Source organism: Capsicum annuum, chromosome 10, assembly GCF_002878395.1.
Source record: "Capsicum annuum cultivar UCD-10X-F1 chromosome 10, UCD10Xv1.1, whole genome shotgun sequence".
NCBI classification, from domain to species: Eukaryota; Viridiplantae; Streptophyta; class Magnoliopsida; order Solanales; family Solanaceae; genus Capsicum; species Capsicum annuum.
The window spans coordinates 156,636,907-156,708,995 of NC_061120.1; the positions used below are offsets into that span (position 1 = coordinate 156,636,907).

A 72,089-nucleotide genomic window follows, 5' to 3' on the forward strand; every position below is an offset into this window, starting at 1 on the left:
CAAGGCTTAACATACACTTTAAAATTTTAGCCTGGATTGTGTAGCTCAACCGTCATAATATAAGAAGGCACCCATGGGCTATATGGGCCCAGCTCTCCCCTAGCTAGAAGGGTGCCAATGTGTGTAGCCGCACAAACCAGAGGATGTATATATGCACCATGGGGAGTTCAAGCCTCCCGGCATACAAAGATAACTTAAGCACTCAATCATATGATATAATGTGGGGGACTCAAACCTCCCAATCATATAATAGTAATAATTAGGGTACTTGAAATACCCACTTATTTACACCCCCACACCGGTAATCACAGTTTCTAGTATTGATCCCTTGAGGCCTCCACTTTTGCGACTCAGCTACATAACCCTTATAAGTCCCAATTAAATGCTTTATCACACGTTCCCACTCATTGAACCATAATGCACGTTTAGGCATACACTGTTGGTATAGTCATACCAACTATACTTGTAAGTTAGCATCAACATGCCAAACTAATTATCTCCACTTCGGGATTTCAAAACCTCCTTGGTTCAATTATACCTTAGCTTGGGAAATTACATAACCCCATGAGGTTCAATTTAAAATCATTATACTTCATTGACTTTTCACATTATGCAGTAGTTCAAGATTAGTTCAATGTGCATTCTTTTCGTATTCAAAATCAATTTCACAATATGGGGTTGAGGTCATTACCATTAAAAAATAAATAATCATAAGATTTAGGAAATCACAACCCCCTAATTTATTCACCATACCCATGCATCAAATTGGTTTCAAAGCCACTATTTAAGATATAACCAATGCATATACAAACATGAAATATCACATAAACAACAATCATTCAAAATCCTCAATCCATGTTTAAAAATCAATATCAAAACCATATGAATAATACTTTAAAACACAAGTTTTTAACAAAGTAATAATTGGCAAGAGTAACATGCCTAAAATATCCAAGAATATGGAGAAATTCCACCCTAGAGGCTTTCCTTAACCCTCTTCTTGGAAACCTTAAGTATAAATGACTGAGAGACTTAAGAGAGAAGAAAGAATGTTTAGAGTGTGTAATCGATGAAAATAGGGCCCCAAGTATGTTTATAGGTCATTGGTTATTATTGGGATAAGAGGGACATGTCTAAAATACCCCTCATTAAAAGCTAGAAAATAAACCATCAGTCGTTACGTGTCTCATAATGACTTATCACGACTCATTACGACTCGTCTCCATGAGTCATTGAGAAGACAGTGTCACCAAGAACATACACTATTAACCTTATGACTCGTATATCATGGCTCGTATGGGACCTTACGACTCGTAGGGTCTAGTCGTAATCAACATAAAAACTATTTGGGTATAGAGTAGACATCCGACGATTTGCACATAACGACCTGTAATGAGTCCCCACGATCCATAGTGAGCCACTCGTACTCAAAGCATAAGACTTAGCCACACATACTAGTCAAACTACGATTTAGGTCCAACGACTCATCATGACTCCATACGACTCGTAAGGTAAGTCATAGTTAGGACAATGAGGATAAAATTTTAGAAATTCCTCGAAGATCAACACCAGGGGTATTTCATTCTTACCCCTTGGGATCATTCATCCTCGAATGATAGGTCAAGCCATCCCTTAACATGATTTAACACAAAAATACACCCACACTTACCTTTAACAAAGACAGAAAACAAAGATGTTAAGATCACACGTACCTTAAGCACAATTTTCAAGAGTAGGGAATAGAAACGGATACTTGGACTTTATATCCTCCTCGGCTTCCCAAGTAGCTTCCTCATATTTTTGGTTCCTCCAAAGAACCTTTAAAAACAACATCTATAAAATCAACAAATCAAGACCTAAAAAAATTTAAAATACAAATTAAAAAATTATTGAAATTAGGAGTAATAAGAAGGCCAACATTAAGACATAGATCATTAGCTTTTATGATAAAAAAATATCAATGAAATAGTATGAGAAAAAGCGAGAATGGTGATAAATTATAAAAAACTTAATGATAATACGAGAATGGATGGATATAAATTGTCAGACAAAATAGAATTAATAAACAAAATTCAAGGGAGAAAAATATTCGATAAATTTCATTGCAAATTTGAATATTGGCAAATCAAAATGCACTAAGAAAGTATAGAATGAATAGTTTTTACTTGTCTAAAATGTCATTTCGAATGATTAATAATGTCATTTCGAATGATTAATAATGTCATTTAGACTAAAGACATCACCTCCAATATTTCTAAGAAAGATGGATATTATTTTTGAAAACTATAAGAATGTTATCATAGTCTATATGGATGATATTTTAATTTTTAGTAATGATATGAGAGAACATTTAGAACATTTGCAGAATTTGTAGACAAAGAAATCATAATTAGTAAAAAGAAAATGAAACTATATAAGAACTATATTAACTTTCTTAAAATAGTTATCGGAGATGGAAGACCAAAGTTACAACATCACATAGCAGATAAAATTTTAGAAATAATGGATAAATTAGATTAAAAAAAAAAGTTCTACAAAAAATTTTGGGACTATTAAATTATGTAAGAAATTTTATTAAAGATTTAGGAAAAGCAGCAGACTCACTATACTCTAAAACATGATCTGCAGGGCAGAAATCTTTTAATAAAGAAGATATAAAGTTAGTCTAAATACTTAAAAGTATGATAAAAAAAGATCCCAGATTTAACTATATCATTAGAAACAAACTATTTAATAGTTGAAATAGATGAAAGTTTAGAAGGTTAGGGAGTTGTTCTAAAAGTAAAAAATAATAAATATAGTGATGAAAAAAAGAAAGAATTTGTGCTTATCAAAGTGGTAAATATTAAAAAAAAAAAGAAAAGATATGAGTAGTATAGCATGCAAAAATATTAATTGTAATTTACGATTTAAATAGTTTCAGATTTCATATATTAAACAAACCAGAAATACCAGTAAAAAGAGACTATGAAGCAATAGTAAAGCTTTATAAGAGAATAAATGAAAAGAATAACAGTAAAAGAAGATAGTTAAATTTTTTAGACACTACTTCAATTTATCATATTACACTAGAACATATTAAAGAAAAAGATAATAATATAGTAGATCAACTTAGTAGACTTATTATAAAGTAAAGATAACTTATTTTATTTTAGGATGAGTGCAGAAAAAGAAAAAGAAAAAGTTGATGCCTCGTCTTTTTGAGACAATTATGCTAAAGACATGTATTTATAGGCTTTACAGTAATACTCAGTTTAGACCTCAGACGATATTTGAAAATCACAGATTTAAAAAATTGTGGTTTGGTAAGCAAAATTGAATATGCTACCCGCAATTTAACATGAGTTTTAGATTAAAGGCCGATACAAAAATAGACAAGCAATAAAATTGTTTAATAGAAAATCTATGGATATTATATAATAAGATGTCCAGACATAATAGTTATTTTATTTCGATTTTAAATGCTTTAAACTACTATTTCACAGAAAAATCAAAATAAAAGATTTAAGTTTTATGTTGTAATAAAAGGATAGATTTCAAAAATTTTCAGACATGGATGAAATTTCATAAAGAATCATTCTACACCTTTCTATAAAGGGTTCAATGATTTAACAGAAGCCTTAGATTATGCTAGAAAAAAATTAAAACACATTATTATATTACTCCGACACTCAGATAAAATACTAGAGATACCCCGCAATACAACATTCAGAAAAATATAGATAGAATATTTTTTTATGATCATTGCTCAATCATGACTGAAGCCTTCAAAAGACTAAATCAAACAAATGAAAGCCTCAGAAAGAAAAAGAAGAAATGATGAAGCATACTAGAATTTTACACGAAAGGATAAGATTTCTCCATTTCGAGCTATGTCAAAAATCAATTGAGGTAAAAAAAACTCAAACATACAATCTCCACAAACCCCACAAAAGAGTTTTCTATCTTTGTTAAAAATGGATAAGAAGGGTATTCACTTCTCAATGAATGCAGTGAAATCTATTGTACCAGATAGAGATACAACTAGTCCAGTTCAAAATATAACTAATAAAGACTCATCAAATTTGTTTATGACTGATACTTTACCCAAAAGTGTAAGAATACTTTCAGGCAGTTTTCATACAAATCCTCCAGAAGGAACAACAAGACAAGGTCAAAATTAAAAAGGCCTTTATTTAAGAAGAAGAAAAATAATAATAAAAATAATAGATGACTCTGTTAAAAAAAATTAATGAAAAAATAAAAGAAGTAGTTTCAAAAAATTCAAAATCAGAGTAGGCATAAAAGACGCCAGAATTTTCAGAAAGTGAAGAGTATGATCAGACAATGGAGCAATTTGTCCAAGATTTAAACGAAGACGATAACCTAGGAATGAGTTTTAATTCAGTAGCATTACATAACCTAGACACGTGACTAAACATGAAAGACTGTAACCAAAAACTTATGAAGACAAGAACATTTATGTAAGCAATAATGTATAAAAATGTGATGTAAATGACAAGATGTGAATGACAGAAAAAGAAGAAAATTTCAACAAAGTCATGTGACGATGGAGCTCACAGTGTACTAAACAGGCTAGAAAGATTCTTCAATAAAAATGAAATTTGATTTTGAAGTCCACCGAGGCCTATAAATATCAAGATGGAAGGACTTGAGTATAAGAAATCAAAAGAGTAATTCCCCTACTTTCTTTTTATTTTTTCTTCCTTGGTGTAGTATTTATAATAGTGTACAAGTGAGAGTATTAAATAAAGTGTGAGTACTAAATAAAAAAGAGAGTGTGTAAAATTTTTCTAATGTAGTTGCAAGCTTTTTGAGAAGCTCTCAAAACAAAAACCTCTCTTCGCCTTAAGTTATGTAAGTAGTTACTATTAAGATCTTGGTATTTCTCTCTATTATGTAAATATTAATGTGTGTAATGTTAATAAAATATTTTTATCTATCTGTTGACCCTTAGTATATTATTAATTTCTCAGTTTTTTAGCAATAACAATAGATTAATCTGTAAAATCTTAGGGATTCAAATGTCCAATAGGATTAGAAACCCAAAGAATTTAAAATTGTCCCTGAGGTGTGATTAAAGAAAAAATTGCTAAAAATATATGCCGAGAGAAAGAGATGAATAAGATTTTTAAAAAAAAAAACAAAGAGAGTAATAATTGGGAGAAAATACGAAAATTTTAGTAAAAACATATTAAGCATGATAAAGGAATTCAGAAGGAGGGAGTACTGAGTAAGATTTTACAACATAGAATTTCATCAACATTATCATTTTATATTTTGTCGTCACCCTTATCTCTATCTTTATTGAACTATTTTTATCTATATTTTTTATATCAACTTTTATCTGTCTATCTATCTATAAAGTAATTACTCTGTGATTAACTTTAAGTATTTAACTTAAGTGTGTGTATAAGGGAGGATCTCCAACTTTGGTAGTCCTCACATAATTTTTTTGGTCCATTTTATCCTTAAATGAAGGTTTAATGACTTTGCAAATTCTCAATCATTTTAATAAATTTGATTAATTATATAATTTTTTTAAATGTTATACAAGTGATGAGTCAAAAAAAAAGTGATAGTGATACCACAAAAAATTTATTTATCCAACCAAATCAAAAATTAAATTTAAAATTTTGTAGTGTTTTTTTATATAAAAATAATAAAATAAGAGAGAATACCTAATTTTTTAATCCTCACAACGAACTCTATTTTGTCTTTTTACCTCTAAGTGAAGCTTTAATAACCTTATAGGCTTTCAACAATTGAAGGAACATCACCACCAAAGGATATGATGCAGTGGATGGGGTTGCGCTTCTCCCTTAATCAGAGGTCTCGGGTTTGAGCCCTAGATATGGAAAAAACCTTGGTAGGGAAGGCTACCCCTCGAATAGGGTCCTACTCGGTGCGAATTCGAATTAGTCGGGTTCCAATGCGGGTACCAGACACCGAATGAGAAATAAAAAAAACAATTGAAGGAACATCTACAAAAGTATATTTTTTGAATTAGATTTATAAATAATTTAATTTAAATGCTATATTTATTTATAAATTAACTTTATTGACATGTTCATACAATAATTTATAGCATCAAAGATTTTTTATATTATTTAAATACAATACTTTTTTATTAAAAAAATATGCTAGCAAATATAAATTTAATTGAGAAAAGAATAATGAAGTCAATTTAATATAAAACAAAACTCAATTTAGATCGCTAAAGATTGTCATTCAAAATTTTTTAATAAAATAAAAAAGAGAAGATTTTTAACTCATGCATTTGTTTGAAATTTTTTTTGTTTAACTTACAAAAAATTCTATTCCTTCTATTTTAATTTATTTATCTGATTTTGACTTAGTACAAAATTTTAAAAAGAAATAAATATTTTTTTAATTTTGTGATTTTAAACTAAAGATATATAGAAAAGATCAAAATATATTTTAATCTTGTAGTCCTAAACAATTTTCAATAAAGAAAAGAGACGTTCCTTCTATAACGAAATGAACTAAAGAAAATAGGACAAAAAATTAAAACGAATAGGTGATTTAATATTCTAGAAACATTGAGAAATTATTGAACTCTTTTTAACTAACATAGTATTATACAAAAATAAACAAAAAGCAGAGCAACCAAAAAAAAAATCTCTACAAATATAAATGTTAATGTAGTTCGGGTTCGAGCTCAGGACGGGTCAAATAAGACCAGTAAATATATAGAGAGAGAGACACACACACATATATATTTATTTGGGATGAAAGATACCATAAGAATATTTTCAACTCGTTAATACACTTCAATGATTTTTAGCACCACAAAATTCATTTAAATTGATAGTAACACCAGTTTTTGATACCAAAAAATATTTTAATTTTAATTTTTGTTAAATATTTGTAATTTATGATTGAAAGTAATTTTTAATAAGCGGATGGAAAGCATGATTAGAGCGGAGAGTCTTGTGCAACTGTAAAATTATTTTTTTCCGTTTAGAAGTTTCTTTAAGTATGAGTTGTCAAAGCTGAGAAAGTTTGGTGAGGTTAATTTATTTATTTTTTAATAAAGGAAGAAGACAGAGTAAAATTTTTTGAATAATATTTGTATAATAGTGTATAAGAGTATATTATACACCTCTTATAATTTTGCATAATATTGTCTATTAAATGCGTATATATAATAATATACATTATTATACAAATATATAGATATGTATATATAATGGTTAAACAATGTTTTTACATTGTATAAGTGCATATAAAATGAAGAGGAATAAGAAAATCATTGACATAAAAAGACTATATTATATGTACAATAATATGCAATATACTATACAAACATATACACTATTATTTCGAAAATAGATTGCGTCTTTTTCATTGAATTCAAGCATTAAATTCATTCAAAAACATCACAAAATTACACCAAATCACCCAACAATTCAAATTTGGGCTCCTCAATGCATAAACAATCTTTTGTAACTATATCCACTCTAAACAGAGCTTATTTGAGAAAATATCATAATTTCAAATTGTAGAAAAAAATTCAAAACAATGCTTCGACATTGTTTGCGTGTGTGTGTATTTATTTATTTATGTGTGTGTTTGTGTATAATGTTTAGACATTGCATGTGTATTAGATAGGCGGGTATAAAATCTTCACCTAAATAAAAAGACTATTATTACATATAATATTTGTATATGAGTGTATTACACACCTCTTAGAATTTTGCATGATGTTACATACACAATTATTCAATAATATACATAATTATACAAATATGTGCACATGTATATACAATGTTTAACAATGTATCTATATTATATAAGTGTGTATAAAATGGAGAGCAAGAAGAAAATCACCCAAATAAAAAGACTGTATTATATATACAATACAGTATACAAACGTATACAAAAGAACAAACTTCGTCTTCTTCCACGCATTCAAGCACCAATTCATCCAAATACATCTCAAAAACTACTCTAAATCATCTAAAATTTCAGATTTGAGCTCCTCAATACATAACCAATCTTTTGTAACCATACGCACTAAAAATTGAACTTATTTATTCAAAATTGAAGTCCGAATGATAGAAAAAAAATCACATTAATGTTGAATTTTTTCAACAACTGCTTATGTAAACAAAATTTTTGAGTTGCATTGTATATATTTGGAGTTGAATAGAAAGGATTATGAAGCTTTTTTGAGAGATTTTGAAGTTGAAAATCGGATAAGAACAAGGTTCAATTTTGAAGGAAGAGTCTTTTTATCCTGTTGTAGTCACATTAATTTTAAGCAAATTAAATTTGAAATATATTAGTCTAAATAAATGTGTTGGATTAATATAATTGAATTAACTTACATAAATTTCGACTAGCTTACCCGTAATTACATCATATCCCAATTTTAAAAAAAATCATAAAATTTTAATTTTTAATTTTTCAGATACATAATATTAAAAGAAATACATGATTGATGATACATCTTAAGAAACAGCTAATTTGTTGTAATTATGAAAAGTAACGGTAATTAACTCATTTAAGGAGTAATTTACTCATCAAATCTTCTAATTAACATCTACGTATCCCAAAAAGGACATTTAGTTAATAATGTAATTTTTTAAAATATTCTTCTCCTTATTCAACTTTCAGATTCATTCTTCTTTAGTTTTTTTTTTTTCTTTCTTGGTATTATTTTTCTTTTTCAACTTTTTGGAATAAATTTCAAATCCTAAAAAAAGAGATAGAAATATTGATTAAAAACGTATCATGGTAAGACATGATGTATCAGTATAAAAATGAGATTTCAAATACAAAGGTATAAGAGATACACAATACAAAAAATGTATCAGGTGCTGAGATACATGTTTTAAAAGAGATACATATAGAAACCTTCTAACTATATACATGTATATGAAAGAGATACATATCAAAAAAAAATATCAGGCATACAGATAAAAGAATATGCACCTGGAACATGTATATAGAACTAAGCTAAATTATATATTTTCAATTAATAAAAATGTATCTCGGATTAAAATGCTCAATACAAAAATGCTAAATCTTAAGTGCATTTTCATTTAGAAGCATTGTCTGACTTTGCAAGTCTCCATCTTTTATTGTTAAATGGTATTCTTCTCTTGTGTTTGATGCTATTTTTAGGCAGTTGAATTGAACTTTTTCCGTGGCTATGATGATGTCTGTGTTTTCGTCGAAGTAACATAGTATCGATGTAAATTTAGGAGGAGAAAGTTTTCTCAAAATATTTTGAAGGAAGAGGAGTTTAGACATTAATGGTATTAAATTGGTGAAGAGAAAATATTAAGGTAAATTTTTAAAGGGCAATAAATATATCTTAATTTTTAGGGTAAAAGTTATGTATCTGAAAATTTAAAGAGAGAGAATGTAAATAAAGAATATTTATATTTTTTTCTAAATGAAGAAATTTTTAGTAATTTAGATATCTTAAGTTGTGGTTTTGTGAAATTTTTTCTTAATTATTTAAAGTGCAAATAACATAAATCCCATTAGTTTGCTCCTCAATTACCCTCTCTCCCGATTTTCTTATATAATTTTTCTCTCTCGAATTTTAATTATTCATATACATAACTCGCTGCCAATATACATTACTACTTATTTATCTAAACTAACTAATTTAACTATAATTAAGAAAATAAAATATTTGCATTAAATACATAACGCAATTAACTCTATTCAGTAACAGCTTTTCAATTTCAAAATTTTGAATCACCAAATCAATTTCAACGATCAGAATTAAAGATTGAGGAATCTCGGATTGATTTAGGCAATTGCATCCTAATTACATTTCCTGTAATACTATACATTGCAAAGCAATATTAGTTTAATATGTAACAAAACTTAAACAAAATTTTTCAAGATATGAAAACATAAAACAATGCTTAGTATTCATGCCTAATATTCTTTTATATGCATAACAATGCTACGTATGTAGGTCGAAATAAACACACCTCAACTTGTCTAACAAAGACATTTACATAACTGTGTTACGTATAACGCTGTTAATGCATAACATATACATAACTCTGTAATGTTATGTTATGAAAATACAACACATACATAACAAAATTATGTATATGGGTTGATATACATTTATGTGCTATGTATAACACTATTAATGTATATATTCTGAAATAAACAGTCCATTAGTATTTGTTTCACCACATATACATACAAAATTTAAGTATATAGGCTCTACATAATAATGTTTTGTATATAGGATGAAGTATCAACACATTCCATATATATGTATATGAGTGACATAAAAATTCTTGGTAATGTCAAATTTCATACATTTACATAGTCATACATATACATACCTTTTTTGTCTTCCTCTTTTTTCTTTTCTTCCAACAAGAATGATATCACCATTCGGTATTTATTGTTGTTGAATCAAGCAAGTGCAAATTTTATGACTATCGATCTCACACATTTCTTAACAAAGTGAAATTGGTATTCAAGTCTAGTGTTTTCTTGAACCACTTGAATACTCGTGCTATGTGAAGTGCAGCTAGTGCATCAGCTCGTCGGCATGGCCAGGGGTAGGTCGAAAACGAAAGCAAAGATGTTCCTGGTGATTTTCATGTCTCTGGTTATAGGAAACACAATGGTAAACAGTCGGTTCAAAGATCAAACAGTGTTATCCTCACTTAGGAGCACAGGTAAAGGATACTCTGGGGTATGGTGACTGCTCCTTAACCGGAATAGTGAAACCTAAAAACACTTTATTAGGTAAGAAAATAGAGATATATTAGAAAAAAATATCAATTCAAAATAATAGGTAATTTACTCCTTAATTATCCTTTCTATGAGATTCCCTGATTTAAGGTACTTTATAAGGAAAAAAATGTATAAATTGGGAGGTAAAGTTACGTATATGAATTATTGGGAGAGAAATTGTAAATATGGGATATTTGTAATTAGTTTGCAAATTTGAAATATTGTGTAATAAAAGAAAGTAAGATTGTGATTTTTTGTAATTTACAGCAGGTCTACAAGCAATAAGTAGGTCCATTAACAGCCGGCTCCGGATCAAAAAGTTCATCCAAAAGAATATAAATTTGATTAAAGTCCAATTTTTGTTGGGCTAATTCATTAATTTGGGCTACAAATGATTAAACTCACTTTAATAAATCCAAGATGTCATCATATTTTAGAGGTCTAATTTGGTGTCACATGTCAAATGATGTGATATGCCAAGTCAAGTGATGGAAACAATAAAAACATGCCACATGACAACATAATGCAACACGCCTACTGAAATCAAAAACCCATAAAAGCCGTCATGTCACTTAAAATCTATTTGATCAAAAGAAATCTACCTTCAGTGTGACTCTTTCCTTACCACAACTATAAATAAGGGTTTCATAATTCAGAAAAGCCACCAACAATTCTAACAAGAAGCAAGAGAGAGCTCGTGGATCAAATACTGCAACAAAATTCAAAGACCACAAGATTCAAGAACAAGCCTCAAAGCTCTTGAATTCAAGTACAAGTCAAGATCAAATCCACAAAAGCAATTTCTCTACAAGCTACAAATCAAGACCACAAAATTCAAAGAATAAGCCCAAAAACCATTGAATTCAAGTACAAATCAAGATCAAATCCATCAAATCTGCAAATCAAGTTCAAATTCAAGATCAAGCTTAAAACCCTTGAATTTATATTTGAAAAGGCGAATCAGGGAATTCATTGATACTGTAACACTCATTTTTGCAATATTTTTTTTTGTTCTGATTTTTTATTTTTTTGACTTGAAATTTTATTGTCCAACACCTGTATAACTAACAAAAAAATTAATTTACAGATTCGGATCAAATTTGAGCTATGAAATATAATATAACTTTTGGGCTACGAAAATGAGATCAATTTCAGTAATTTTCCTTTATAAAATCACATTGAATATTCCAATCCATAGTACTAAGTTGCTATGTATCTACGTCGAACCACTACAAAAATAGCTTAACACTTTGTTTGGATAGTGGTTTGCCATGGTTTCATAATGTATGGTACAGTATGGTATGGTATTATACTGTATGGTATAGTACAATACAATGTTTGGATGGACTATATCGTTCACTGTTGTTTAATGACAGTTTTTGTTTGGTTTGATGGTACGGTACTGTATCGTAACGAGTAAGTTTACTAAAATGCCCCTAATTACAATAAATTTTAAATTTATCAATAATTATTAGTAAAATAATTTTCTTTCTCCAAATTTATCACAAATCATGCCTTGTAAATATATTAAGTTGTTAAATTTATGAAACTTCTAACAAAATTAAAACTTAACATTCATCAAAATAATCAAGAATTAGAACTGCAACAAAAATTTGTATAGTGCTGGTAAGCTATGCCACTTTATATGAGATTACACAGGGTTTTGTATAGTGCTGGTAAGCTATGCCACTTTATATGAGATTACACAGGGTATGACGTAACTCTGATGTCAATGAAATCATTAAGCGTACTCATTTCTCATCCATATTTGACACAGATACAGATGAACCACCAACAGTTCCATCTCATGAGTAAGTACTCCCGTAAGAGATGTTAATTCAGCAACTACTAACAGTATGACATGCATTATATGAATTATCAAAATTGCTTATCCATGTATAACTTAGAAACTTGAAAGAAAAACAAAGAAAATTTTTGAATCATCAAAGTTCAAAAAGTATTGAGCTAATTAGACATAAAAGTTCAGGAAAATAGAATAAGAAAAATAACATTTTTAGCTGTTAAGACATTGTATAGTTATATGTCTTACTTTGATATCTACAGTCAGATATTCTGATTTGGAGATTTAAATTATCGAATCAGTATGGCGGATGCTGAGGTACGGAAGCTTGTTGCAAATAAGCAATGAGATGAACTTCTCAACAGTGATCAGGTGACTCATAACTAAAATTTGTCTCAAGTTTTGTTATGCGTAAGTTCCTATAAAATTTAAGCTAAATAGTGTTGCATCTCATGAGCAGTTACACAAAGAACTCCGAAATGGGCATGTCTTTGCTGGTTGGAAGGAAGGGTTGGTTAACTTTGCACCAACTTACAAGTATAAATTCAACGGTGATAGATACATGTTAGCCCATATGTTATTGGGCCTTTAGTTTATGGACCTTTAGGTTATTGGCTATGTATATATAGCCTACTTTTGTTTAGTTAGTTTCAGGCTTTTCAGATTATATTGTAAACCTTAGCCTTTCTTCCTTTCAATAAAGTTCTATTAACATGGTATCAAAGCTAGTTCGATCCATGTCCTTTGATTTGTTGGTTGAAGATTTTGTAGCAGGCACCTACTGCGCGGATCGAACTCCGCGGTGAGTTCGCTGGGGGGTACGGGGGCAGCGTGCCCCCGTCCGGGGTTCGGGGCGGAGCCCCGAATTTTTTTTTTTTTTTTTTTTTTTGAGGTGCTGCTGTATTCGTTTGCTGTTTTCGTTGGGTTTTTGGTTGGATTGATTTGTTGCTGTCTTCGTTTGCTGTCTGGTATTGTTCGTCTTTCGTTCTTTTGCTTGCTGCCATTGTTGTTCGTTCGGAATTGTTCAACCTAGGGTTTTGCATCTTTTTGTTTTTTGAATTGTTTGTGTGTTGCTGTGTTTACAATGACTGGAAAGGATGATTCTCTCCAGTCCATTAGTACTCAATTAGATGGTAAGAACTATGCCTATTGGAGTTATGTCATGAAGAATTTTCTTCGTGGGAAGAATATGTGGGGTTATATCACTGGAGTAAAACCAAGACCTATCGATGATAAAACTGAAAATTTTGATTTGTTGGTGGACTTATGGGAAACTAATAACTCCAAGATTATCACTTGGATTAACAATTCTGTAACTCAGTCAATTGGTATGCAATTGGCTAAGTATGACACAGCAAAGGAGGTCTGGGATCATTTGGAAAGACTGTACACTCAGTCTAATTTTGCTAAGCAGTACCAGTTGGAGTATGATATCCGTGCTCTTCAACAGCATGATCTCAGTATTCAAGATTTTTATGCTGCCATGTCGGATTTGTGGGATCAATTGGCACTTACTGAATCTGCAGAGTTAAAAGGTTTTGGGCCGTACATTGCTAGACGGGAAAAGCAACGCTTGGTTCAGTTTTTGATGGCACTCCGTTCTGACTTTGAGGGCCTACGTGGAACAATCCTTCATCGATCTCCCCTCTCTACTGTTGATTCTGTGGTTCATGAACTGATTGCAGAGGAGACTCGTATCAAGTCTCAAGTGGATAAAGGGTCTAAAGTAACTACTACTCCTGTCGTGTTTGCTGCTTCAACTGATCAGTCTAGGCCACCCCGTACTCAGACTCGACAATCTCCTAAAGTTGCATTTGATGAGTGTGCATTCTGCAAACAGAAAAATCATTGGAAGGCTCAGTGTCCGTTGTTACTTAACAAGGTCAAACAGCCTCAATCTGGGCAGCAACAGAAATATGGGCAGCAAAAGTCTCCGTCACGCTCCTCTGGTGCTCCTCCGTGGTCATCTCGTCCTCCACAGTTCGCTGCTGCTGCACCATCTGTAGATGTTGAGTCTGTTAGCACTATGCCACCTTCTGCGTTGGATCCCCAGGTTTTCGAACAGTTCAGACAGTTCTTCGTTTCTAATCCTACGGCCATGTCAGCATCTATGTCTCATTCGGGTTCAGTTTCTTCTAGTACCTCAGGTATTCCTTCCTCCTTGTGGATATTGGATTCTGGTGCGTCTCATCACATGTCCCCTCATTTGTCATCGTTTGGTTCTTTGTCACCCATTTCACCAATCTCTGTTATGTCCGCGAGTGCTGTACCTATGTCAGTCGAGGGTGTTGGTTCTGTTACTACCCCTCACATTGTCCTCTCTGATGTTTATTACATTCCCAAACTTGCTTTAAATCTTGTTTCGGTCAGTCAGTTATGTAAGGCTGGTAATTGGGTGTTTTTTTCTGATTCTGTTTGTGTTATACAGGACCAACACACTCAGAGGGTGATTGGGACCGGCCGTAGGTTGGGGGAACTCTATGTCTTGGAGAATCTCAAAGTGTCTGTAGTTGCTGCCTCTAGCATAGATTTATCTTCTTTTCGTTTGAGTCCTTTGTCTTCTCAGTTTTATCTTTGGCATTCCAGATTAGGACATGTGTCAGTTTCACGTTTACGTTTTTTGGTCTCTAGTGGTGCTTTGGGTCATGTGAACACTAGTGATATTTCAGATTGTCGTGGTTGTAAACTGGCAAAATTTTCTGCCTTACCGTTTAATAAAAGTGTGTCTTATTCTGTTGCTCCTTTTGACATTATTCATTCTGATGTATGGGGACCAGCGCCAGTATCCACTAAGAGTGGATCGACCTATTATGTTTCGTTTATAGATGACTATACTCGTTATACCTGGGTGTATCTTATGAAACGCAAATCTGATTTCTTTGGCATTTACAACAACTTTAGAGCCCTTGTTAAAACACAACATTCAGCTGTGATAAAGTGTTTCAGGTGTGACTTAGGGGGTGAATATACCTCTAATGACTTCACTCAATTACTTGCCTCTGATGGTACCATACACCAGTCATCTTGTACCGACACTCCTGAGCAGAACGGTCTGGCAGAAAGAAAACATCGTCATATTGTTGAGACAGCACGCTCTTTACTTTTGTCTGCAGAGGTTCCTAGTATTTTTTGGGGAGAAGCAGTTCTAACTGCTGTATATGTGATTAATCGTATTCCTACTGCATTGACTTCAGGGATGTCTCCGTTTGAGAAACTATATGGTCACCCGCCGAATTATTCTGCATTACGAGTTTTTGGATGTACTTGCTTTGTTCTTCGTCCTCATGTTGAACGAAATAAGTTAGGGTCAAAATCAGCTATATGTGTGTTTTTGGGGTATGGTATTGGACAAAAAGGCTATCGTTGCTATGATCCTGTAAGTCAGAAATTATATGTTTCACGACATGTCACTTTTTTGGAACATATTCCTTTTTATTCCATTCCAGCTAAAACCCATGATGTGACAAAGTCAGATATTCGGCTTATTGATCCCTTTGGAATTGACATAGAGGTTCCAGTTCCGGATTCATCCATGCCATCTGGTGTGCCACCTGATAGTGCTTCAGCCTCGCCTGTGCCTGAGTCTGCTCCTTCGACTGTTGAGACTGGAGACCCACCACCTCTGAGGAGGTCTACTCGACCTTGTAAGTCCACCAAACTGCCAGATTTTTACTATTCTACATATTCAGCCTCATTTGCTTCCTTTATTGCAAACATACATCATTTGTCTGAACCTGAGTCGTATAGAGAGGCTGTGTCTGATCCTCTTTGGCAGAATGCTATGGCCGAGGAACTTGCTGCTCTTCATCATACACATACATGGGATTTGGTTACTCTCCCACCTGGTAAGCATGCGATTGGTTGTCGATGGGTGTATAAGATAAAAACAAAATCTGATGGGTCTGTTGAGCGATACAAGGCAAGACTTGTGGCAAAAGGGTATTCACAACAATATGGTATGGATTATGAGGAGACTTTTTCCCCCGTAGCAAAGATGACGACTGTTCGCACTATGATTGCTGTTGCATCCGTTCGACAGTGGAAGATATTTCAGATGGATGTCAAGAATGCTTTTCTGAATGGTGATCTCCACGCGGAAGTTTATATGACTCCTCCCCCAGGTATTGACCACCAGCCAGGTGAAGTTTGTCGGCTTCGAAAAGCTTTATATGGTCTCAAACAAGCCCCTCGTGCTTGGTTTGAGAAATTCTCCACTGTTATTACTTCCCTTGGATTTGTCCCGAGTAACCATGATTCAGCATTGTTTGTTAGATGTACAAGTGCAGGGCGAATTCTATTGTCCTTATATGTAGATGATATGATTATTACTGGTGATGATCATAGTGGTATTGAGTTATTGAAGTATGATTTGGCTCATCGATTTGCAATGAAGGACTTGGGCTTGCTGCGTTATTTTCTGGGTATTGAGGTGGCTCAGTCTAAGAAAGGGTATCTTCTTTCTCAGACTAAGTATATATCTGACTTGTTTACACGGGCGCGTCTTTCTGACAACAGGACTGTAGATACTCCCCTTGAAACCAATGCACGTTACTCTCCTAGTGATGGTGTTCCATTATCAGATCCGAGTCTTTATCGGACTATTGTGGGTAGTTTGGTTTATCTTACGGTTACTCGTCCAGATATAGCACATGCAGTTCATGTTGTTAGCCAGTTTGTTACTGCTCCTACTTCTGTGCACTGGGGAGCTGTACTTCGTATTCTAAGGTATCTTCGTGGCACTCAGTTTCAGAATCTCTTGTTTCCCTCGACGTCATCTCTCGAGTTGCGAGCCTATAGTGATGCTGATTGGGATGGAGATCGCAATGATCGTAAATCCACCACTGGTTTTTGTGTGTTTCTTGGAGACTCTTTAATCTCGTGGAAGAGCAAGAAACAAGATGTTGTCTCTAGATCTTCCACGGAGGCTGAGTATCGTGCTATGGCTGTGACTACATGTGAGATTATTTGGTTACGTTGGCTTCTTGCAGATATGGGGGTTCACATTTCTATGCCTACTCCCCTGCATTGTGATAACAAAAGTGCGGTACAAATTGCAAAGAATTCTATCTTCCATGAGCGTACGAAGCACATTGAGATTGATTGTCACTTCACCCGTCATCATTTACAGCTCGGGACCATATCGCTTCCTTTTGTTCCATCGTCTTTGCAGATTGCTGACCTTTTTACGAAGGCTCAGTCGGCGTCTCGATTTCGTTTTTTGTGTGACAAACTCTCAATGCTTATTGCTGTTGCATTGTGAGTTTGAGGGGGGATGTTAGCCCATATGTTATTGGGCCTTTAGTTTATGGACCTTTAGGTTATTGGCTATGTATATATAGCCTACTTTTGTTTAGTTAGTTTCAGGCTTTTCAGATTATATTGTAAACCTTAGCCTTTCTTCCTTTCAATAAAGTTCTATTAACAATACAACGAGAAATTCATAAAGAAGGGGAAAAGAAGAGATCACCGGCGTGGTAAGCAAAAAATCTTCCTTTGAATGGACAAGTTTGGAGTCATGTAAGAAGAATCGCAAGAAGCATGACATTTCATCAATTAAATTCCTCCAAGTATTTCTTTATGTTATGCAGGTGTGATCGTATACTTTGATTTGGGAAAGGTATAAAACAACTCTTTTACAAGCGCGCAGAATTAAGACTACCAGATCATCGGCCTGTAAGCTCAATGTTCATAGTAGAAGTGGAAATATTTGACCAGAGAAAGCTACAACGAGGTCTCAATGTTAAACGTTCAGCAACTCATCCTAATACTTGACAGTACGTGAGTAAACATTGATGCCATTAAAATTACTACATCCGATTGATATCATCTGTCTTTTAACGTTCTTGCACACCCCTTGAGAAAGACATTTTCGTAGCCTCAATCAGAAGAGTCTTCGGCTAAACTTTTCTTCGTCTCTCTTAAACATCTCACTTAATAGCTTCTTGTTTTTCTAAACACCTTGTTATCTGATTTATTTCTGACAGATGATAATTTCATTGGTGAAACTACTTGAATACAACTCGGGAGGAGAAGAACTTCAAGTTCTTGCATCATGCTAATGAAACACTGATAAGTCACTAGACCATAATTTTTCATGTCTGAAGGATGAACATCATATACTCGAGCAATGAAAAGCTGGCTACAAGAAAATGTGTATATTAATGTTGTTTAAATCTGAATAGTCATTGGAAAAAACAAAATATTAATGATTTTTCCCTTGTATTTGGTTTTGGTCTGGGACATCCTATAATGTATTTTTCATAGGCTTGTTTTCTAGCAGTGTGAATTTAGTTCATTCAAAGGTTTTCCTCAATTTTTTTTTTCTTATTTTCTTTGTTTGTATATATTTTTCTTTTCTATTATATAGAACAGGTGGTTTCGATCACTTGAAATTACCAAAAAGTCCTCCACTCCCACTTAATTACATAATATGCCCCAATATATAATAATTTCAATATTTCATTATAATAGTTTAAATATTTAATATATTCTATTAATTTATATTAATTAACTATAACTACATATTGAAAGTAATTTTTTTTTTATTTAATTGGCTATCATGTTCAAAACTAATTTGTTACCACAAATCACAATAATTAATAACTTAAAATATTTAAAAGATATATAGAAATTTTATTGACTCTCATTATTTTAGCAATGCCACATAAATTGAGATAAAAGAAAAAGTACTGCAAATCATAATAATTAACAACTTAAAATATTTAAAAGATATATAAATTAATTGATTTTCAAAATTTTATCGAAGCCACATAAATTGGGACACAAGGAGTAAATATATTATTTGATAATTACGTAAAAATTATTATAAATCACAATAATTAACAAGTTAAAATACTTTTAAAAATATATAAAAGTTCTATTCAACTCTCAAAATTTTATCGGTGCACCATAAATCATGACAAAATAAAAAATTATCTTAATTAATTGCAACTAAATATTTAAAGTAGATCAATTTTATTATTTTAATTGACTTTTATATAGAAAATTAATCTTTTTATTTATTTATTTATTTTAGTAAATTTAAATTTTAAAATTATTTTTTTTCTTATATAGAAATACTAATATTTAAACTTAACTTTACATTTTTAAAATACAAAATTAATAAATTTAATTTAATAAAATAAATTTCTAATGAATATTTTCTTAGAATTTGTGTTGGGTCAATATGTATCAACTTAAAAAGAAATAAAAAAATGTATAGTAAAATTTTATTATTGTGAAAAAAAAATATAATGCACTATCCAATAATATTTAATAATATCATATTTTTTATATGCAAATATAGCATCCCGTATTTAATTAATATACTATTTCGGTGAATTATCGATGATTACTATTGGATATGATAAAATTATATTAATTTTTATAGTAATAACATAATCAATCGCTCTTAATTAATTATTATGAGTCATTTAGGTATTAAAAAAATAAATAATATTTAATAAAAAATAAAATAGACATAAAATGCAAAATTAACTTTTAATATTTTAAATTAAATTTTCGTCTTTCGAACGATGATTTTACTATATCACTCCTTATTATAAGTCATTTATGTATTAGAAAAATAAGAATAACAAAATGATATGTCAACATAAAATATTTGATTTACTATCAAAATTATTTTAGTGCCACATAAATTGGGATGGGACAGAAGAAGATATAAAACAATATATATTATTTTGAAAATGAAATAAAAAGTATTGTAAATAACAATAATTAACAATTTAAAAAAAAAAAATTGACTGATTTCTGCTTCTTCAATCGTGATTTTAATGTATCACCCGCAATTAATTATTATAAGTCACTTATGTATTGAAAAATTAATAATATTGAATCCACAATTTTACTATATATATACTATGAATAAAAAATTTCATGATATTTTTTTTTTAAAAAATAAAAATTACCACATATACTCAAAGGACAAAAGAGTAAAAAACACAAGAGATAAATGTAGAGAAATCAAGAAGCACCAAATGGATTATTAACATTTGTAATATTCAATACATTTCTAAATGTTTTCAAATTCTTCTTGAATCAACACATACACATAATAAAAATAATAAATAATAAATAATAATAATTACATTTTACTATATCACCCCTAATTAATCATTATGGTCATTTAAGCATTGTGTCACATAAGTTGAAATAGAAAAAACATTATAAATCACAATGATAAAAAATTTAAATTATTTTAAAAAATATAATTGGCTATCGTCGACACAAAACTCTGGACAAAGAGAGTAGCATATATTATTCAAAAATTACATAAAAAGTATTATAAATTACAATAGTTAACAACTTAAAATATCTAAAAATAATTTAATATATTATATATTTCAAAAAAATTCAATGAGAAATACTATAAATCACAATAATTAACAACTTAAAAAATTTAAAAGATATAAAATATTTGGTTGACTCTTAAAATTATATTAATGTCACTAAAATTGGAAAAGAAGAAAAATATTATAAATCACAATAATTAAAAACTTAAATTATTTTTAAAATACTATTGACTATCAATGCCACAAAAATTTGGACAAGAAAAGTAACGTATATTAATTTGAAAATTACATAAAAAATATTATAAATTACAATAGTTAACAACTTAAATTATCTAAAATCATATTAAAATAACATATGTTGAACTCATGCTAGATTCCGGATGAATCCTAGAAAACATATACAATCCTTTTATTAAAATTTTTTATTTAAATATATCAAGATTGAAAAAATAAATAAATATCTTAATGTTGGGCCCGTACTTTCACGAGCCATGCTCCTCTAGTCTCATTGAAAAGAAGGGAATAGCTGTATGGTTTAGTAAATTCAGTCTAGGTATTCATTTCAAAGTTCCCATTTAAAACTAGATTTATGCTTGTAACTGATTAATTTGATTAATTTAACAGAACAATATATTAAATAAAATTATTGATTGCATTCCCTTCACTCGGGAAGACTTATTTCTTAGAATTTTTGAAGAATAAACATCTTTCGACAGCAAGGTCATCGTACAATAGATTCTTGTGGCCCCGTTCCTTCCCTGGACACGGGCGCAGCGGTAACTTTGTACCGGGCTGCCCCTTTTAAAAAGATTCTTTGGTTCAAAAACCTCCTCAAGGCACTTCTCCATCCAAAAACGTTTTTGAAAAACTTAACCATGCTTTACTACTATATGCTATTTGAATCCACTTAATCGAAGATAAGTGAAAGGGTAATTCACATGAATGCAGACACTTCACATGAATGGTATCACATTCAATCACGAGATCATGAACTCGACCATTATCACAAATCTGAGCCTTAGTGGCAAATACATTCTTGCCAAATACATGCTCCTTCTTAGCAATAAAAACCACACCAGAAGCAGCAGAAGAAGAAATTGAAGCGAAAGAAGGAAGAATCCAGAGGAGAACAAGCTAGAATAACGCAAAGAAGTTTGTTGTGGTAAAAATTATAGCATATTAAGGTTGTAAGTAACACGAGGGAAAGGGTAAAATAGAATTAGATAATATTATGTGAAGGCATAATTAAAAAAAGAAATTAAAAAATACCACCAAATCGGTAGTTGTAAAAATTGGGCAATTTCATGGTTCCCAAATGATGAAAGATTATCGTATCATACCATACCATGCCTTTTAAAAACCAAACATAGTTTCCTCGGTAACCATATCATTCCACGGAAAACTACCATCCAAACAACCTGTAATTTGCTCTAGTCGACAAACCAAAAAGGTTTAGAGACTACTTTCTCGGTCTCATTTTATCCATCCCAAATTTTTTAATTTAATGTCCTATTTTACTTATCTTTTTTTATTTATTAAGACATTCCAGTCTTAATAGCTATGTCATTCCAATTTGGAATAAGTAAAATGAAACGGAGAAAATAATGCAAACTTAAGAATATATTCTTTTAAAAAGTCCCGATTATTTGGGCCAAACCTAAAAGAAAAAAGAAAAAAAAAGTAGGAGAAAATTTTTTGTTTAATTTTAACTGAAACATTTGTCATATTTAACCAATCCACGTTGGTTCCAGACATTCCAGTCTTCAAATCAATCATTCAACAAATCATTTATACCTTTTCTTAATTCCATAACCCTCTTTCATTATATCTGTTGAAGACTCATCAAATTTATCCCAAAAATTTAACATAATGGAAATCTCAGCAAATTCAACAACCGAGCATTTCAAACTATATACCCAATTGGAATTATATGAATTCCAAGACAAATTTGTTATCCGATCACCTGAATCTCCCACTGATGGCTTCTCCATTAGCCGCTTCGATGGGAATATCGAGAAACTCAACGGTGAATTGCACTTTAACTCAATTATTTTTCTATTTATTTATGAGTACTTCCTCCATTCAATTTAGTTGTCTGTCTTACGTTTTTAGTCAGTTTCAAACTCTTTCCTTTTTTTTTATTGCTGTTTCATTTCAACTTTTCACGTAGCATGTGTATATTTTGATATATTTTATACTTCTTATGTTTATTTTTAATTGTCATATTTTTAAGAAAAAATTATCATTTTCACCTCAAATTATACACAAAAAGTCTAATCTAGGTCACACCTAAACTATCTTAATGACCTATTATACACCTAAACTATAAAAAAATACAACTTTAACTCTTTAGAAGGTGACGTGGCGTAGAAGGTGTATTCACCTTCCTAAAGAGTTGGAAAAAAAATCTTAAACTGACAGCTTCCATACACATATCACTATTTCATTTGTTATTATATTATTAAATACTCCTAATATTCTTCTTAATATATACAATTAGATTAATTATTTTTTTAATTGAAAAAATCTTAATAATTTCTTTTTCAACTAAAAAAATATTAATAAAATTAAATTTTCTTATTTATTCATTTTAATATATGGGTCTCGCTTTTTTCAATTGCTGCTTCTTCACCAAAATCACCATTAAAACACTACTATTGACACCATTATCATCAAACTCAAATCTTCACCACAATAATTTTAAAAATCTGCCATAAATTTCATTATCGGAATCACAATACAATTTCTTCATCAAACTCAGTCTTTTTCATTTTCCAATTTCTTCCCCAATTGTCACCACACCACCATCGCCGCCACCATAACCACCGTTACACAATGAAGTAACTGTTCATTTTTTCTTTGCTAACAAAAATGAGTTGTTATGTTAGCAGTAGCAACAACAAACTACTACCTCCAACTATATCCACCATAAATTTTGGGTATTAGGTTGTTTATGATTGAGAATACAACACAAAGCCATAGAATGTGAACCAGAAAATAAGGAAAATCCAACACCATATATCAACAGATTCTTCTGGACTCAAAGACTATCTTTATCCACAAAATCCTCCAATTTCTCCAACAAACACTCAGCCCTTTGCATTGAAGAAGTAGAAGAATCAAATACGTAATCACATGAATTATACCCACTTGCAATCACAACCACTTGGTTCATCTGATTCAATAACATTATCGAATTCAAGAAAGCAAGAACCTGCAAAAAAAAAAAATCCAAAAAAAAAATCATAAATACAACACTATTAATTTATTTTTTTTAAAAAGTCAAATTTTGAGTATTGGGTTTTTTTGTTTACATGAGATAAGAATTTGGAGAAAGTGAAAGAAGTGTTGTTGTTCATTGAGCTCAAATCTATGGTGGTTGTTTGTAATTTTTGTGATAATAATGGTTGTATTGTGATTTCGATAATGAAATTTATGATGGATTCTTAAAATTATTGTGGTGAAGATTTGAGTTTGATGATGATGGTGTTAATGGCGGTGTTTTAATGGTGATTTTGGTGAAGAAGAAACAATGGGTGACGTGGACTTTTTCAAAAAAAAAAAACATAATATATGATGTGGTAATGACATGATGATGTGGCGCGAGTGTAAATCACTCTCCATCATGTGACTGGTTCTTGCGTTTTGGGGTGGAAATAGTTTCACTTTTTAATAGTTTAGGTGTGTAATAGGACACTATAATAGTTCAAATATGACCTAGACTTTTCATGTATAGTTTGAGGTGGAAACGATGATTTTTCCTATTTTTAATTGACATGGTTATTTTACCATGCTATTCCTATGAATTAGTGTTTAGTACTATTAGGTATTAGAAAATGATTCGAAGAACATATAATTAACGCAAAAGGTAAAAAAATGAAAACAAATAATTGTCTTTTCTTGATATATTAGAAGTAAGGGTGTACAAACCGAACCGATAAGTCAAACCAAACCGAGGAAAAAAACCGACTTATGGTTTGGTTTGGTATTAGCAAAAATAAAATCAAACCGAACCCAAACCGAACCGACATAATACATAAATAATTTTAATTTCTTATACGTAAAAAAAATTACTTATTATCTACTTTCTAATTACTTTTATTACTTTTTTATATTCAGAAAATAGATATATATTCTTGGCCTTTAATTATAATATTTGTCCATTAGTAACAAATTAATACAAAGTTCAATTTTAATATAAAAAACTAAAACTCTTCAATTGCTTCACTTTACATTTTACTTTCCAAGTTTTTAGAGAGTTCTCATTATTTCCTCATCTTACTCTTCTCATTCTCCTTATCCATCTAGTTGTAATTTGGGTCGTTTTTCTTTTTTCTTATGGAATTATGTTATAGTTAATTATTTTATGGAGTTAAGCTTTTAATAAGTTGTCTCCAATTCTTCATTCTTTTGTATGCTCACATTTTATGTGAAGGAAATTTTCATACAAGCTACTATGACTAGTGACTTAGAAATTGAACCACTGAGTATCCACATAATATTACTTTGAGAGATAGTAGTTTAGACGTCTTAGTAATTTGCCAACTTAATTTTTATTGAAACTACTCTATGACCATTGTTTTTTTATATTTTTAGTGAAAACATTTAATTTTTTCTTCAATCACATAATAATTATAAAAAAATCGAAAAAAACAAAAAATCGAAAAACTGAAAAAACCCGACTAAAACCAAAATAAAAAAATCGATTGTATATTGGTTTGATTTGGTTTATAGATTTAGAAAACCGACGTTATTGGTTTGGTTATATTTTAATGAAAACCGAACCAACCTGACCTATGTACACCCCTAATTAGAAGTTACAAATGAGTAAAAAATGTGATGATTTTTTAGGAGCGTATTTAAGGGTGCTCTTTTTGCTCATGCATTTTTTCAGGTGATATTAGCTTTGGAAATCCTTCCAAAGTTTCTACAATTTATGGAGTTGCTGGAACAATTAGGTTGTTGGCAGGTAATCAACTGAAATGAATCTTCATCATATACTAACCCCCGTTCACTTTTACTTGTCACATTTTGCTTCACGAGAGTCAATTTGACTAATCTTTGCAGTTAAGTTGAATTAGATTGGTTCTATATTTAAAATTTAAAATTTAGATGTTGGAAAACTATACGATAAATACTAATAGGCTACAATCTTTCTCATAATAATAAGGTGAAAAACTACATCTTAAAATGTTGGTCAAAGTTTATACTGTTTGACTCTCTATAAGTGAAATGACAAGTAAAGTAAACGGAGGGAATACTTGCTTGTTAGTGAATAAATGGAAGTCCAGTAATTTGAATGCTATGAATAAGCTGAAGGTAGTTGATAGGCATGGCTTGTAAACTATGGGTTGTATGGATATTGAATTTTGCTTTTGCAAATAGTTCTAGAGTTGCAAATATTCAATATCTTTTTTTTCCTTTTAAATTTGATGAAGTGTTCAATAGCTAGAGGCATGTATAGGATAAAACCCAGGATCAACAAGTAATTAAATCAGGGATCAACACATGGAAGACCGGACTTGAATTAGCATATGGATTAGGTATAACAACATCCAAGGCCGGTGTAAGTCCGTCTAGCTCCGGAGACACGATACTGGGTACAGGGAATTGTCCCGACCAAGAGCTCTTAACCAAACCAGCTGTTATGTGGGATTCTGAGATCCCTCCCGGCCGTTGGTTGGAGATAAAAGAAACAGTTAACCCTAGTGTTTAGATATAAATAGTTCTCATTATCATTTGTTGTGACCATTGCATGCTCACTATTCTACAATTATTACAGCAAAAGCTCTTTGTATTCAAGGCCATTTAGCTTGCATTGTTCTAGGGTGCTGATCTCTCTTTCAGGGCGGCCTTGCAGGACCCTTATTCAGGATTTCATACTTTGACACTTTTATTATTTATCTATTAATTATTTACCATTTGATTGTTGCAATCTATTTCATTATATATTCATTATCATGTCCAACTAATCTACCTGTCCTTAAACCACACTTATAAATTCCACTGTATCTCTTTAGGGTAAACAAAGCAGTAGATATTTCACTATCAATCAACTATATCTCAATTCTAAATAGTTAGCATCGACTATATGAATCCACTACTAACTCTCTTTCTTTATCTGGGCATGATACTGGATATGCTCTGCTAAGCTCACTGCTCACCTAGGAAGAGTTCGCTATATACTGTAATGGAGGCAAGAATTAATGTGCTTGGGCTAATGGGCTTTGCTGCTTTACATATCAGCAGTTAACTATCCCTAAGAACTTCAAATAACCCAAAGTTATTTGTTCTTCTAGTGCAACAACCAAGAAAAATCCTCACATAGTTTCACGCAACATCAACTAATAATAGCATTTACATTTCTAAATTTTGGATTCTTTTGCTAATTCATCTACTTACATTCATCAGACTGATATTGATTAATTAGATGGGTGAGCTGAAGATTTTCATGTCTTGTCTAATCATCTCTCTCCAATTCTTCCTCATTCTACCTTTACCTCTCCTCAAATCTATCACCATCAACTTCTCGCACCTCCTCACCTGGCCATCTGAACTACAACACATAAATTCAGTCTGAAATTATGTGTCGTAGTCCAAACTTTGCCATTCTTTTTGTAATTGATAGTAGTTGCATATCAATGTGGTTAAATCGATGTATCTCCGGTGATTTGAATACAATGATGAATAAGCTGGGTTAAAAAATGGATCTTGGACCTAACTCAACCTCAAAAGCTAGCTCATGAGTCAAAGATTATCCAAGACTATATAAGGAGACAAACAACCCTCCCTCAATAAATGGGCAACAACTTAACACCCCCACAGGTCCCTACTAATTGGTGTGTGGATAACATAACAATAGGGCCCAACATTGCCACACATGAAAACAGGAACAGGTCCGACTCTGATACCATATTAAGAAATGGATTTGGGGCCTAATTCAACCCCAAAAGCTAGTTTATGAGCTGAGGATCTACAAAACCATATAAGGATACAAGCAAGTGATTCCTCAACCACTTTGGGACAGCTTAATAAGCTGAAAGTAGTTGATGGATGGGATGTAATCTTATTGACGGTTTGAATATTTTTGTTATAGCAAACACAAACAATTTTAAACTTGCTAAAATTCAATATTTTTCAGCTTTCCTTTTAAAGTTGCTGAAGTGTAAATAGCTTGGGTGGGTGGGTTTCACTATCTGGTGAAAATGTGATCAGGCCAGTTCTTTGCATATCAGCAGTTAAATATTTTAAGAATTTTGCTTAACCCATTTTCTTCTGATGGAGCAACCTGCCAAAATCTGCGCATAGTATCTCAGACTAATAGCATCACCCTATGTTTGCTTTTTCTGATAAGTTTTATTTGGATTCATGACACAGATTGATACGGAACAGTTGAATAACATTTAAGTTTAAATACAAACATGAAACATGGTCATAAATATTTAGTTACTCTATCAAGTGTCTATAGTTGGTGAAGCAGCTTATTGTGAAAGATCAAGCCATTTCACAACTTTTAAAGGATTCCATGTTTTGTGGTTATATTAGTTCAGTTTCAATTCCTAAGTTCCATTTCTCCTTTATTTTTCCCTAACACTTCGTGCCTGCCTTGATATTAAGCTTCTGCCTTGCCACCACTTTTTGGGCTTTAATTCCTTCTACTGGCTGTTGTTTTGCTGGACCTCTATATCTGAGACTATAGTACTTCCCTTTGCTATCAAACCCTTTATCATATGTTTGGTTATGCATGCCCAATTGTTTACAGCAACGTAGGAATTGACATGTAAATTTTTCATCAAATCCATATTTATAACTGCATCCATAAAAAGTAATGTTGTTAATCTAGCTGTTTAGGTCTTCCTTGAATGTCAACTTATTTAGACTTAGGTTGTAAATTGTTGGAGTGTTAAGTTTCAGAAATAGCGACAGTTTAGCAGAAAACTCAGCTTCCATAGCCACATTTTACAATATTACAATTTATAGCCACTGTGTTCAATACAATCACCACTGTATTCAATTTTACTTAGTCGTCTGTATTCATATAAAACTTAAATAAATTAACTTTTTAGGCGCCAAATTTTCTGATCTCTCTCTCGTTTTTTAATAGTATTATATATTTTATATTTTTTTGGTATCAAATAGTATATTTCATACAGATTTATCATTTGTATTTGGATAGTTTTAGCCGTGAATATTATACAAACATATAAATACATTAATTATATTTTCTTGATTCTAAAATATACAAATATGTAATGTATCATTTGATACAAATGTAACTATTTGTATTTGTATGTCAAAATTATCAGTTGTATTTGTATATAAACAAATAGCACTTGATACAAATACAATTACAAACAAATGAAACAAATGATTTTACAAATACAAATACAATATGCATTTGTATAAAAATTTGAATTGTATTTATTTGTATCAATAAATACAAACAAGTATTCGTATAAAGAAAATCAATTGTTGCTTTTCAATTATTAAAAAATAGAAATTATATTTAACTACAAATACAAATACAACAGTTCTTTACAAATACAAATACAAACAATGTAGTTTTTTCAGATCTGGCCGGAGTTTTAGCCATGTCGTTTTTTTGATCTTACCGATGAGCACGTCATTTTCCAAATCTATCTGACCATCTGGAATACAACCTCCAACCACCTCTGGAACAAAACCTTCAACCACCACAATAGCTCCTGTCACCACCCTCCATCTCTACCTCCTTCTTCATCATTTTTTATCTTTCTTTCTCTGTTCAAACAACTCACAAGCCAGTCCCTCTTTTCTCTGTCAAAACTCACATCGAAACTGACACTGGGAGACAACAAACCCATTCAATGTCGGTGCACCAACCATCGAAGCAACAAACTCACATCGAAACCGACACTGGGAGACAACAAACCCATTCAATGTCGGTGCATCAACCATCGAAGCAACAACTACGAACGCGTGTGCCGTTGGTGTACTTTTTTTTTCAAAAATACGACAATTAGAAGCGTGTAGGCTACAGAAAGTAATTAAGAAAAACTTAAGCACATGTCTAGGCTATAGGAGGTAATTATCGGAAAGTGAAGCTGTAAGTCATAATTACGGTCCACTAAAAAAAGGATAATATCATAATTTAACTCAATTTCTGTCAAGATTTATTTACATGCTTCTAATTTCTTCTTTTGTAGGATCACATATATTGTTAATAACATCCCGGAAAGAAGTGGGAAACTATCTTGGTTTTCCTGTTTTCCTTGTGATGTCCATGAAGTTTCTTTCCTGCAATGAGGAGGCCTCAAGGCATCTAACACGTCAAGAAGTATGGTCTCGTATCATAATAGCCAACTTAAAATACTTTTTTCTTTGGATAATGTTTCTATTGTATATTTTTTGTGGTCCGACCCTTCCCTGGACTCCGCACAGTCCGCACATAGCAGGATCTTTAGCGCAGTGGGCGCCCCTTTTTGTTTTAATAATGTTTCTCTTTTACTCTTTTCCCTGTTCTCTTTTGCTTTTCTTGCGCTGGAAGAAAAGAGATGAAGCTCATTTCGTTTTCTCCTTTTCTTTGTGCTGGCAGAAAAGAGATGAAGCTTACTTCATGAATTTGTTGAGAATGGTGGAATCAACTCCAGGCTTGTATTATTCCTATGAAACAGATATAACAGTGAAGTATGTTCACTCTGTGTTATTACACCTATTTTTGGTTCAGTCATTTCCTAGCCTTCGCTCGTTGCCAATTCTTTTAGTTTCAAGAAATCTAAATATATTTGCCAGCTTGCAGAGAAGATGCAACTTGGCAAAAGGGTGGATGAGTAAACCAGTTTGGAAACAGGTTTGTCTACTAACTATTTTTGAACTAATTCATAACGTTTAATTTGTAGAATGTTATGATATTATTGCTTCCAACTGGCATGTGATCGCATTCTGGCAGCTGCAAGTTTTCTGACCTACTTATGAAGGATTCACACTGATAAGATGACCTGCTTAGTGCGTTAATTGAGTACCAAACCCATTGAAGAGAAAGGAAAAAGAAAGAAAGTAGACTTGTGACCTATTTAGACAATTGCATGCACACCTCACATGATGTGTTTTATTGTATCAAAAATGTTTTATGAAGCACCTGGGAATCCTTCCTTCTTTTTTCATGTGTGTGTGTGTATGAAATACAAAGAATTTTAAGGCTATTACGATTCGCTGTTTGCTTTCTTATCTAATCCCAAAGTTCCTTGGTTTCGGTTGATATTTGGAGGTTGCTGAAGGTTAAGGCTCAATGAACTCTTATGGAAGAATAAATATTGCAATCAGGCTATTGTATCTCCCTTTTCGTCGCGGTTGGTTGGCACATTTTGATTGAAGTCAGTGATCAAGAACCGCTTAAGATATACTTGATCCGACATGTGAAGTCAGGCTATTTTGCAGTGATCTGACATGATGCTAGCCTACAGCTATACCAAAAGCTGAATTGGGTTCTCATATCTGACCACTCTTATCACATTTAGTTGCCATATGTCATGCTGGATTAGTTTCACCTCTCGTATCAATGTAGCTATGGGACAACACATTGCACTGTCAGATTTTGAACTACTCTGCCGGGTGTTTTGCTTCCCGACAAAGGCTCTTCCTGCTGCATTGTTCCGGATGAACGATAAATACCAAATAGGATTATACATCACAAAGAAGGGTATCACATAAATGGAATTCATCCAAAGTGTTTTCAAGAAGAAACCGGTACCTTGGTCAAGAATAGAAACACACAATGTTGAACTCTCTTGGATCTTTTCTTTACTCCCCTTCTTTACAGAGCACTCATCTTTGTTGGAAATGCCTCCTATGCACAACTTGGGTTTGGGTCTATCAAGTGGATTGTAAATCCCCAAGAAAGACTTTCCATCATTGGGAAGGATACAAATATCCTCAAATCAAATTTCGCTTGTTATCTTGACCAAGCACCAAGTTGGGTGTATAAACATCACCACCTTCCAATAGGTCACCGGGTTCAAAGGGGACAAGTAGCCAAGAACATGGGTCAAGGCAATACTCGCTTTCCCCAAAGGTCATCTTCACAATTAGATTTACCCTCTATATGACCATTGACAATTTCATAAGCAAATAGAGGGTGGAGAAAGGTATCACACAAATTAACTTCAACTAAAGTGTCCTCATGCATATACTCACTATTAGATTCAAGTTCATCACCATGAGTACTATCATCAATAGAGGAACACAAAGAAGGAACAATTTCTAAACAATTAACACTTTCTCTTTCAAGGGAAGAATCCTCAAGTAGACACATACCACCACTAACATCAAAGGGATCATGACTTAAGTTACCACAAGTATCAAGCAATTCATCCCCATATTTATCAAACAAGGGTGGGGTGTCATACAAAGGATCACACCCAAAATCATTTTCACAAAAACAACCACTAATTGAGTTTCTCAAACATTCAAGTAAATCAAAGTTATCAATACCTAATTGATCATTCCTTTTCAAAAGAGTACTCTCATCTTCCAAGAAGAGATTTCCATCCTTTGGAGGAATGTCATCACACCAAAGTGGGTTGTTAAATAGAGTATAGCCCTCGAGAAGGACTACATTATCAACATGATCTACACTAGGTAATCAATTCACCATGAGTGATTTCATCATCTTCAAACAAGATATTATACTTAAAGAGAGAAGGATCAGTCCATGAGATGGAATTAGAACACGTAAGCTCACCCTCGAAAAGACAGCTATCAAGTTTCAAAGAAGTTTCAAACACAAGGTCATTTCTATGAGCCAAACAAACAATAGGATCTTCATCAAGGGGTATGCTCAAAGCATCACGCATATTTAATTGACCAACATTTTCAACACCTTCACTCACTTGAGGTTCATTAATCACATCACAAACATCCTCAAGTAGTGGGCTAATTTCACACACTAGTTGATCAACACAATTTCCACTAGACAGTGTACTATCATTTAACACAATGGCTTCAACGCTAGGTGAACACAAATTGATCTTACAAGAAGAGTCAATTCGGTCATCAATAGGATCAACTAGTGTATCCACACTCTCAACATGTACACCATCAATAAGTGGTGAAGAATCATCAGACTCACAAGTAGGCAAGCTATCACTTACACTCAATTGGCTACTAGCCTCACAATGATCATTTCACATTTACTAAAGTGCAAGAGTTAACAATGTTACCTTGAAGTTCTTAAGAAGATTCTTCTTTACCTTGGGGTGAAGGTCCTTTACAAGCTTTAGAAGCATCTAAGATTTCCCTCATCAAATCTTCAAAGGTAGTATCTTTTCTTTTTTTGGTATATGTTCTCCTCAGCTTGCCATATTGGTACCTACACACATGTCCTTACTAAGAGAAGGACAAACAAAGTTAGATTGGGTTGGTGGCAACAACCCCCTCACTTTATTCTTCTCAACCTCTCCCTTTTCCTCTCTTGGATTGCCACCTTGTATTCCCACTCCTCTCAATCTTTTCTTTCACTTTCATGAAACTTGGAGTAAGTGGTCACATTTCTTTGCAATTTGGGAAGGATAGGTGGAAAGAGATAATTTCCCCAGTGGTCCATTACAATCTTAGGCCAATTTTGCTCATTTGAAACTCTATGTCGTGCAAACCAATTGACACCTAAGCATAAATGTCCATATTCCAAGGGAAGGATGTCTCACCAAACCTCCTCATAGTACCCACCTGGGTGAAGGAAACCTTCACTCTATCGGAAACTCTTTAGCCTTCCAAGATGTATGGGAAAAGCAAGGACTCTCGAGGTATCCCTAGATAGTCAACCATAGAAGGAGTGGTGTAGTTTCCATAACACCAATCATCAAACACAAGGATACATCCCGGAACCCCACAATTATTTATCTTTACTGAGCAAATGTTTCTTCTTGGATCAACATTGTAAAGCTTCGTATACCTCTTTGGTACATGGGTATTCCTCATGAACTCTTTCAAGGCACTCCATGTTTGGCTGAACTTTCTCATAAGTTTCCACCATCTCGATATCGGCCCTTGAATGTGTTTAAGGACATATGTAGCTTGTTCGACTTCGCTTATATCATAATCCTTGAAGATCCTTTCACACTTCCATTCCCATTCAAGATAATCTTCGAGATCCGACTCTCTTTTAAAGATAGGAAGAGTAGGAATATCATGACTCCTACTATACCCCCCAGATCTACCTTGGTTTTCATCTTCAAACATTTGGGCACTTAGAACAAGAAGGATGGGATATTGTATCTTTAGGCTTTGGAGATGCACACTCTTTTCTTCCCATGGGGCGACCTCTACTATAGGTAGTGTAACCAATTACACCAATTCGACCTTGATAAGAAGTGCACAAGATGAGGAATATGAATCTTCATAACTCACATGTGCACTCTCACCATAACCATTAGAAGGTGCATAAGAAGGAAGGTTATACTCTAAATCATCTTCATGCTCGGAGTGGGAAATGTAATACTCCGCACATGCCCCTTCTCCTCATAAGAACCATCACAAGGTTCTTCATCATCTCCATACTCGCTATAGGAACTTGGATCATCATTCATCTTATATTCTCCTTCGGAATAGTAGCCCTTATTCTCACACAACTCTTGATCATGGCTATATTCATAGCCTCCATTCTCCATCATCATCATAGTCATATCTTTGTTCACCACAATCATAGTCTCCTATGTCGTAGTTACATGTATCCGAGGCTACCGAAGACATACTTTCTTAAAACTCTTTGTTCCTACAAAATGAACAAACAAGATTAGTAGTAAAATCTCCTCACCACACTCGTAAGAGTTCTCACCTATGTAGACCTCACAATTGGATTGACAAATGTTGAAAGTTGCTTATACTCTGGTGGTACATAAGGTGTTAATCTCTACTTGTGGCCGGAGTGGATTCTTGTTAGAAACGACTCAAAGAAAATATGTACATACTTTAGTCAAGAAGCTACGACGAATTAAAAACTAGAAAAGCTCAAAAGAAATAAGACGAAGAAAGAAACGGACTCAAGCACTAATCACAACTAAGTAGGTTGATAACTAGTTGTTAACTAATGTTTAGAATCAAAGAAGAGAGGATCAAGAATCAAGAAATCAAACTAGATGAATCAAACCTGAGCATAAAGGGAATTTAGAAGCTTTGAAATATGTTTTTGATCCACCAAAACAGCTTGGGAGCACCCCAAACGCATGCCGAACGCAAGAGGAGCTGTTTTGACCTGCGAGCCCATCTCAAGGGCACACCAAGCGCATATGGCACTGGTTTGATCTGCTGTTGGGCTGCTGCAGCAGCTCCAACGCAGACCAAGGGCAGATGGGGCGCAGATCAGCCGCCCAGCTCACTTGGAATGACATTTTTGCTCCTCTAGTGGTCTTCCCTTGTCCTCTTCTGTTGGAATATTCATGGTACCTTTGAAGATGCTATTGTACTAACACTTTCACTCTTTCTCTTTCTCCTTTATGGATCAAACAACCACTTTTAGTTGAAAATTAACCTTGAAGATAACAATTTCTCCAAAAACACCAACTTTTCAACTTCTTCACCTTAGATTGGAAGAGTCGAAATTTTGAACCTAAGCACCTTCTAAACTCATTCCAAACATCAATTAGCTCAAATTCTTCACCAAAATTTTTAAATTTTCAACACACTTTCTTTTTTTCAACTCAAGCTTTCATCAACGGTAGAATCTTCAATATAGCTCTGGTTTAGCTCAAATTCTAGACTCCTATAGTGTTAGGGAACAAAATTCTAACACTAGAAACTTAAGAAAACACTAAAACTATAGACTCAAATTTTGACCCAACCCTAAAAACGTGAATAGTAATTTTTTTTTGCGATTTTCGATCTCCAGACAACTAGACCCAAGTTTGACTTCGTGGGAATAAAATCAAGCTTGGTTCGGATACCAAATGATGGAGATCAAACTACAGAAGCTAAGAAATGAATACAAACACTAAAGAAATGATGAAATTGAAATACGGAAAGTAAAGGGATAATAGTTGATAGATAGATTGACACAAGAAGATTGAAAGAAATAGGAACTAATGCATATATTAAACTCAAAAACCCTCAAATCAATTATCCATGAGCACGTAATCTCTTACCTTGACCACAAGGGAATCGAACCGCCCTTACAACCACTATTTCTAAACAAAGGTCAACAAAAGTTTTTCCAAGCTATCACTCACTCTCTCAAGAGTTTTCATATCTTCATTATCAAAACAAAACTAGTGAAATAAAGACCTAAGCTAATCTATTTATAGTCTAGGGATGATTTATTACAATGGGCTCAATAGTGCCTATTTGTATTAATAAAACAAAGGCAGCCCGCTCTAGCATCTTTGGGGCAGATGTGGCGTATGTCAAGGGCATTTCTAGAGCGGATGAGGCTGTTTTGATCTGCTCTTGATCCGCTAGAGCAGGTTTAGCGCACCTCCAAGGCAGATAAGGCACACATCCCTTCTAAGGGGGTCTTTTAGCACTGTCTTGCACTCCTTCGACCTTTTCAAAGTCCTTAGACCCTCCTTAATGGTAATCTTCATTCATGTGGCATCTTTTAATAGAACTAAGAAGTCGTCAAGCACCTCGAATATCATAATTATCCCATCCAAAGGTCCAGAGGCAATTTGGATTGTATCAATTTTTGGGCATCACCCCTATTAACAACTATGTTCCTATCACCTTTATGCTTTGATATCGTAATGTTTTTCATCGTGTATCAAATTTGTGTAAAATTGTTTCTTCACTTTGATTTTTGGTTTTATTTTCAGGCTGACCCACGGTTTGTTTGGAACAAAAATCTGTTGGAGGAATTGATTGAAAATAAGGTTTGTTGAAGATCTTCTTACTCTGATAGTGGGGATACATTTCTTATGATCAATAAGTCCCTTTCATTTAACAAATTAAAGTATTTCCATTGATAGCAGTTAGATTATTAAAAATCAGGTGTATTTGACCTTGATATGTAGCTTGTCTAAAATCGTCTTTCATTTTCTTTGTTGGTGCAGCTTGATGGATTCATCGTTCCTCTGTTGCAAGGGAATATCCTGAAATTCTTCTCCCCAACTCCCATCCCATCCTCTCCCCCCTCGCCCCACCCCCCGCGTTTCCTTGGATTTAAGGATATGGAATTCATAAACGCCCAAACTAGGGGTGCTTTTCTTGGAAGTACAAATTCTTTTTCTTTAACCAAGACTAAGCTTTAAGACTGGACATCTTAAACTCAAAGAGTCACCAGCTACGATAGCATTGATTTCAAGGAGATGCACACGACGCATGGGTACATAAAGAATCCGTTATCCTCTAAAGCACGGGACAATGATTTTACCTCCAGCACAAATTTGTTTTCAAGTTAATAATTGCATTAAGCATGTGGCATTGATTGGAATCAAACCCAAAATTGTTTTCTAAGTTAATATTATTGTATTAATTATAGGAACCCGAATGTGGAGAAGAGGAGCTAATCTAGAAGGAGATACTGCTAATTTTATTGAAACTGAGCAATTGCTGGAGTTTGAAGGTTTCAGGTCGTCTTTTTTGCAAGTATGTTTTCCGAAGCATAAGTTTTCAGTTAAATTGCATCTCTATGGTTTTCGTACATTTTATTTGGCAATAACGATTTCTTGATGTTTCATCCATGTCTAAATGAGTGTGATAGCTTTTTTTTGGTAGTTTAGCAATGACACACACCACATGTAGTATATATATTGGGAAAAGTCATTATTTCCACCTCATACTACACACGAAAAGTCTAGGTCACACCTAAACTATCATAGTAACCTATTACACACCCAAACTATAAAAAAGTGAAACTATTACCTCCTTAGAAGGTGACGTGGCAGAGAAGGTGTATTCACCTTCCTAAGGTGCGTGAGAGGAAGGAAAAAAACTTAAAATGACAGCTTCCAGACATGTGTCACTATTTCATTTGTCATTATATCATTAAGTACTCCTAATATTCTTCTTAATATATACAATTAGACTAATTATTTTTTCAATTGAAAAATGTTAATAAAATTAAGGTTTTTTTATTTTTTCAGCTGAAAAAATATTAATAAAATTTAATTTTCTTATTTATTCATTTTAATATGTAGGTTTCACCTTCTTCAATTACTTTTCTTCACCAAAATCACCATTAAAACACCACCATTGATACCATCATCATCAAACTCAAATTTTCACCACAATAATTTTAAGAATTCACCATAAATTTCATTATTAGAATCACAATACAACCATTAGTATCACAAAAATCACAAACAACCACCATAAAATTCAACATCCACTTTGTCAATATCACCATTCTTTAACTGTTTCTTCTTCACTTTATTGTGAAGAATTGGATATAGTTGGAGGTAATAGTTTGTTGTTGCTACTGCTAACACAACAACCCATTTTTGTTTGCAAAGAAAAAAACACACAGTTCTGTGAGTGAACAAAGAAAAATGGAGGAGTGTCTATGAGAGTTGTGAGTGTGTTTTGTTCCTTTCGATTTGGTGTGAGTGTGTGTGAAATTGTTGTTGTGTGTGATGTTTCTGTGAGTGAATTGATGGGAGTTGGAGTCTGTGATGTCGATGAAAAAATGGTATCTGTGTGTATGTGCGTACAGTAGTGTGTGAGTGTGTTGTTTAATGTAGAAGGAAAGGAAAAATCTGTGAATAGAAAATTCGGAGTCTCACTGAGTAATTTTGTTGTTGTGTTTATATGGGTGTCTTCAGTGGTACGTGTATGAGAATTGAATTGAAAAAATGGATTGTGTGACGGTGGTTATGGCGGTGGCGATGGTGGTGGACGACGATGGTGACAATTGAGGAAGAAATTGGAAAATGGAGAAGACAGAGAGAGAAGTGAGTCAATGAAGTTCAAAGAAACAATGGTGATTTTTATTGTGATTTCGATAGTAATTTTAGTAATGGATGTTGAATTTTATGGTGGTTATTTGTGATTTTTGTGATACGAATGGTTGTATGGTGATTTCGACAATGAAATTTATGATGGATTCTTAAAATTATTGTGGTGAAGATTTGAATTTGATGATGATGGTGTTAATGGTGGTGTTTTAAAGATGATTTTGGTGAAGAAGAAGCAATGGGTGACGTGGACTTTTTAAAAAAAAAATTGACATAATATCAATGTGGTAATGATGTGGCAATGATGTGGCGCGAGTGTAAATCATTCCCCATCATGTGTCTGGTTCTTACGTTTTGGGGTGGAAATAGTTTCACTTTTTTATAGTTTAGGTGTGTAATGGACACTATGATAGTTTAGGTGTGAGCTAGACTTTTCGTGTATAGTTTGAGGTGGAAACGATGACTTTTCCCTGTATATATTCTTAAATGCATGAAAGAACATTAGTCATGTTTTTTCTAATGTGATAATTTTCTAATTGTCTTTAAGTTTTCCTCGTTTCGTTGGTGGAGGAATTGTATGTCTGAGATGTCACTTTTTCTCTAACAAAGAAAAGGGTAAACTTTGACAATTTTAAGAATCTAAGCCACTGAGAAACCATCTCGTCTGTATTGCAGATTCGAGGTTCAATTCCGCTACTGTGGGAGCAAATTGTTGATTTGAGCTATAAACCACGGCTTAATATTATCAATCACGAGGAAACAGTATGTACTTTTTCTTAATTATTTTTAATTAAAATCTTCTAATGTATGAATTATGAGAAAGTGCCTTCCTTTGTTCAGCCAAAAGTCATGGAGCGCCATTTTCATGATCTCGTGAAAAGATACGGGGATGTCACTGCAGTTGACCTGACAAACAAGGTATATAGTTTTTCGGTTGATACTTGGTTCATTAAAATTGCTTTGATGTTCATAACGTGGATATTTCTTTCCAGCATCAACTATGGAGTATGTTTTCAAGTATACATGTATCTGTCTCAACTATACATGTAATCCATGCTTATTGAGCTTTTTGAATATATCAGGAAACTAAGTTTTTTTCTTTTTTCTCTTTTTTAATCTATTACTACAATCCAAATTGCAGTCCAAGATATCTCACAATCATTACGAATGCTGAAATTTGTGTCAAAACAGTAACGTATTATTTCATTTCCTAATAATCAGAGCGGTTATATTTCATAGTAATCTGTTTTTTAAGGGATGCCACTTAGCAATTTTAGTTTACTCCTACAGGAGCTAGTTCTGTTAATAACTTTCTCACATTTATAAATGTGTTGATTATTTTCATTTATCTCCTTTTGCAGCATGGTGATGAGGGTCTATTAAGTGCAGCTTATGCAACAGAAATCCAAAAGCTGTCAAGTGTGAGGTGATAGACTCTTTTAAACCTTTATCCATCTGAGGCTGTAGGATCATTTCGATCCCATAGTTCCATAGAGACCAAAGTTAGAAGGTAGAGAGAGAGATGGGGATTTGATAGTTGGCTACCGTTGCTTAATTTTAGGACAGTTTCCATCACATGCCTTAAGTTTGAAGATTGAGAGAGGTCGAAACTAAATAGTTGGCCACAGTTATTTCTGATATGGTAGTCATTATCAAAATCAGTAGACATCTGGTTGAAAGATTGTCCATCCTTTATTCTGATTAAAGGATAGAATTGGAATAGTATGAAAAGTTTCTGCAGTTAGCAATCATGTGTTCTGTGATATATAGTTATGTGGTCTTTTTTCCAATCAATATTTCAGCAACTTCGTGCCTACTGCACTGCATTTAAAAACTGAAGCTTTGCCTACTCAAATTCAAGACTACTTCTTGATTCTTTTTGCATTGTCTCAGATATGTTTCGTTTGACTTTCATCACCATTGTGGGGGCTCAAACTTTGACAACATACAACTTCTATATGATCAGATCTCGGAGGATTTTGAAAAGAAAGGGTAAGAATAAAACTAGAACAAACAGTTGCATTGTTCGCCTGGAGAAGACGCTTCAATTTGACAATGTTTAATCTCCATAATACTGTGTTTTCTTGCTAAAATTCACTAATCCAGCTGAGCAGATACTTTCTCATAGACACAGAAGAGAAGATTCTATTAGAGCAGAGAGGAGTTGTTAGATCCAACTGCATTGACTGCCTAGATCGAACAAATGTTACTCAGGTTGGAGAAACCACATCTATTCTTCATTCGATGAACGAGTCCTTGAAATGCTTCAAACACACATGATATTGATTATCTTATATGATATTTCCGTGGTACTTACCCTTTATAATCTGACGTTATCTTGTGCAGAGCTATCTGGCTCGGAAGTCTTTGGATTCTCAATTGCAAAGACTGGGTGCACTTTCATCAAATGAGAGCATTTCTATGTTCACTGAAGATTTTGAAATCTTTAAGACTAGTATGAACTGTGTAACATTTGTGGTTAGGGATGGCAATGGGGCGGTGCGGGTATGGTGCGGTGCGGGTTTTATGCTATGCGGGGCGGTGTGGGTTTTAAGTTATGCGGTGCGGGGCGGGTTAAAGTAATTTTTTTTAAATGGTGCAGTGCGGTGTAGGTTGCGGGTATATGCAGGTTTAAATTTAAAAAAGCTAAAAATTAGTATTGTTCTCGTAAATATACCTAAAATTATATGTATTCTTTACTTAAAATTTTGTGATACTTAAAAAGACATGTATAAACTACAAATAAATAATTTTATAGTAGCTTTTTTAACATCTCTATTCATTTTAATAAAAATATGATATTTGATCATTACTTGTACACGTTATACTTTATGAAATTTTTTTAGTGAAAAGTGATATAATAGAAATTAGTTATTATTTCCTAGTTGTAGATTTGAAAATATAATGATTTTCAATGGAGTTACGAATTTTTCAAAAAAAAAAATAGGAAAAAATAAAAACATGGAGCGGTGCGGTGCGGTGCGGTTATGCGCGGGTATGAATGTGGGGCGGGTTTAAAGGTGATGCGGTGCGATTTTAAAACTTGCGAGTTTAGAAAAAACCCGCACCGCACCCACACCGCACCGCACCATTGCCATCCCTATTTGTGGTTCAATAAGTTCATACTTGCAATCTCTGTCTATTTAGTCTTCATACACCTATAATATTGCAGTGTGGGTGGATCAAGGTGATGAAATCAGCCTGGAATATTCTGGAACACATGCTCTAAAACGGGACCTTGTCAGGTAATGGGCGGAATATTTTGGGTTAGAAAAATCAATGCTGTAGTCTAAATTTACTTTGAAAATGTACCAGATATGGGAAACAGACTATGACAGGGCTTATACAAGATGGGATGAGTGCTGTTTCAAGATACTTCTTGAACAATTTTCAGGATGGGATTCGTCAGGCATGCTGCAGATTTAATCTTACTATGAAATTATTCTCTCTTATTTATTCTCTTTTCGATGCAAGTGAGATCTCCATATGCTTTCCATGCACTTGCAGGATGCGGTGGACCTTACAAGTGGCCGCTATAATGTTAACAGGGGCAGCCCCTCTCCTTTCCAGAAACATGGATTTGACTCACTCAGTGTAAGCAATGACTATCTCTTAGTAAATAACTAGATTATAGCCGGCTTCTCAATTTGAATCTTGTAGAATCATGAATCTTACTGATCTGTTTTCACAAAGTTAAATCTCTATGACAATATTCGGTGGTGGATGCAAAATTTTCTCTTTGGGGGTTCTAAAAATAGAAATATTTACTTGAGACTTAAACTTGGAACCTCAAAGTGAATTAAGTGAATTTTGAACCCTCAAAAGTGAATTTTGGGTGGACACCCTCGCACCCTCCTAGATCCGCCCCTGGCAATATTGATGCTTTTACACACCAGTGTGGTTGTGTGGTGTAAATTTGTTAAAGAAATGGACTAGAAAATGAGTATCAATGAGCATAAATCCATACCATATGAAAAAGCATAAATCCATACCAAATGGTTGCTTGTCTGAAGAATAGCTACTGACATGTTGCAGTAATTTAACCAGGTGATTTACTCCTTTCCTTCTGTAACACGTTGTTAAGACTGATTATTGGTCATATAAACATATAATTGCAGTATCTACCAGTAGCATCAGCTCTTTTAATTGGAGGATTGACCGTGACCACCATCACGATAAATCAAGGTATTGTTTTAACTCCCATTTCTGAATAGAGCTGAATGAGAATTATCACTATGCAGCATTTGCCAAAATGTTGTTTATAGTTCATCTCTCAAGATTGTAATTTATCATAATCTACTTTGGGTAGCGGGACGAAGTACAAATACCATGTTGTCCTCTGCACTCTGTGCTGGTGTAGTTGCTGGAATTATGGCACTAGTCAAATCAAATGGAAGGCAAATCTGCTCAAGACCTCGCCTATGTGGACTGCTTTAAGTCACAGCATCATATCGTAGTAGATATACAGATCAACAATGCATCTTTGCTTCGTGAACCTGACTGCTATCAGACCCGTGAATGAAACCAAGCCATCACGGAATCCGGTAACTAGGAGGACTTCCGAGACTACGCAAGGAGCAGCAGGCATTGTTGTAAACTAGAATTAAACATCATAAAACCTCTTAGTAAATGGGAAATACCACGGAGTATATATATTTTACTTGTATCGAATTTGACTTCACCCGGTGTATTTGTTGTATTAAAATTTGACTTAAACATGGCTGTATGTTCATATCCCAATAATGTTTAAATACTGATTGAGGGAATTTGATGATAATTGATTTTCATTCTGTAACAGTTGAAGAAAGTATGAATATCCAAACATGGCATACTATTAGCAGTAAATGGAGAGTTTAATTAGGTGCTCTCAAATGATTTGTGCTCACCACTTTAGAGTAATTTCTTTGTAAATAGTCGGATATTGCTTTTGAGATTTAAGAGTAGAACTAAAAAGAAATATACTGCATCATGGAAACAAATATTTTTCAGTCTTATGAGGAAAAAAAGGTTGCATTGTGAAAATAAAATTTTATCGAGCATTTTGTATTATAAGCCTGTTAGAACTTCCTTAATATGAATGTTGGATTATTTTGAGGTAAAAGAAAGAGGAAAGAAACATGATCTGATGGAATAAATTGCTTTAACCTTGAGAATCTGAAGAATGAACTTAAGAACTGAAATATCTCGTTTCTGTTATTATTAAGTGAGAACTGTGATTAGAGCTTGTTCATCGGATTAAGGAGAGCCGCAAGGGGAACCGAAAATAAACAAGTGTGATGGGAGGATGGGATGTTTTCGATAATGGGGAGTGTGGGATGTTTTCGATAGACCTTCAACAAAATAACCGTTACAAGATCTAACAATTTTACGACAAGTTCTTACTTTCATTTTTGGAAAAAGAAAAATGAAGCATTAGGTATTGCGTCAGCTGGTTGTCCAAGGCTTAAAACATTGACGATACGTGTGCAACGAGATTTCTGATGATGCACTGAAAACTGTGGCAGCAAATCGTTCCAATTTAGTTAGTTTCAGATTGCACACCGAGGACCGAAATTGAAAAGTTGCAGATGTGATAACTATGCAGCTGAAGGTTTTGGGGAAATTGTACAGTTATGGAAAGGCCTTTAGTGGCAGAGACTTCATGGGCGTTTAACTGATCAAAGCACTCCTTTACATAAGATGTGTGATGAACAGCTTGAGATGCTCATTATAAACTTGGTAAAAGTCATAGCATTGTAGTAGGACAGAGGACTTATTGCGATGTCCCTATTGCTGATCTTCGTCAAGCAGGCCATTTTGTTGGAGACGGTGAAAAGGGAATTCTGCATGTGTTGAGCGGATGCAAGACACTGAAAGAACTTGATATCAGGAATTGCAGCTTTGGTAATGCGCCACGAGTGAGAAAGTGCGAAATAATCCGATGCCTTTATATAGTCCTGGCAAGTGACTTCTTTATTTCCGATGCCTTTATATAGTCCAGCAAGTGAGACTTCTTGGAGCACGCAAGGCACTGATGCAGGAAATGCCTAGCCGTGATGTGGAAAATCATTGACCAGCCCAAAGCACCATAGAACAATGGGCTCATTGGCCATGGTGATAACGATAAAACAAAGATTATATAGGCCTATGACACTCTTGTTGACCCTGGAAAAAACACACTTGATTATGTTCAGACGTTGTAGAGGACTTTGTCTAGTTTCCCGTGCTGCAGTCCGTCTAGATGAACTATTTGTCTTTGCTTTCTACTCAACGATTGAACAAAAGAAGACCAATTCATACCAATTCATTCTTTTTCTAATCAGAGGTACCATTTCTAAATCTTACCTCTCTCGTCTCCGAATACAGAAACGAATAAAAGGTAAATTGATGTGAATTCTTCAAAATCTACTCGGATAATAAAATTTATATAAAATCAGAAAGATAAACGAGACGTAGTAACGAACTAGTTCAAATATACAATGTTTGCTTCATTACAATAGACTTCTTTATGATTATGATCATTACATAATCATTGGGTGAGTACCCTTTTTCCCGGATAGTATCGCACTGAATTCAGCAGAACGATTTCCAGAGAACGGGAATATGATTTAAGCACTACAGACGACTGTTTGGCCTCAATGTTGCTGGCTTGAAGCTAGGAAGACCTGTAATTTCTCTACCTGTAACTAGTGTGTTGATGTCATACGTACCCTCGAACGTATAGATGGGCTCCAAGTCACAGAACGCCTAAAGATATGGAGAAACGAGACCACAATAAGTAAAAGCTGCTGCCGAAATGAGATCTACACAACTATACAAGTAAAAAGAAAAAAGAAAAATAAAGTATCCTGCGGTTTGCCTCTGAGGAAGAAAGTAAGCAATGCATCGAGTGTTCATCCACAAACCTTTGCCACTAGGAAGTCGGACAAGATACCGTTACCACCAAGTAATTCCCGTCCAAGAGAAACGGTCTCTCTAGCTCTCAAGGTATTCCATGACTAGAAACAAACTATTTGTTAATCCGTGCAAACGATCAATCCATAACTACTAAAATCTGAATTATAAGGTCTTACTTTTCCCAAGCTAGCCTGACCGGGAGTCATTTTACCACTCTCGTATAACTTGCAAAGACGCCAACCAACAAGAAGCATAGCCTGAATGTTGCTCAACATCTGAACCAGCTTCTGTTGATTTATTTGGAAAGCAGCCAATGGAGCTCCGAACTGCATCCTCTCTTTTAAGTACCTTGAAGTTAGAAAACAATTTACCCCAGAGAAATATTGAACTAAGGAACTCTATAAAAACATGGCATAATACATAAATAGACACCTTAACTTAGCCTCAACTGACAACTAAACATCCCAACTTTGAAAATGCACATCTAGCCACCTTAACTTGGTTTAAGTTGGCCCCATAAACACCCCAACTTTGAGAATGTACACCTAGAATATCACCCCTTAAAGGTGTCTAGATGTGCATTTTCAAAGTTAAGGTGTTCATGAGACGTGTAGAAATAGTCTCTTGCAGAAATACAGGGTAAGGGTGCGCACAATAGATCCTTGTGGTCGGTCCCTTTCACTGCCCTGTGCATAGCAGGAGCTTTAGGTGTTTGTGAGACAGTTGTGTCGAGTTGAATTGTCTAGATGGTCATAATGAAAGTTGGACGGTTCAACTGCCAGGCTAAGTTGAAGTGTCAATCCATGTATTGTGCCTAAAAATATTGGATGAAAGGTGGACAAATAAAGGTACAACAGAACGCTAATGGAAGTTCTTCTAACCCGCTTCATGGTAAAGATATTCTAAATAGTAGCTACTAACTTCTAGGACCACTTTATCTTCAATTATTTATTTCCTGAAAGAATCAAATATAAAACCCCATCGTGTATTAAAATTTCTTTGCTTGATAACTTGACTGTTCTGTTTTGAAGTAAATAAATTTCATGATAGATCATATGTTGAATCTAGTTCTTTCTTTTTTTTTTTGGGCAATCCTTATCAAAAGGACATCATAGACCATAGCAATCTCGAAAATCAACTTCCCATTTTATACCCAGCAGAAATTAGCTTGATGTCTTTTGAACCAAAGGCATGCAATATAATTAAATTTCATTTGGTGGCAAATAAAACAGTGATCTAATTTAAACTACTACCTGTGACACATATCATATACACCCATTGCAATGCCTATAGGCATCCATGTAACCATGACACGTGATACAGCAAGCACCTGTTCAAGGAATTCAAGGAACAAAGTATAGACTGTTAAGACGATTTCAGCTACTTAAGTGATTGATGCTACCGAAATATTGGCAATAACTTAAAAAAGGACAGAATTTTAAGTGATAGAACTTCCAAGAAAATTGAACGGCAAAGATGCATGCTTGGATTAATGGGAATAAAGATGGGAAATCGTAATAAAGATAACAGTGGTTTTATATTCAATTAGTATGACAATCAAACTGCAAGAAAAAAATACATTAGCAAACTGAAGATACTGATCAGAGGAACTTAAAATCCACGGCAAAGGTGCATTTGATGGAGGACAGTTATATTTTCAAGAATATTAGTAATAACTCTATTAGCATCACTAGAAATACAGATTAAATTATTCTCCTAAGATTTAAGATCTAAATTCACATGCTATGTTAGTGATTCTTGTTCCCTTGTCGGATCGTCATTACTGACAAACCTTTTAGCGTATAAAACTAATAATAACTTTAGATGCTCCTCCTGCTCAAAGCATTATTTATAAAACAAGCTTATGCAGCCATTTTTTACTATCATCAACCTAAATTAAGTATCACTGCCATACTGCCATACCTTGTTTGTGTCCTTGAAAGAATTGACACCAGGTAATCTATCCTCATCAGGAACAAACACTTTCTTAAGGAAGATATCTCCATTTTGAACCATCCGCAGCCCAATTTTGTTTTCTATTTTAGTAGCTTGCAAACCTGGAGCATCCTTCTTTACAATGAAACTGCAACACACAATCACCAATTTTGAGACATATAAAAGATGTCCAGGATGGAGGTTCATACCTACGAGCAACGTGACCTCCACTTTACCAAACTCAGTATTGTAGTTATATTTCTAGAATACATACAGGGTACAGGAGCAAGTAACAACCAAATCATTCTACAAGAAGGTTAAAAGAAATCCAATGACCAACATTTATCCTAAACTAAATCAAGTCTCAAGATGGTGAAAGCTAGAAAACACTGGATTTTTATCACAAAACACATTCAGAATGGTCTCAGGTCATTGCTTGCAATAGGTGAAAGATGTGGTGAAATTGATTATCTAGATAGAATACTGCTACTTACCCATTTATTTGGTTTGTGGCTGTGTTTCTAGCAAAAATAACCAATACATCAGCAAAAGTGCTGTTTCCTATCCACCGTTTTTGTCCTTCAAGGATCCAACCTCCCTCAACCTAACCATTAGAGATCACAAAAGAATGGAAAGGGGAGCCTGTTAAGCAGCCGCTTACGCTAAAAGGAACAAAAATAATGAAGAACAGTAAAGAAACTAATAGCCAGGACTTAAGCTTAGATTCTAGACCTTTCTGGCAATGGTCCTCAAAGCACTTGCATCACTACCATAGTCTGGTTCAGTTAGACCCTAGCTCACAAAAGTTAATAGATTATAACTACTTATCTATAACAGAAGAGATGCTAATGCTAAATCAACAACTAACCAAAAATCTTACCCAACAAGCTACAGTGCTAAGTTCGGCCAGAGATGGCAAATATTTTTGCTTTTGCATTTCTGACCCGCATAATCCTATTCTTGAAAGAAAATCAATGTATAAGAAGTTATCTATCATTATTTAAGACGATTATATCTGAAAAGCACAAAGCTCGTAATAAGTAAAAATGTTGTTGAGTCAGAAACTTTGGATAACAAACAAATTTACCAATAGTGAGCATTGCCAAAGATGAATGCACCAAAATGAATGTACCGCAGCTTGCATCAACTCTGGTAATTTCTGCTAGTGCAACGGCACTTCCAGTTATTGATAGACCTGGACAACCATACCCCTGGAACCAAAAATAAATAAATGTCTCATAGAAGCTGAGCAAGCCAGGAAACAGAAACTTATCACGTTATATAAGAAACACCTTTATAGTGCCACCAGATATGTGCAACGCACCAAGTTTCGGGATGACTTCAAATGGAAACTCTGCTTTCTCCCAGTACTGCACAATCAAATCAAGAAAGGGATAGTACCAAATGCTCAACGTTTACTTAGAAATTTGAGTTCATTGGGAGAATTATGAGTATGTCTTTGTTTTTATTAACTATATCTGCAACTAATATAGCCATGAATCTGGAAATCTTTAACACACCCAAGAAATGCAGAGAACTAAGGAATACCTCTGTCATTATAGGAGCAATATCTTTTTCCATGCACTCTCTCACTTTCACTTTGATGGCTTTCTCTTCAGGAGTCAAGAGATCATCAAGCTGATAGTAGTCTGAAGCTGTAAAGTTTACATCCCAATTAGTGAAACCCCCAGCATTACAACAACAACAACATACCCAGTGTAATCTCACAAGTGGGTATCAGGAAGGTAGAGCGTACGCAGGCCTTACCCTACCTTGTATAGATAGAGGTGTTGTTATCGATAGACCCTCGGCTTAAATAAAGCATTTCAAAGCAGTTTGTATAAGAGTCTACAGAAATAAAAGCAGTAACAAGTACAACAATGAAATAAAGCAAATTGGAGAGCTATACACAACATACAGAAGAAAGAATAGCAATGACAACTGAATAATGCAACAACGGATGCATAAAAAACACAAGTGCTAACCGAAATCGAAGAACAAGAAACTATGAAAATAGTGCTAATACTACTGGTAAGAAAATAGATATAAGCACGACCACCAAGCCTATCCCGTAAGAAAAGTAGATATGTTGTTGTTGTTGTTGCACTCAACTACCAACTAACCTTCTACCCTAATATCAAACCTTCAAACCCTCCTATCGAAGGTCATATACTCAATAAGTTCAACAGATGTCATATGTTGTCTAATCACCTTCCCCAGTACTTCTTTGACCAGCCTCTACCTCTCCTGGCACCACCATTGTCAACCTCTCACACCTCCTCGCTGGTAAATCTACACTTCTCCTATCCACGTGCCCAAAACATCTCAGTCCCGCTTCCCTCATGTAGTCCTCTATGGAGTTCACTCCCAAATTGTCCCGAATATCTTCATTCCTAATCTTATCTCTCCTAGACCATGCATCCACCTCAACTTCCTCATCTCCACAACTTTCATATGTCAAACATGATAGTTCTTGACTGGCTAATACTCCTTCCCGTACAACATAGTCGATCTAACCACCACTTTGTAGAACTTACCTTTATGTTTTGGCAGCACCTTCTTATCACAAAAGACCTGGAAGCAACCTCCCTTTCGCCCATCCCGCACATCATCGATCTCCCCATTACCTTAAATTAAACACCCCAAATACTTGATCCTCTTTTGGGGATGACCTGAGCTGAAATCCCTATCATTGTGCCACAAATGATCTTTTCAAATATCACCAAGGAAATTGACATTCTCAGCTCAACTATCAAACCACATCATAACAAAGACAACTCAGTCCTTTAAGTACAGAGATCAACACAAATTTCTCAGCCTCATTTAACAAACTCCTAGAAAGAGTACTGAGTTTCTTTCTTCGAACAATAAATGGAGTAAATACAGTAATAAGCAGAGTAGAAATCAATCTTACTGCACGGAGGAAAGACTGACGCTGGTGTTGCTTGAGGAAATGCAATGGAAACATCCAACGCTGGTAAATCAAAATAGGAGCTTTTCGCCTCTTTATACATTTCCTCTGCATCATCAGTTTTAAAATATCAATCCTTAATCAAATGAACCACACAGAGAGTCTGAAACACCAAGTAACTAAAACATGCTCAGAGTAAATAACAAACTACAAACAGAATTACTTCATCAACATCATAAGTACTAATTTAGGTTTAAATTTCATAAAAAAGATGAACTTTGACAGCTAATTTTTCCAGATTCCTTTTTTTTTCAGTTTTTTTTTTTTAAAGAAATATATATAAATATAACCGTGGTTTCTGGACTAGACTAAATCCACCTCCCACCAAGAACAGATATTAGGTAAACTCTGTCCAAATATCTTAGCTTTTCCCACCATCCAAAGATACTACAATTTTAAAGCAAATTAATGATCACTCACTACTTAACAAAACCATATTCAACCAAGACAGTAACCTCAAAATATTTTTAAAAAAAATTGTACCTTCCTGGCCCAGCAATTTGATACTACTCCAAAAGAAAACCCCATTTCCAAAATTACATCTTGTCTTTTTTTCTTTTTCTTCTCTCTGATACTATTTCCTAACCAAATTCTAAATAAATAAATATTGTAATTAAACATTTCTGGGTTACTAAGTCCAAATATTAAGTAAGATATTTCATTCCCTCAAAGACTAATAATTCCTTGTGTTAAGTAATTACTACTCAATGTTATCTTTCAAGAAAAATCTTTTTTGAAAAAAAAAAAAAAAAAAAAAAAAAAAAAAAAAGGCAGTAATATTGTGGGTGAGAGGAAAGGGAAGAAAGAAGGGACCTTGAGTTTTAGTTGCTGGAACTTTCATAATTACTTTACTACTACAAATCAAGGAAGGATTCTGTCGGGTCTTCTTGATCTGAGAGAATAAGCTGTTATGGACAGAAGAAGAAAAACAAAGGATGTACTTGCACGCAAATCTCTAAGTCGGTTTAAGATATTCATTTATATTTCCTTTATATTCTACTCCCCCTTCCAAGTTTATCCACCTAGTTTTTAGTATTTATCATGAAAAATATTTTCATTCAAAATTTTTTTTTGGACAATAAGTTTATTTTTTATTTATTTTTTTTATATTTGATTAGTGAGTAGAAAATATTTTACAAAAAATATTTTATGATGTTTGATTGGTGAATAAAAAATATTTTTCAGAAATATATTTTTTAATGTTTGGTTGGTGAGTGAAAAAATATTTTTTAGAAAATACTACTAACTGTTAACTAATATATCACTGCTTGAATTAATTTAACCATAGCGAATAATATTAATATCGAGTATTAAGATATTGCAAGTCACTAAAATTTAAGCAATTACTAATTAGCAAACATAGGAGACACTTTTCAACATTTTATCGGGATAATCTCAAGATACCACAATCAATAGAAATACAATTGAACGACGAGCTTATTCAACCTTGTGAAACAAGCTACAACGATGACAAAATGGAATATGCAATTAGCAAAAATAACATAGGTAAGTCTTCCTCTATGCACATGGAAATAACAATACATTCAACGAATATTGAAAACAAGAAAAAATTCGGAGTTCAATATTTTTTATTTCAACCAGTGAAAAATTAAAGCAAATTACAGTGAAAAATATTTTTGAGTAATGTGAATTTTTTTAATAATGTGAATTTGAGTGTTGTTGGGGTGAGGGAAGAGGAATGGGGTAGAAGTGGGAGCATAAAAGCCACATCTGTCATTTTCTAGAAAATGACTTTTCTTGGCTCATGAGGAAAGTTATTTTCCCTCAAATAGAGAAAAATAAGTCATTTTGGAAAATATTTTTCCAATGTTTTAGTACAACCAAACAAGAAAAAATAAGAAAATATTTTCTACAAAACATTTTCCATCATACCAAACACACCCAAATCTAAAAAAACTAAAGCAATAACTTTAAATAAAAGAATTTTAAAGGTGTTTTTTGTCCTAATAATAAAGCAGAATATACGTAGTTTTTATGGACAGAATCAAAAGAAAATTGTATCATACTCTGTTGTTTCTAAATAAATAAATAAATAGTTATTTAGCTTTTTAATTTTGTTCTTAGATAAGTAATATTTTAGATAACAAGATAACAATATAAGATAATTCTTTCAAGTGTATTAAACATCTTCTTGAAGACCTCTATTTATAACATTACATAGGGGGTTTCAAGAGGTGTCATAAACCTGATGATCAATGAGGAGATAGTGAAGGTGTGGGAGTTACTACATTTAAAGGAGAAATTACACCAAGAAGTAATGGAGAAATTACACCAAGGAATTATGGACATCCACATTATTACAATCATTTACAACAGTCCCCCTTGGATGTCCATTGATACAATGTGCCTCATTAAAACCTTACTAAGAAAAAACTGTGTGGGAAGAAAAATTCCAGTGGAGAAAAAAGAGTACACATATATTCTTATACGTGTTGTTTGTTTCCTCGTTAAAAACCTTGCCAGGACAAAACCTAGGTCAAGAAAAAAAGAGTGCAGCACGTACTTTAACCCCCCCCCCCCCCCCCATGAAAACATCATTTCATTTTTCGGAGATGACGCATCTCAATCTTGAATATCATCTTCTCAAATGTTGATGTTGGTAATGTTTTAGTGAACAAGTCTGCCAAATTATCGATCGAACGAATTTGTTGAACATCTATTTCACCTTTCTTCTCAAGATCATGAGTGAAAATTTTTTTTTGGTGAAATGTATTTTGTTCTATCTCCTTTAATGTAACCTCCCTTTAACTAAGTTATATATGCAGCATTATCTTCATACAATATAGTTGGAATATCCTTATTCAAAGAAAATCCATACATTTTCTGAATATATTAAGTCATTGATCTCAACCAAACACACTCCCGGCTCGCTTTATGAATGACAATAATTTCTGCATGATTTGAAGAAGTTGCAGTTAATGTTTGCTTCATTGAACGCCATGATATAGTTGTGCCACCATATGTAAATAAAACGCGCCTGAGATCGAGCCTTATGTGGATCAGACAAGTATCTTGCATCTGCATAATCAATCATTGACTTGGATTTATTAGAATAAAATAATCCCAAGTTAATGATTCCCCAAAGATATCTGAATATATTCTTGACACTGTTCCAATGTATTTTAGTTGGGGAAGAGTTGAATCTTGTCAATAAACTTACCGCAAAATAAATATCTGATCGAGTATTATTAGCAAGATACATTAATGTCTCGATTGCACTAAGATATGGAGTTCCATCACCAAGAAGCTTTTCATTATTTTCTTGAGGTCGAAATAGATCTTTGTTTATATCAAGCGACCTCACAACCATTGGGCTACTCAATGCATGTGATTTAGAATCTTTTCAGTGTATGTTGATTGATGGACAGAAATTCAATTTGTCAAATGCTCAATCTGTAGGCCGCGACAAAATTGTCTTTCTCAGTTCTTTCATTTCAAATTCTTTCTTCAAACACTCAACAACTTTTGAAAGTTCATTAGGAGTGCCAATGATATTTAAGTCATCAACATACACAACTATTATAGCAAATTCAGATCCAAACCTTCTTATAAAAACACAAGGACAAATAGAATCATTTTTGTATCCTTCTTTTAGCAAATATTCGCTAAGACGATTGTACCACATCTTCCCTGATTGTTTCAATCCATATAAGGATTTCTGAAGCTTTATTGAGCAAGTTTCTTGCGAACTTTTATATGCTTCAGGTACAGCAGATACGTGATTTTATAAAAAAAATTTTTTAAAATTTTAAATAAATAAGCTAATAGTTTTAGTACTATCTTAATTATATTTATTTTTGATTATTTATAAATTTTTATTGTATTTTTTAAAATTTAATTAGTTATTATTATATTTATTGTTATTATTATTATTTTATTTATTTAATTATTATTATTATTATTATTTCTAAAAAAATAATAAAATAAAAAATAATAATAAACTAATATATATATATATATATATATATATATATAAAATAATAAAAAATTCAAATCCCTATCCTATTTGCCTAACTGTTCCCTCAAATATCCTATATTTAAGAAACTCTTCCCCCATCCCCAGAAAACTATGTACACATTATCAGACACTTGGACAGAGTAACACAGACAAAAAAAAAAACAAAGAGAAATTAGAAAACTAAAAATAAAAATCAAAAGGAGAAAGAAAATTTAGGAAAGAAGTTGGAAGGTCGATTTTTGGACGCTTTTCGAGTTTCTGATCACGATTGTTTCTTGCTTCTTACTTCGTTTGAATCATCATAAGTTTTTTTTTTTTGAATCTGAATCATTTTATGTTATAAATTTTATTGTTAAAAGGTATGAATGAATTGTTGTTATTACATGTTAATGTAATTGTTTACTAAATATTGATATATTTGTGTGCTGAAAAAAAAAGTTTCATATTCACACATTCACTTCACTAAAAAAATATACAAATATATTGTGGCACACTCTAACACATACAGTGAATCGAAAATAGGTCGGACAGAGAGTAAAAAAAAAGAAAGAAAATCAGTGAGAAGTAAAAAAACGCAAAGGAAAAATTAGTCGAAAAGAAACGAACAAAAACTGTTGGATATTAAATTTTTCGGCGAATTTTTCGACGAAATCGTTCACCATAGACTTGAAATTCACCTGTTCCTCTGCTTTTTCCGTCCAAAAACACCCAAAAATTCCCAAAAAATTCATCTTCCCGTCGCTATTCCGGCGACTTTCGTCGCTGAAAAAATAGTGGAAACCCGCCGGCGACAATGATCCCCATGCGCCGCCAGCCCGTCCTATCACCCCTCACTCCTCACCGATGAACCTCATATCGCCGGGAAAATTTTTTCCTGGCCCATAATAGCCGTTCTGATCGCTGGCGCTTCTCCCCTCTTTCCTTTCCCACTCCGCCGCCCTTCTCCTTCGGAAAAACCCATAAAATCGATGACCAAATGCCAGAAATCGCCAGATTCGCCCCTTTCCAGCCAGATTTGGAAGCCACCAGTGCTGCTCCTTCTTCCTCTTCTCTCTTTCTCATGAACTCCGGCCAACCACTGCCACCAGCGAGACAACAAAATTAGATCCGAACCAGATCTTCCAGAAAACATGGCTACCTGTACCTTCCTTTTGTTTTCGTTCATTGTCGCCGCCAACAACAGTCGGCAAAATCTAAAATAATTAACCCACCGCTAACCGTGTTTATGAAACTGATTTTTGAACTGTGTTTATGTTTATATTCTTAAACTTTATGTATTGTTTATCTTAGGTTTTATATTTAAGTTGACTTACTGTGATTTGATTTTAAATAAAAAATATATATTTGGGGATTATAATAAAATTAGAAATAATATAATTAGTTTTTGATGTGTGTATTTGTATTATTTTATTATTTTTATCTTATTCTATTTTATTTTTATTTTTCATTAATTAATTTTAATAATTATTTGTAGATTAATATATCGCTTTAAAATAATTTTGCTGAATTTTTATTGTTAAGTATAAATGACATTTCGAATAAATAAAATTGTTTTTAAATTTATAAGCGGCAAACCAATGCCTTTAACGCTAGACAAATTTAGGCACGTTTAAAATTTTTATCTCGATTAAGAATGAGGCGTACACATCTTATTTGAGACATTTAAAATTCAAGGATGTACCTTGACAAATATTTTTCTAAACTTAATTTTCATAAGTTTAATACAAGCGTTTTAAATAGTTTTAATACATTAGAAATGAGCAATTTTAAGCCTTAACATAATTTATCAAAATAGTTCAAGTCAAGTTAAGTCAATGAAAGGGGCCGTTCTAGAACCACAGGACTCGAGGGGTGCCTCGCACCTTCCCTTCAGTCAACAGAATTCCTTACTCGATCTTTTATTTTCGCAGATCAAAATAAAGAGTCATTTCCTTTTGACTAGGGATTCAAAAAGGTGACTTGAAACACCACAACTCAATTCCAAGTGGCGACTCTGTAAAGAAATTAATCCCTATTCAATATTGTTACTTTAATTGAAAAATCCTTCGACTCCGACCCTCGAGCAAAAAAGGGGTGTGACATCTCTGGTGACTAACCAGAATTCGAGCTTTGGATATTGACTTTTACTTACTTGAATTATTTTTATATTGTGTTTGTTGGCCTTATTTGTTACTTGTTGCTCATTTACTGTTTTGATATTGTTGAATTATTTTATAAATTGTCTTCTCTAGTGCACTCTCTCTGAGTCTCTGAAATACGATAGAAGGAATGCAACGTATGCATCCTACTTTCTTTTTTAGATAGCCGGAGTGTCAAGGCACCTGGTGAAGGATTATAGTCACACATGTTAGGCGAGGTTTGAATTGACAACGAAGGTAGAGTAGCACTGCTACCGAACAAGCTGTCCCTCCCCGACTTGAGTGTCTGCTCGGGTAAGCCAGTCTAGATACCTATCCCTATTAGGCTAAACTTAGAAGAACTGAAACTCAGAATCTGGCTATCCCTATTAGATTCCGCTTTATTTGCATCATGTATATTTGACTTAGCGGGACTCGGCATATGGGTCGGGTCTGTCTAGGAAAGGTGACCCACTTTATAATGACCAATATGTTCATCCTATGTACTCTTTGACATTTGTTTGGAAGGCTATTTGATTGTTGACCGGCTTTTAGGCAACTTTGAAATGTAAGAGATTATACTATTCTCAAATTTAGGAAATCATTTTTCAAAGAAAATTTTTATTTTTAAAAGCAAGGAAATTTTTTAAATATATAGTAACATAGTTTTACGATCTTCATGAACTACGAGGGTCCGATTCTCACTCTTTAGTGGGATACGTAGAAAATTCTTGCCAGGAAATGACCTATTTTGTAAAATAAAAATTTTCTAATTTATTGAGAGAATTTTTTTGAAAAAAATGAATGAAATAAATACTATTTTTCATTAATAATATTATTTCTCTTTCTTTTTTTTTTCTTATCCTTAAGTTTAATTTTTAATACAAATTTTAATAGCCTAAATGTTTAGGGATCGTGAACTAAATTTTTATAAAATAATAAAATATGTAAATATATATTTTAACAGTCTTGAACCTTTAGGGGTCGTGAGGTTGAAATTATTATACAACTTCATACATAAAACAATTGTTTTTCTTTCTTTTTTCTGAGTCATTTTCTTTTCTTTTATTTTTTCTTTTAAGTGTACTTAATTAGGGGGTATTTTCTTCCAAAACATATGGTTAAAATTGTCTAAAGGTTTGTTGTTGTAAATTTTTTGATAGAATCAATTTAAGTAAGTGCTCTCTTTTAGAAAATGTGGTCATTCATGTTTCTCTCACTTTTTATTTGTGAATAAAATTATTCTTTGCATCTGAGTCAAATTTAATGATCGCATTAATTTTCACAAGTCAAGTTAAAAATTTAAAAATTAATAAATTAAGTTCTGCCTAAGTCTAGACATTTCCTAATCTCATGTCCTTCTCAATAGGTAAACATGTCTCCCCCAGTTCGTGGAAAGTGTTTAAAGAGGAAGAGAAATGGGAATATACCTTTACAGGTAGTGGGTTGTACCCCTTTGCATCTTTGGTTGTGGTGGAACGAAATGGATTCATTTGATTATAATGAGATACATAAGTATTTGGGTTTTTTGACAAGCATCATGACAATCAACCTTAGTAGGGAGGTGCTTGATGCATTGTTGACTTTCTGGGACCCGATAACAATGTATTTCACTTTTTAAATTTCGAGTTGACTCCGACTTTAGAGGAGATAGCAGCCTAGGTTGGTTTTGGGGATATGCATCAGAAAAAACTTATAGCCCCAAGACTCAACTCGGTAAACAGATTCTGCAAGCTCATGAACATACGTAACTCAAAAGAAGAATCAATGGAAAAAGGTTGAGTCTCCTTATAGTTCTTGTATGAAAGATACGAAAGGCAAGTGGGTTTGAGAAGTTCGATAAACAACTCTGTAACAAGGGAAGTTTTGAGGCTTGGAAAGTTCATAGATGATTTGCATTCATGGTAGCCTTTTTAGGTACTATGGTCTTCCTGAGGAAAAAGAGAAAAATTAATATTCATTTAGCTGGAGAGGTACATATATTGATTCAGAAAAAATATTACACTATCGTACCAATGATCTTGGCCGATATTTACCATGCTCTGACCGTTTGTCAAAAAGAAAATGGTTTTTTTCGAGGGATGTAATATATTGCTATAGAGGTGGATTGTAGAACATCTTTATCAACGTCCTACAGTGGAGAGATTTGTTCCTGAATGATTCAATCACATCAAGGATTACGAAAAAGAATGGAGAAATATAAGTGCCTAGAAGGAATTAGAGATTGGGATAAGCTTTTTCGTTTCCTGACGGCATATAAAATCACTTGGAATCTCCCTTGGTTCCCTTGGAGGCAAGTCATACATAGTTCTGTAATTCGACCATTCTTGTTATTAATGGGTATTAGGGGTGTTCAACCGTATATTCCATTAAGGGTTTTACGTCAGCTAGGCAGACGTTAAATAATTCCCACAATAGAAAACATGAAAAAGTTTGTGTTTGAGTTTAGACCAGAGATTCCTCTTCCAGAGGGATTGGCCCAACAAATTTGGGATGGTTGTCATCTCATGAGAATTGAAACAATGGTCATAGAGCGTGAGAAAGGAGAAGTACACCCAGACTACCGTAAATGGTTTGAAAAATAACGATCTCTACCAGTTAGACCGAAAAGATCGGCTAAGGGACCCATAGATCAAGAAGCTGCAATTAGGATAGGGATCGAGAGAGCCATACGAGAACATCATGATGCCATTGAGAGAGGAATTGGAGTGCGCAAAGGCATCCTTGATTCGACAACAAATGGATAGGGATGCAGAGAATGAAGCGAGAGTTAAGCAAGCATGATTCGAGGTCGAAAGAGATTATCAGTCCACTATTCTGGTGCTAAATGCTGATTTGGAACATGCCAGGGTAAGAATAGAAGAGAAACATAGGGAATTTACTGAAGAAAAAGCTGAGTCAGCAGATGTTGAGGCCCCACTTTGACGACAAATCAAATTGGCTACAACTAGGGGGTCACATGTTGCAGAACTTGCCGCATCTCGCCGCCAACTGTTGCAAAAAATTAAAAAGAACATGTAAGAAGAATTTGATCGAGAAAGATCTCAGTGGATATGTGAAAGAAGGATATTGCGAGAACAACTGGAGGTTGCTTCCGCTCATAAATAGCGTGCAAGAGAGATTATTGATTCCCGTGATCAGCAGACCTAAGGATGGGATCAGGCCTTCAGTTATCTTTGAGAAAAGGTCCGCCATGTGGCGCAGGATACCGCCAGAATGGGTTTGGACTACCAACAGTTGAATCGTGAAGAATTTTTGGCACAAGCACCAGTTTTTTCCTAGCGTCTCACCACTTTATTGGAGGACATATACTTGGATTTGGGAGGTCATATCAAGCCGAAGTCTCCTTGATTGAGCATGTTGAAGTTACGATAATCAGTTGAAGACCTTGAGACATTGGGATTTAGTTGTATAGATGGATAGTTGTTTTCTTTGTCATAGTTTTTTCAATTTCAGTTTTAAAACTTCTTGTTTAGATGTTATGTCTTTTAGTTAATTTTATTTGTTTAAACTTAGTTTTATTTGTCAGATGTCAGTTAGTAGGTTTTATCTTAGGAGTTGTGTCACTCGTTTTGTCATATTTGTATTCAAAAAATTATGAAATGTAATGAAGTTGGCCGTTTATTTCTATATATATTACATATATTTCACTTCACTTTATTTATTTTCTTTTAAAAAAATCAAAAATCAATCATTTTTGTCAAGATTTTCCCGAACTACGCAAGATCTGATTCATGTCCTGGCATGATATGTAGGTAACCCTCCAAAGGGTTCGATCATAACTTTTTGAAAAGTGCGCCTAGAAAAATTGGGATGAAACAAAAAACCTTCCATAATAGGTTGGAAAATACATCAACGTGGCATTATAGTGTGTTAAATATGTAATACTCACCCATTTGCTACTTAGTAACAGAAAAGATAAAGTAGTTGGTGGTTGGTTTGTGGTTTAAACTGGCATCACATCCGTACAACATCAGATACAAAAGAAAGAGAAAAAAGACCCGTAAAGAGGGTGTAGTATATGATAGTGAGGAAGAGCAAAATCAGTTGATTTCACAAGAATTAGCATCAATGGAAGAAATAAGTTATTGAAACAATAGATAGCAGAGCTGTATCAATCTTGGTTGAATGACAAGCCCCACCTTCTTTAATCCCTGGACTTTCGAATATGAATGATCCAAATCCTGCCCAAGCTCAAACTGGTGATCCATTTTACCCACCTGGATTCAGCCCATATGCTAATGTGTATGGCGTTATTAGTACTTCTACCATTCACCCACCAAATTTGTCTGTCACAAATAACTCGCTTTTCACTTCTGTTGCACTAGCTACTACGGGTCCTCAATTGACAGTACAGAAGAATATGGTTGAACCAAGTCTTGCTCAATTGTATCCTCCTAAAATGACTTTCAAAACTCCAAATCCATATTATCATGCTCATCAACATGATTCTCTTATCTTGATTAAGAAGATTGTTAAAAATGAAGAACAGGAAAATATGGCCAGGAAAATGAGAATCTTAGAGCAGAGTATGAGAAATATGCAAGGATTAGGGGGGCCAAAAAGTGTTTCATACAAAGATTTGTGTATGTTTCCTAATGTCCATTTTCCGATAGGGTTAAAAATGCCAAAGTTTGACAAATAAGAAGGTCATGGCGATCCTATGGCTCATTTGAAAAAGTTCTACAATTAATTAAGAGGAGCAGGATGAAAAGAAGAACTATTGATAGCTTACTTTGGAGAAAGCCTGGCAGGGATTGCTTCTGAATGGTTCATTGACCAAGACATTTCCTGTTGGCATGTATGGGATGACATAGCTCGAGATTTCATTCAATAATTTCAATATAACATTGAGATAGTGCCAGATCGCACTATAGTGCCAGATCGCACTACGCTTGCAACATAAGAAAAAAGATTACTAAAAGTTTCTGAGAATATGCTGTCAGATGGAGAGAGCAGACTGTAAGAGTCAGACCATCGATAAAGGAATCTAAAATGATTGATATCTTTCTGCAAGCACAAGAATAGGGTTGTTCAAAATTGAACCGTATCCAATAAGCCAACCGCAAAGTTAACTTATTGGCTTACTGGATACACGGTTGGTGAATGGATTAAAAGTTTTTAATTAACGACTTATTGGTGTGGGGTGGATTACTTAATTTTCTTATTAGATAAACCGTTAAACCGTTAAGAATTATCATATATACTTATACTTTTTCACCTAGATATATAAAAATTAAAATACATATTACATTATTTTCAATCTTCCGAAGTGCAGATTGCTATGGCAAAGTAACAAGAGTCAGAGACAATATTCGTAAACAATATTTCTACAAGCTTATTAATCAACAAAACCAAAGCTCTATTAATGTTGTTTTTCTCTTGGGAGGTTCCAACAGTAGGCTCTTCCCTGCACAACTATGTTTCAAAAAGTTATAAGAGGCTTCTTTTTATCACGATATTGTACAACAATTTTGTAGTCAAATTGTGGACGTTCGATACACCGATCGAAAACCGTCCGATTATTGATTATCCATTACTGAATCAACCGATATATTATTGGTTGGCTAATGGATTTGTGTATTTTAAAACCGATAATCGATAAACCAAACCATTAAGTCTGATGGTCCATTCGATCCATCCGATAAGCAACCCTACACAAGAACCTGATTATTTTCATCATTTAGTTTCTACTATTGGAAACACATTTTTTGAGGTTATCAAAGTTGGAAAGATGGTAGAGATTGGAATTAAGTCAGGAAAGATTATCAGTCAGGCTACTTTGAAAGCAACAACACAAGCAATTCAAAGTGGTGCAGGAAGTTTTGGTGGAAAGAAGAGTAAAGAGGATGTAGCTACTATGTGCTAGGTCCATGACAAAATTGGAGAGGTGCGCATCACCCTTATGTACAATCTCAATCCCAAATTTATGTCCAAGACCCATATAACCATCCACGACATTATGTTCCTCCACAAAATCCATTATATTCCATTCCATCTCCTCAGTATTCTATCTATAATACACAACTATATGCTCGGGCTCTTTCTTACCCACAATGGTGTGCACCATCCATCCAGAATCATCCTCTAGCCCCGTAAGTTCAACGAGGCCCCCCTAAGTCTAATTTTTGGCCTAGAGCAGACTACAAGAAGGATAACATAGGTAAAGATAATTTCACTCCTATTGGAATATCTTACACCATCTTATTTCAGAGGCTGAGGAACATAAATATTCTAAGCTCAATTGAGAGAAGGATCCCGAATCCTCCCCCGAGGGGTGTACATAGGTCGGGTTGGTTTGGTTTTCTATTGAAAAAAAATCAAACCAATTATATCGGTTTATTAAAACTATAAATCAAATCAAACCAACATAAAATTGATTTTTTCGGTTTAGGTTTTAGTCGGTTCTTTCGGTTTTTTTGGTTTTTTGATTTTTCTCAATTTTTTTTATAATATTTATTTTTGACAATTATATTGTGATTGAAGTTTAGGTCAAGTATGTTTTAGCTCATGAGCTAATGAAAAACCACAATTATGAAAAATTGAGGAGCGAAAAACTCTCTTGAAACTAAAAAATAAGATGAAGAGTGAAAAGTTTAGGTTTTAAGTTTATATTGGATTTTGGATCATTTTATTAGCAATTAATGGATAAATATTACAACTTAAAGGCACAAATATGAATATATATATATATATATATATATATATATATATATCTACTTTCTAAATATTGAAAACTAATAAGACTAATTAAAAAGTATTTAAAAAGTAGATTATAATTAATATTTTATGTATAAAAATTTAAATTATATATATATATATATATATATATATATATATATTAAAAGTGGTAATATCCTTAGAAAAGTGAATTGAACTTTTTTCCTTTCATTGAAATCCTTGCTTTAAACAAAATCGTCCTTTACACTATTTTTTCCTAATATTTAAACAAAATAGTCTTTTTCACTATTTCGTCCTAATATTTAAGAGTTGAAAATTAATTAAATGTATTTATGGTAAAAAAAATCCTTATTAGAAGACATCAAAATTTCTATATCTTTTTCTGATTTAAGAATTGAAAATTAATTAAATATATTTATGGTAACTCTTTCCTTATTTGAAGTCATACAACTGATACATTTTTTTTAGTTTAAGAATTCTAAATCAACTAAATTTGATTTTAAGAAGATTTGAAAAATCTAACAATAAATATAAAACTATTAGAATAAGAAAAAATTAAGAAGTTTCAGATTTTTAAATGTGTTAAGTACGTAATAGAATGTAATCAATAAATTTGTAAAGATTTGACTTTAAAAATAAGGAACGATTTTATATATATATATATATATATAATCATAACACAAATATGGTTTAAATTGATGTGTCTCTTTTATCCTGTGGCAACAAGGGAAAGAGGTATACAAATGTAAAAGTGATACCATCAAACGCGTGGAATTGAAAAATATATATGTGTTTATGTTTATGTTTACATTATTACATTAAAGTGTGAAAGATTTTTGAAAAGTGATTTGAAATTTTACATTTTATTAAAAATCTCCGCAATAGTTAAAATTATTTAATTTTAAATAATCAAACGTTACACGTGCGAGGCACGTGCGACTAAACTAGCATATATATATACACAGACACGTATATATATACACACACACATTTATATATATATATATTATGTCGGTTTGATTTGGGTTCGGTTTGACTTTTTTTTGTTAACACCAAACCAAACCAAGAATTGTCATTTTTTTTCAAACCCCAAACCAACCAAACCAAACCATAAGTCGGTTTTTTTCTCGGTTTGATTTGATTCTTCGGTTTGATTTGACTTGACAGTTTGGTCTGTACACCCCTACCTCCCCTGAAGAACTTAGATTATTCCAGGAGATGTGCATATTATTTTGATGCCTCAGGGCATGACACAAAGAAATATTGGTACTTGAAAAAAGCAATTCAGGAGCTGATTGACACAACAAATTATGATGCAAAGTTCAGACGCACCAAATGTCTATTAAAATCCATTGCCAGATCATAATGAAACAAAATACTCAAGGTGATACCTAGTGGCACAAATCTTATGATTTTCTTCAAGCCCATTATTAATATTAAAACTGATTTGGAAAAATCAGCGAATGCTGTAGATTTGACAAAAGAAAAACCTGCAGAAGTGGAGGAGGTGATAACAAAATCTAAATCATCAAAAGTTTCCTTGGTCATGGGGAAAGAGATTTCAGAAAGTATTGGGTCAGGTCAAGTAAAACCAAAGCTCATTGTTCCTGAAAGACCCACTAAGCCTCTCTTAATCATAAAAGGAGCTCCCATAGCTACCATTGTCATTAAATCGGTGTCACAGCTGCCTATGGTTAATACCAAGATGGTCCCCTGGAACTACGATCGCATTGTGGTGATGCACATGGGGGAGAAATAATTGAAGAGGTGAATGAAGTAGGGGGATTAACCCGTTCTGGGAGGTGTTACGTCCCAGTAGAATTAAGAAAGAATAAATAAGGAAATGAAAAAAGAATGATAGTCAAGAAGCTAGTTACTAACGAAGAGAGTCAAGAAGCCAGTTACTAATGAAGAGGCTGAAGAATTCATGAAGAAGATGAAGTTGCCAGAATATTCTGTTGTAGAACAATTAAGAAAGACGCCAGCCCAGATTTCTCTGTTGTTTTTATTGATATACTCGAAAGAGCATCGCAATGCTATAATGAAGACTTTAAATGAGGCATATGTGTCCAGTGAGATTAAGGTTAATCAGCTGGAAAAAGTTGTTGGAAGGATCCTTGAGGTAAATAGGATCACTTTCTCAGATGATGAATTACCTATAGAAGGTACTGGACATAATCGAGGTCTCTACATTACTGTGAATTGTGATTATTCCTATGTCACTCGAGTGTTGATTGATGGAGGATCTGGTGCTAACATTTGTCCTATGTCAACTTTGAAAAAGTTGAATGTTAATGTGGAAAGGATCCAACCTAATAATATATGCATCAAAGGTTTTGACAGAGCAAAAACAGATGCCATTGGTGAAATGAAGCTCCTATTGACAATCGGTCTTGTGTATTTTGCCATGGATTTTCAAGTGCTGAACATTAATGCTTCATATAATATGTTATTGGGTAGGCCATGGTTTTATAGGGATGGAGCAATTGCATCTATGTTGCACCAAATGGTCAAATTTGAACATGGCAGGCAAAAAATAGTTGTTCATGGTGAAGGAGACTTATCCATGTATAAAGACTACCCCGTTTCTTCCATTGAAGCAGATACTGCAGATAGAGTACTAATTCGTAAAACTTTTGAGGTAGTGGATGTTGAGCATATCCTCGAGGGGAATCTCATAGCAAGACCACAATTGTCCTTTGTATATGTTATGGTAGTGAATGAAATATTGAAGTATGGTTTAAAACTAGGGAAAGGTCTAGGGATGTCCTTACAAGGCAAGGCTCTTCCAGTATACCTCCGTGAGACTTTGGTACCTTTGGTTTGGGATACGAGCCCACTTTTCAGGACAAAATAAGGCTAAAAAGCGTAAGAAAGATTCATGGTCACTTACCAAGCCGATATCGCCACTTTACGAGTCTTTCATCAAAGTCAGTGTTATTGGGTCCTCCATGTTACCTGCTGCAGAGTCAATGAATGATGATGATACAGAATTGATTGGCCTTTTCTAGAATATGTTCATTGAAGCTGATATGGTTAAAATTGGGGAAGGTACCAGCAATGCAAATGTACAGTTTATCGGCCCTGATTTCTAGCTCAAAAATTAGGAGGCCACTCTCCTTCCTACTATGAAGGAGTCTTCGTAGCTTGTTTTTTTTTCTTTTTATATTTTGAATCATTCTAGGGTTGTAATTCAGATCTTTACCTTGGTATTTTAGGTTAAAACCCTTCCTATCTTTGTTTTTAATAAAACGTAATTTCCCTTTATTTTATTTTGTATCTAGTGTTTTACTTATTTATTTTCTATCATACAGTTCTTTCTATGCCGATTCTAATGATATGACATGCATGAAGAATTGTTAACTAGATTTAAAAACCAATCTAATTATGAAATAATGAATAATGAAGTTAAATACGACGAAGAGGAAACATTTGAGGATATAAGCAAAGATTTCAAACAGTTTGAGAATAAGTCAAACCCCAATTTGGATGAACTGAGGCGACCAATTTAGGAGATCATGAAAATACTAGAGAGACTAAGATAAGTGTACATGCTCGACCACAACAGAAGAAATCTATAATTGAAGCTTTGCTTGAGTACAAAGACATCTTTACATTGTCTTATGATGATATGCCCGATTTGAGCACTGATTTGGTAGTTCATAAGCTGCCAATTGATCTTGCTTTCCTCCTGTCAAGTAAACCTGTCAAACGGGCCAATTTGACTCAGCCCAAACCGGTCCATTTAATCAACCCGACCCGATTTGACCCAGCCTGATCAGCCCACGAGCTGTAGGTTGCCGGTTAACTAGCCCGGCCCGAATATAATTTTTTTTTAAATCAGAAACAATATAGCCATTAGGCCCAACGACTATATGATCGTTTGGGCCCCAAAAATGGCTATATGCCCTTTTAATAAAAAAAAATTCAATTAAAATATATTTTTAAACCTAAAAAATTCCTATAAATATTCTATACTTTCAAATCATTTTCCACACAATTTTCATTCTCTCTCAAATCTCAATTCTCAAAATTCAAATATTCTATATATTTTCTAAAGTGCTCAATTTAATTTTTTAATTTTGCGATTACAAAGTACGAGTGGAAGTTTCTAAAGACTCAACCTTTGGATACTTCCAAAATTTGGTATTATCGTTTCATTTCTTACTTTTAATTTTTAATTAGTATATTAATTATTGAATATTTAATTTTATTATATTTATGTATTTTGAATTTTTTTTAGTTTGATTTATATTATGGGTAAATTAAGAAACCTCTCCACTAAAAGTGTAAAATTTTTTTGTCCCGAAAGTGGTAGTGGTAGTAAAAAGTGAATTACTGGCGGTAGAGGTAGTTGAAGTAGTAGATATACCCATGTACCTCCGCCTCCGGTACTGCTTAGTCAACCTTTTGAGGAAGAAGTAGGTGTAGGTGCTCACGATATGGATTATGTAAAAACTCAGGAAAATTACGGTATAGAAGAAGAAAATGAAGTAGATGTGCTTGATTTAGATGAAGATGGTGAAAATATTGGTGAGACATCTGCAATAGAAAATGCTAATATTAGATCTAAATCGGTTAATCACCTTCCCCATCCTTCCGGTGCCCCAAGAGCTCGTAAAACAACTAGTATTGCATGGCAATTTTTTACACGTATATCATATACTGAGGTGTAATGCAATATTTGTCAACAAATATATAAGCATAAAAGAGGAGGCAAGCAAGGGGGTACGGGTACATTAATGAGATATATAAGTGATAATCATGAAAGAGAGTTATTTATTGCAAAAGGTGGTCAGGATATTGGTAGGCCAACACAAACTAGAATGGACCAAGCAACCGGTCAGGTAATTAAGAAGTATAATAAATTGAGGGACCGGGAAGAAATAACAAAAATGATAGTTGTGGGTTGTTTTCCTTTTAGTTTTCTTTCTTCTGATGCTTTTATTCATTATATTCAAGCAATTTATAATTTTATGTTTAATGGTATTCCTAGAAGTACTTGTTGGGCCTATATTTTTAGACTTCATTCACAATATATTTTTTATTTATCTACATTGTTAAAAAATATTCAATATAGCATGGCTCTAACTTCTAATCTTGGCCGTGCTGTTAATAAAAATAATTATTTAACCATTACTTTTCACTGGATAGATAGTAATTTTGTTATACAAAAACGTATTCTAGATTTTTTATATGATGAAGATCATAAACACTGGAGAATTTATTGCTGATTCGATTGGTAAAGTTGTAGATTATATGGTATTGAAAATAATGTCTTATGTATTGCTTTTGATAATGCTTCTAACAACAAGACAGCTATTACAAAGGTAAAAGCTAGGCTTTCTCCACCGTTACCTGAAATATTTTATGTTAAGTGTGTTGGTTATATATATATAATTTAATTGTAAGAGATGGTCTTGAATTTTTTGAATTTTATAATGAAAAAATCCGGCTTGCTATTAATTTTATTCAAGGAAATAATCGAAGAAAAAGAATTAGAGAATTTAAAGTTAAATGTGACTATGTGCCACTTTAGTACTCTTTATTTATTCCAACTTAGGGATAAATACTAACAATGATTCTGATGCTGGAGAACAAGAACAACCAGATTTGTGGATGGCTATGGGTGATACGAACGCTTACATAGATAAATTATATAACCATTATGATGAATTACTTGATTTAGTTGTACCGACAAATATCACTCCAACTGTCGCTCCTCATCCTCCCGTGGAGCCATCATCTTCTAAAAGACCGGCACATAGTAATTTTTCTGATCACTTTTATGATTTAAATTGTTGAAACAATGTTGAGGCGGAAACTTACACAACAACTTATCGGGAAGAGCTTAGGTATTATCTTCGAACGCCGCTAGAGGATCGCAGACGATAGATCAATGCGTTGGATTAGTGGAAGAATAATGAAACATAATATCTTGTACTTTCAAGATTAGCTAGAGATATATTGAATGTTCCAATGTCAACCGTTGCATCGGAGAGCGCTTTTAGTCAGAGACGACAATAGCTTGGAGACAACCGATACTTATTGGGAAGTAATGATATGAATGTTCTAGTTTGCCTTAGAGATTGGATCAGAGCAAAACGAAGAAATCAAAGAATGGAGATGGAGCCGAAAGACGAATAGAAACTTGAAGAAATTATGATTTCAAGGAAGAACTCAGCAGAATCAAGTCCAATGCATGGTTTTGCCCCCATTGATTTTGACTATCCTATGCCAGTTTCCGCTAATGTTAACATGGATGAGTTGAAAAAAATGATGAAAACTTTGTAGATTTTTCATTCATGTACATTATAAATTTTGAATCATTTTGTAATCAATAAAATATAACATTCATTCACTCCTTACTTTGTAATTTTTTTCATTTAATGATTTAAATTGAATTTCTAGTTTAAACTAAATACTTAGTTTTAATATATTACTAATTTACTAGCAAGTTTTGCACTAAGTAATAGACAATTAACCATAACAAACATATAACCATATATACACATAATGAAAAAATAATTTTTTTTTAAGTTCAAAACCTCAAGTATTATTAATTTATTATATTAAGTAGCATATTATTTAAAGTAGTAAATATATTGAATTATATGTATATATGAAGTATATGTTTTATTTAAAGTAGTACATATATTGAATGGTACGTATATATGTGTATATATTTTATATAGACTCTAAAAGAGTATATATTTAACGTATACATGTGTATATGTTTTATAAATTAGTATATAACTATATATATAATGTGTGTATATATTGTAGTATATATAAATTAGTATATATCTAGTAGTTTATGTTTTATTTAAAGTAGTACACATATTGAATGGTACGTATATATGTGTATATATAGAATATACACTCTAAAAGAGTATATATTTAACGTATACAAGTATATATGTTTTATAAATTAGTATATAACTATATATATAGTGTGTCTATATATTGTAGTATATATAAATTAGTATATATCTTGTAGTATATGTTTTATTTAAAGTAGTACATATATTGAATGGTACGTTATATGTGTATATATAGAATATAGACTCTAAAAGAGTATATATTTAACGTATACATGTGTATATGCTTTATAAATTATTATATAACTATATATATAGTGTGTGTATATATTGTGGTATATATAAATTAGTATATATTTTGTAGTATATGTCTTATTTAAAGTAGTACATATATTGAATGATACGTATATATGTGTATATATAGAATATAGACTTTAAAAGAGTATCTATTTAACATATCCATGTGTATATATTTTCTAAATTAGTATATAACTTGTAGTATAAGTTTTATTTAAAGTAGTACATATATTGAATGGTACATATATATGTGTACATATTTTCTATAGATTCTAAAGTAGTATATATTTAAGGTATATATGTGTATATGTTTTATAAATTAGTATATATATTGTAGTATATAACTTGTAGTATATGTTTTATTTAAAGTAGTCTATACATTTAACTAACGTATAGGCGTATACATGATTACATGTGTAATTGTGTATATGTGTATATGTTTTTTAAATTCTAATGTAGCATATACTATATATATAGTGTATATATATTGTGTGTATATTGTTTAACGTATTTAAAATGTATATAGGTGGGTATATATAGTGTATATTGGAGAAAAAATATTTTAATTTTTTTTAAAGTTTTGACCGATTTTGATCAAATTTTTGATCGAGTTTGACCCGGTTGGACCGGGTTAGGTTTATTGGGCCGGTCCTGGGTTGTTTCTAAAAATATTACTGTTGGTTCTGAAATCGGACCAGCCCGTTACACTTGGCCCAGATTGGGACCGGCCCGCTAAACCTGGCCTAGATTTGGACCGGCACACAACCCGCTTAAAAGTGACGAGCTAATTTTGAGTTGACCTGGCCCGGCCCGATTGGCATCTTTACTGTCAAGCAAAAGTTAAGGAAGCTTAAAACTGACATGAGTGTAACAATCAAAGAGGAAATCACGAAGCAACTTGAGGCTAAAGTCATTCGAGTGGCCTAATATCCTACTTGGTTGGCAAATATTGTCTCTGTTCCAAAAAAGGATGGCAAAGTTTGAATGTGTGTTGATTATCGTGATCTAAGTAAAGCAAGTCCGAAAGATGATTTTCTACTTCCCAATATCCATATTTTGTTGGACAATTGTGCCAAACATGATCTTGAATCTTTTGTAGATTGTTATGCGAGGTATCACCAGATCATTATGGATCCAGAAGATGCAGAAAAGACATCATTTATCACGTCATGGGGGACATATTGTTATCGTGTTATGCCTTTCGGACTAAAGAATGCTGGGGAAACTTACATGAAGGCAATGATTACAATGTTTCATGACGTGATCATTAAATCAAGAGAGCAGTTTGACCATGTCAAAGATATGAGAAAATTCTTTGAAAGGCTTCGAAGGTATGATCTCAAACTTAACTTAGCAAAATGTGTATTTGGAGTCCCATCGAAAAAACTCTTGGGGTTTATAGTCATTCGACAAGGCATTGAGTTAGATCCTTCAAAAATAAAAGCTATTCAAGATTTGCCTCTACCAAAGAATAAAACAGAGCTGATGAGCTTATTTGGAAGGTTGTATTATATCATTAGATTCATTGCCGAACTTACAACAACCGGTGAGCCAATATTCAAGTTGTTAAAGAAGAATGCTAAAGTTGAATGGATTGAAGAATGTCAAGAGGCATTTGACAGAATTAAGAGGTACTTGTCGAATACACCTATTTTGGTTCCTCCAGAGCCAGGCAGACCCTTGATATTATAC

At 33.2% G+C, this 72,089-nt stretch overlaps 2 protein-coding genes across 2 annotated transcripts; one reads left to right on the top strand and one right to left on the bottom strand.

The window, feature by feature from the left end:
• Positions 1-22,533: 22,533 nt before the first annotated feature.
• On the top strand, positions 22,534-43,515 carry LOC107845996 (phosphoinositide phosphatase SAC8). The gene is made up of 20 exons (XM_016690523.2): positions 22,534-22,888; positions 25,757-25,831; positions 30,048-30,178; positions 30,437-30,528; positions 30,634-30,691; positions 36,642-36,698; positions 36,879-36,912; positions 37,070-37,150; positions 37,307-37,413; positions 39,396-39,482; positions 39,561-39,638; positions 40,082-40,146; positions 40,614-40,712; positions 40,835-40,934; positions 41,067-41,175; positions 41,893-41,965; positions 42,036-42,129; positions 42,228-42,314; positions 42,839-42,905; positions 43,030-43,515. Exons 1-20 carry the CDS (start codon positions 22,732-22,734, stop codon positions 43,155-43,157), a joined length of 1,779 nt encoding a protein of 592 aa, XP_016546009.1. The 5' UTR covers positions 22,534-22,731; the 3' UTR covers positions 43,158-43,515.
• A 1,590-nt stretch (positions 43,516-45,105) lies between these two features.
• On the bottom strand, positions 45,106-51,512 carry LOC107845997 (acyl-coenzyme A oxidase 4, peroxisomal). Its single transcript, XM_016690524.2, has 13 exons — positions 51,316-51,512; positions 50,446-50,550; positions 49,080-49,186; positions 48,824-48,901; positions 48,619-48,742; positions 48,412-48,485; positions 48,264-48,323; positions 48,026-48,135; positions 47,520-47,679; positions 46,850-46,926; positions 45,773-45,944; positions 45,605-45,697; positions 45,106-45,446 (listed from the first exon to the last, which is right to left on the bottom strand). Exons 1-13 carry the CDS (start codon positions 51,341-51,343, stop codon positions 45,315-45,317), a joined length of 1,320 nt encoding a protein of 439 aa, XP_016546010.1. The 5' UTR covers positions 51,344-51,512; the 3' UTR covers positions 45,106-45,314.
• Between the last annotated feature and the right edge of the window lie 20,577 nt (positions 51,513-72,089).

Bases quoted from the DNA above. Each gene is read 5' to 3' on its own strand.
- LOC107845997 (XM_016690524.2), bottom strand. From the start codon at position 51,343: ATGAAAGTTCCAGCAACTAAAACTCAAG. The intron at 48,136-48,263 runs GTCTAGAATCTA...TCTAATGGTTAG, and splicing joins TGAGGACCATTGCCAGAAAG to GTTGAGGGAGGTTGGATCCT. The intron at 47,680-48,025 runs GTAAGTAGCAGT...TGTGTGTTGCAG, and splicing joins GCCACAAACCAAATAAATGG to TTTCATTGTAAAGAAGGATG.
- LOC107845996 (XM_016690523.2), top strand. From the start codon at position 22,732: ATGGAAATCTCAGCAAATTCAACAACCGAGCATTTCAAACTATATACC. The intron at 42,130-42,227 runs GCATGCTGCAGA...ATGCACTTGCAG, and splicing joins TTCAGGATGGGATTCGTCAG to GATGCGGTGGACCTTACAAG. The intron at 42,906-43,029 runs GTATTGTTTTAA...TACTTTGGGTAG, and splicing joins CACCATCACGATAAATCAAG to CGGGACGAAGTACAAATACC.